The sequence below is a fragment of the Plectropomus leopardus genome, chromosome 4 (genome assembly GCF_008729295.1).
Source record: "Plectropomus leopardus isolate mb chromosome 4, YSFRI_Pleo_2.0, whole genome shotgun sequence".
NCBI classification, from domain to species: Eukaryota; Metazoa; Chordata; class Actinopteri; order Perciformes; family Serranidae; genus Plectropomus; species Plectropomus leopardus.
Genome location: NC_056466.1, coordinates 31644723 through 31716811, shown reverse-complemented (window position 1 = coordinate 31716811; position 72089 = coordinate 31644723). Strand labels below are relative to the sequence as shown.

Sequence of the window (72089 nt, the reverse complement as noted above, 5' to 3'; positions counted from 1 at the left end):
ACATGCACACATTCTCTTTCTCTATTATATCTATCTGTGTCAGTCTCATACACACATGTGCACACACAAACACACATATAGGCACATTCAGACTTTGAATATATAGAAGGATTAAGTTTGATATTTCTCATTCGAAGTCATCATATACCGTCACTTTTGCAGTGATTTTGGCATAATATCCCTACACCAAAAGCCATCTTTTGCGGCTGTATAATTTGCCACCAGTCAGACCAAACCATAAACTGTGTTATGATACACTGCCAGACGACCGCACAGCATCTACCATGTCAGCATGATACGCAGATGGGCAGTGTCACTTGAGTCCGTGACGAGGTGGAACCTGTTATGGGAATATGATACGCCACTAGTTGGCGTCAGATTAAAATGCTGCCAATATCAACATAATACAAGGAGCACGAAGGTCCCTATAGGGCCTGTGGGAGGGGCGGTAGATGGAGCCAACAAACCCCAGACTTTGGAATCCAATGTTCACTTCCAATCTGAATGTGAAGTTTTATACTATACTATACTATACTATACTATAGGGTGTGTTTGAATATCATTTAAGCACAGTGTTGTTAGGACAGAGGTGTTTGCACTGAGGTCCGAAAGCATCTTTGAAGTGGTCAAATGACATTAAAGCACAGCCTCTTGTGCAATATTGCAATTATACACCTTTAACCAACAAAATAATAATGTATAATCAAAATGTATTCATGTTTTTTGGAGCAATTAGCTCTCAAAATAAAAAGCTTTTCGCGACTGTTATCTCCGTTTCCATGGAAATACACAGAATCTGACTAATAGTCACGTCAGAAGAATCCTATATGTAATGAAACCTAGTTTCTACTCCAGCAAGTCGGTCGAACCTTTCTAACGACCCGCAGAAATGTTTTCTGGTCCCTCTTCAGTCTGCTGGCCAACTTGTGCTTATATTTAGAGATCGTGGGGTTTCCCAAACTAAATAACAACACCAGATATAAACACAGAAATGCGCAGCTTGCTCAGTCTTGTTACGACTAACCTATCTGTTGACCAAAAAAAAACATTTTTTGATACAGAGATTTAGCTATTAACTGCAAACTTTTTTGACAAACATTTCCAATAACTCAACAACAAGGTAAAGACCAAAAGTCAAAATTAATGAAAAAACTCAACAGGTTGTTACCTAAAAAAATATTCTGCTTCATTCTGCGTCTTGATGGTGTTATGCCTTTTAGAAAAAAAAAAAAAAAATCACTTAGCCTATATTTCCCATCATGCCTAGATCTGGACTGAGTAGTTTTTAGTTTGTAATGAAGTTTGCTGTTCCATGTTCATACACACAAACGTCATTTTCTGTCTGTGTTTATAATGTGTCTGTTCAGAACATGGTGATTTATGCTGATGTTGTCATATTTGTGTTAGTTTAAGCACCATTACTGAGTTGGCTGTTCCTTGTCATTTGTTAGGCAGTATTTTCTTTTGGAAAATTTTTACCTTTTGATGGAGTGAAATTGATTTCAGCAGTGATTCATAACAGGCAGACTAATTCTATTAGTGATGAGGAAGGTGTGCTATCATGCATATTTGAGCACATTCCGAATGTCTTGTGGACCAATCAGATTGCTTGTTGGAGCTATTTGGTATTATATTTTATACACCTAACCATGTAGCGTTTTGGCCTAAACTTAACTTCTAGTACGTTTATAGCATAACACTAACCATGTGCTTTTGCTGACGTTGCAGTTGCCATCTGCTTTTGTTGCGTAAACATAAACGCGTGCTTTTGTTAACATCTCGGCGTTGCGAGCAGCATGCCAGACTTCAACAGCAAACACAGAATTATACCTACAGCGTAATATGTAGACCTGAAAGTCCACTGACAAATCAGTGATAGTGGATGAGTTGAGATGAGAATGTGTTGGATATTTATGGGGACATGTCAAACTGGTTTTGGAGATGTGCCAGATTCCTGGTTCCTCTTCTCACCAGAGGACAATGCCATATTCATATCACTTTGTTTTCCAAACACGCCATCTGATTCTTTAACATGCCTCTCAGTGTGGAAGTCCCTTCCATTCCTACTGTTTCAGTTTTTCTTTTCTTTTTTCAAATCCTCAGTCCTGTTGCGAGGTGTCTCTTAGAAGTTGAAAAGTTCTTTTCAAGCCTGAAGTTTTTCGCCGTCTTCACTTTTCAACTGGCAAGATGAATATCAGTGGGACAAAGCATGGAAAGGAAAGGCTTTTGACAAGACTTCTGAAGGCCCAGGAGCTCGTCCTGTCTCTGCCTTTTGCAGTTTTCCCATAACTGGCTTTCTCGCGTGGCTGCTAAAAAGACACCGTATCAAATGCAAACTGAGAAGTCACAGTCTTTCAAGATACATCAGTGGGGCCCTTGTGGAGATGCTTCTCTGCTTAGCTTTTTCACAACTTTTGAAAAATGAGAAATTGGTGCATTCTCTCTGGTGTTATCAGAGCTGCTGACAGTAAGTTCATGTTCCGTATGTGCAGGAAGACGATGCCATGAATACATGACCCAGAGCAAAGTCGAGTTTTAAGGTAAACTTGTCAGACTTGAACTTACACAGTATGTGATTTCTGTGTCATCTCTTTTCAGAGAAATCACAGATGTGGTGCTTCCTTTTATGTTTTTAAGGTGTACTTTGCTGAATTTCAGCCAGCTTTGTATCAAAATAATTTGGGTAGTATGTGTAAATGTACTGTAGTAAATTTCCCTCCATCTAACCTGTGCCTAGATATCCCTTCTACACCCTGCTGATTATAAGACTGTAACTTCTGCATTTTCACATTGCCCACCACCGCAGACACAAAGAGTATACAAGCAGATCAAGAAACAGACCCGCCCCTCTCTGTCTCACTCTATCTCTCTCTCCCAAACTCAGACCAAAATCATCAAATGGTAACACAAGGCAGTGCTGATTGAATATAAATCACAATTTTGTTACTGCACTGCCTATTTCTCTCCTAAAATTTTAACACCATGTTTAGCTGTAATAGCACAGCTTACTCTCATTCCAAAGTCCTCAGATACCACCACTTTTGTTGCATAAGATCTTAATGCCAAAAGCCAGCTTTCATGTCCACGTAATACACCGCTGGACGGCGTAGCAGCTAAGAGACTCCTGTGTTCACTTTCAATCTTAATGTGATGTTTTTTCTACACCTTAGCATGTGCTTTTTTGCCTAAACCTAACCATCCGTGACTTTGTTGCCTAAACCTAACCATCCATGCTAACATGTGTGTGTGTTGACGTCCTGGCATTTGTTGCCTAAAAATAACCACATGCAGCCTCATCTAACAATGTGCATGTGTTGACATCACTGTAGCTCCATTCTAGAAAATTAACAGCTGACGCAGAAGGATACCAACAGCATAATATGTAGACATGGAAAGCGGCAATATGTAAAGAGTTGGGATGGGAATGTGTTGGGTAGTTTTAGGTTTTCTACCTGTTATACAAAAGCAAATGCCACAGTCCTTTTTCCTTTGTTTCCTTTGGTCATGTAGCACCAATTTCAAAGGTATTTGCAGCTTTCAATGGCCTAGTTTAATGTGAGGACCCTCTTCGTACTGGTGTAATACTTCTTTAAGCAGACCTTTCTCATTCATAAAAATCATAGATGTGTGAAATGCTGTCAAATTATAGGAATGGACAAAGGCATTTATGGCAAAAAAACAACATAACCACCCCAACAGTTTATTTTCTTTTCTCACAGGCATGAGTCGCTCTTTGTAGCTTGTGCTGTCTGGACAATCTGCGTTGGATATTTGAAGTCTAAACAGTCAGTGTTTCGTGTTCACCAAGGCTGGGGGGCCTGCGGTTTAACACTTTCAAGAATCACTTTGTGGGGCAGCATCGTGGGGCAGCCTCAGGAAAACCTGAAATAGCTGAAACTAGACCTCTGTGCAAATAATCACCCTGGGCCTCTGTAAACCATCATGTTTATGCATTGTAAATTGTGAAAAGGAATGCTTTAACATTGTGTGGCATATGTATTTCAAGGCTTTGAACATTGGATGGTATCCGAATTTCACCCACACAACCACAGGCTTTTGCTCTCGCCTTTTGACTGAAATATCATTCAGATTCCAAGGGGACTAAAAAAAAAGCAACCTTTTTTGAGGCTGCCTAAAGAATGTGTCTGAAACCATTCCCAAGCTTCTTCCATGCATTTAGCTATCACTGCTGCAGGGTCAAAAACCTTCCACAGACTTCTCACTATTCTAAGTTTTACTTTGGTGACCATGCATTTTTGAAATTACACAACAGACTTTGAAAGGTTTGTCTGAGTCTTGACTTCAAAAGTGTTCTAAATCCATAGAGGACGTATTCTAATCCTTCAATCCTCCACTAAAACTGGACATACAAGGTAACAACAGAGCCGCTTACATAAACACACAGTGGAACATATTTAGATGTTGCGTCAACCTCGCTTCCACCTTTGAAGGAGTTTATAAGAAAGGTTTTTGGCAGGAGTGCAGTCGCCGCACCGGTTATCTCTTTCCTACACTGTAATTCACCTCATTTGTAACACACCTCCTCCTTTGATCTGTGCTTTTGAAACTTTGTCTCACAACCTGTTTACCCACTGAGTCCTTGAAAAAGACCGGGAACAAACCAGGTGATGTCATGACACACACAGACAAAGGTGCACCCACTCCTTGTATCCTCAACAGGTTAGATTACCTTCAGTATGTCTCATGACATAGATGTCTCACAGATTAGCTGGTTTCACCTTTGTTGCTTCTCTTGTTTACTTTACTGAAAAGTGTGCTGTTGAAATAGACAAACATTTGAAATTTCTCAAGTGACTAGCCCATGTGTTATATTCGTATAGATTTAGAGGTAATATTCAATACAGTCCCTGTTAACTTGAAGTTGAGCTAAATTTTAACACACTTTTTGTGTAAGGGAAATAACAGTGATTCTTCTGCTATTGTGTATACGTTTCCATTTTGAAAAGACAAAATAATTGTAGAAACATCCTCATCTAAGTCTCGTGGGTATTTCCATTCCTCTTTTTAATTTGGGCTTTATAGGCTGAAACCCAATACCAGTGTGAATTTTTTTTTCTTCTAATTTCTAGATACCTGGAATTTTTTTGCCAATGGCTGGAAGTTGTGTGCAAATGCTGCTCAACAAGTATGATGCTAGTTGGCCAGATAGGGGTGCTAAAATTAAGGGCCACAAATTTCATTTTGGAAAGGCCACACCACTCACACTGCAAGTACAATTGACTTGGGGTTTGAAACACAGGTCCAGCCCAAAGTGCTCTACAAAAAAAAGCCTGAGAACAATCAACGTACCAAATGAAATATTCCACTATTTTTATTTTTAAAAACACATTTTTTTACATCTCCACTTAAACCATAGGTCTGATTTATACCTAATTTACTGTAGATCATCAGTGGACAAAGCCCTTTAAACTTATTAAAAACGTGTTGAATCTCATTGTGTTTTTAAGATATTGATCAATAATCACAGTTGAGCCAGTCATCATGAAACTTGCAGGAAATGTCTACAGTACTAGCGTCCTACCCTAAACGTCTCATTTAACTTAACCACCAGGCGGCGCAATAAATGCAAAAAAAGGACGTGGCATTACACAAATCAAACTGTAAATCAGAAATTGTTTGTCAAATCATTCAAAACTGACAGGATTTATCGAAAAATGTTGAACCATGTGTTTGGTCAATAGGGGGCACTGCAACGCAATTTTGATATTTTTAATAAACATCTCCTAAACAGTGGGCCCAATTTGTACTAACTTTTCTTATCAGAGGTTATCAAAAGGATATGTCATTGTATTTTGAAGATGTGGGGGCGCTAGGAATGCAATAATGTGCGTGATGTAAAACAAATAAGGCTATACATCAGAAATTGTTTGTCCAATGTTTCATAACAACATTGAACCAAATGTGTAACACTATTTTTAAATCGCTCAATAGGGCATTTCCAAGCACGCTTATGTGCCTGGCCATAAATCAATGGCAGTTTGTCCATGCATCACCAAACATAACTGATATGTTTAATTAAACACGGCACAGATTGTCTTTCTTTCTTTCTGCCAGAAAGACCCTCTTGGTTAGATTTAGGAAAAAGATTATTGTTTCGTTTAAGATTAAAGGATTGTCTTGATTTCTTAGTTGACCTGTGTTGATAGTTCTTTTGTTTTTTTTAATCATTGTGTTTAATAAACACAAAATAAATGGCAAAACCCAAAACTGATTCTTGAGAAAAAGGGACAGTCCGGACAAGGCTCCCAGACAGAATCTGTCAACATGGCAGGTTCAACAGGCGTGTCGAGATCTTCAAACTCTAATGCCTCTCCTGCAGCTTTGATCTTGCTGCCTCGACGCATGCACACACATATACACACATTCATACGCTCCCACATGTATGCACCTACACACAACCAGGTGAAATCCTCTCTCCTCTGTGAAGCGGAGAGGTGATTTATATCGGGCAGAAAAGCAAGTAGGGTGACATTTTGGAACTTTGGAGCTGTGAGGGGGCTTTGAGAGGAAATATGATAAGTTATGTCGGTGGAATGTCTTGGCAAGAATGTGCAGGGATTTTGAGCTTTAACCTCATCTGCGGAGCTGCTGAACTCTGGTTGCAGTAGCTGTTGCATTCCTGTTCTTCTGACAACATGCAGCTAAACACTCAAGTCTGTGCCATATCACAGATGATCCTACAGCTCACTGGTCCAAACAGCCAGAAACACGAGTATCAGTCAGAATGTTTACATGATGCTTTGTGTTAGTTGGACTTTTTGTGTTTTGTGTTAGTTGGACTTTTTGTGTTTTGTGTTAGTTGGACTTTTAAAATGCATTTAAACCTGTTAGTCCGACTGAAATTGTACTCAGTCGAATTTCTTAAAGTTGGACTAAGACACTTAGATGATGCAGCTGGGTTTACTCTTTCATATATACACCTCAACCAGACCTAGGCCTGGCCAGACCTGGCCTAGGCGTTCTGCACATGGTCAATAGTTCCCGTGCCGGGCTTTAACCCGGAAGTCAAACACCGTAAACACATAGAGCAAAGACGGGAAAAACAAAGGAAGGAGAAGAGGGAAAGAAAACAAGACAAGATGGTTACAAGAGCAACTAGCTGAAATGGGGCATATCGCCACCTACCATGGTGGAGTCGAACATTCTTCCATCAGTAAAAGGATTCTCCCCCAGTGCTTGTATACTGGGACAGGGACTGTAGTCCAATTAAATGGTCAAACTGAGCTATAACCGTAGTTCCACTGAACTGCACATGTTAACGTACTGAGTGGTGGAAACAACTGGAAATGATACAACACACTAAAAGTTATATAGTATGAGATTAGTTTGTTTTGTTTTTGTTTACCTCTAAATAAATACTTCTGTGTTTGTGTCTTGTAGGTGGCGACTAATGTTTTTGAGGACACATCATGAGAAAAGAGCTTGCATGCAGCAATGGGTAAGTACTTGTTTTTGACTTTAAATTTGGGTTGAGTTCACTTGATTGTAGTATACCACCTTCCAGAAAATTCATCTCCAGTATGATTCCTTCGAAAGCTTGTTCATGGTACATGAATGAATGCAGTCGTTGTTTTTGGTGCATCATAGATAGAACAGAGGAGAGAAGTGACAAGAACTGCAGGGAGATAGAGATGACGTGCATCAAAGGTCCTTGGCTAGGCTTAGATCAGGGATGCTGTGATTATTTAGACATATTTGCTAGTGTGAGGAATAATCGTGGATGTTATTAAAAACCCTGGATACAGCATTTGAGGCAGGATTCTGTTCATTCCTATGAAAGTTTCTCAGTGGCGCATGAAACCAATGTATGAAATTACCCAGCTGATCGGCGCTTCTTCTGCACCACTGGGCCCACAGAGCAAGCACACTACAAACTGCCACCGAGCTCTTTCAGTTTAGCTGTCTGCTAACTTGAAAAAGAACAAAGTATTTAATCGTACAGGTCCTGCAGACTTTTCCAAATGTTACCAGACTGAATAGATTAAATCCTGACAGCGAAGCAAGTCATCTCACGCAGATTGTGACTAAAACAAAATTAGCCACTAATTTACAAATGTCTCTTTCCTAACCTAAGTCTATGGGGAAAAGTCTTTGTGGAAGATGACCTGTCATGTGATGGCAATGGCATCACGTGACAGGCTCTGGATTTGTAATTTCACTGTTTGGCCACTATGAAAATTAGCTTCAAAGCCCAGCACACTCCCTAAGGGCCTAGCAGTAACCCCGTTAGTATCGTAGTCCTGATGTCAAGCCATAAACTTCAAACGTTTTACAGAATGAAATCAAAGTATAACTTCACTTACCTTCAACCTGTTATGTTCCAAAAGTTGTGGTTATTGTTTTTATATTACATAAAATAACTTTGTACCATCAGGTTCATTTTATTCAGGGAATATGATATCATGACAGAGCAACAACCACATACTGTCAGATGATCAAACCGGTTTTAACCCTTTAACACCCGGATCGACATCACTTTTTTTGTGCTGCATTCAGACACTTTTTATGAGTATTTAAATCTTTAAACCTTTGGACTCTGAGCAAACTGGTTTGATTTCTTTCAAAAATATGGGAAGAAGGCAATGAAAAACTTGGCAAGAACTGTCCTGCAAATTGCAAGACATTAGTAGATTAAGAAAAGTATTTTGAAAAGAAAATCTAGTTATCATAATTAAATAAAAAATAAATAATCTTACAGAATAATTGTATTTTTAAGCTTTTTTTTTCATTGTCCATAATTATTTCAGTCACTTTTCAAGTATTAATGCCAACATTTCATCTTCTCACATGTGAGGATTATATATGATATCATATATGATAGCAAATGAATTTTATATATAGAAACAATTTGACGATGTCTCTTTTGGCTTGATAAAATTGTGATGAGCTTGTTTCACTGTTTTTTGACACTCTCTAGAATACACGATTAATGCATCAAATGTAGGAATAATATATATATATATTAGCAACATTTCAAGTGCACACATTTTTTTAACTCAGATAAAGACAGTAATAGAATCCTACCAAACAACTGACATATTTATTGACTCTCAGCAATTGCCAAGTACAGTCATAACTGATTAAGAAATTATGGGCACAAACTATGAATGTAAAACTCAAGTTGTAATGAACCAGAATTATCCTTTAAAGTATATAGCAAGCATGTGCAGGGACTGTGATTAAAAGGGTTCAACAAACACTCAAACACTCACACACACACACACACACACACACACATACACACCATTAGTCCCCAGAGCTCCAGCTGCCCAGGGCTCTAAAGTCACGCTGTCCCTGTGTGATTGAAGGTCCAGCTGGTAGACCAGCCCTTTTGATCCCTTTCCCTTTTATGAGAAAGACAAACAGCTCCTCGTCGTCACCCACACTGGAGTGATTGATACACACACACATTGTGATCACTGTTAGACACACACATGCATGCACACATTCACATGACGATCACAGACAGGCACATGTGCGTGCGCACACACACACACACACACACTTGCATTTTCTTAATGGACGCCCTCTCTCCCACTGTAATCACTCTGCTAATGACCTGCTTGAACTCTGAATGAAACCCAGAGGGTGAGAACAAAAGGTGGAGGGACAGAAAGAGAGAGAGAGAGAGAGTTGAAACCAGGAATTGTGAGAACATGGCTGCAAGATAGAGTTTGGCCCTCCATTAATACCCTGACATATAGGTTATAAAGTGTTAAGGTTAGAGGTTAGTAGTAGAAAGAAGCTTCTTAATAGAATTAAATTGTGTTTATTATGTTGATTTGGGGTCAAAGCACCACAAGTTTTCTTGCTGAAGGTCTAGTTTGTTGGATTTAGGGGGATATATTGGCAGAAATGGAATACAATATAATACGTATTTTTTTCACTGGGTATAATCTATAAATCTGAAGAATTGTCATGTTTTTGTTACCTTAGAGTGAGCCATTTATATTTACATAGGGAGCAGGTCATCGTCTACAGAGATCGCCATTTTGCGCCACCATTTTTCTACAGTAGCCCAGAATGGTCATAACAAATTCTTGCTCTAAATAGGGACATTCACATATTCACGTTGGCCAACATAGTTAGCGGCCGCAAGGAGCGGCATCAGAAAACCATCTATTTTTTAATGTGAAACTGCTTTATTCAGTGATTTTACCAGTTTAAATCACTAGTTTCATCTGTTTTGGAGAGGAAATAACCTCTGTGGATAATTCAGCTCTCAGTTAAAAACCTCCCGAGCTTCTTGATCTTAAGCCAAACAGCATGCAAGAAACACTGATTTGTAACATCAAACTACTGTATTCAGTGTTTTTACCAGCTCTGATCACCTGATCTATTTGTTTTGGAGGAGCAGACCTCTGTATATAATTCAGCTCCCTGTACAAACAGGCTCAACAATAAACACTGAAGGAATTCTAACTGGGAGATGGTTAAGCTGGTTGCAATCTGCAATCCTCACCACTACACACCACCACATCTCCCCTCATGCTGTTCCTTTAAAGAGGCATATTCCACCCAAAAACTAATTTCAATATGAATATCAAGTTATTATTCAGTCTTGGCTCACTTTGGGAAATGCAAGTATCCTTCATGTTCCCTTTTCTAGTCCAAAACAAACAGGAACAGAGTTTCATCCTCGAGTTAGAAGAGTAGCCACTCAGATTTTGGAAATCCTTGGTTACTTAACTTTAACACGCTGCACATCTGCCTTTTGTCATGGTTGTTGTGTCTGGCTGTGGACGAGCTGCTCTTGTTTTGACTCTTTGACTTCCTTGTATTATTTATTTTGTATGTTACTGATGTGTTTTGTCTGGGAACAGTGAGCTTTGTTTTGTAATTTAATGTTAAAGGAATTTCTTGAGAGAAATAAACCTTTGCATCATTGAAAATACCTCGATCATGCTCGACATACTACTTATATGCCTGTTACTGAGCTCTGACATCTTATTTTCTTTAAAGAAAGTGAACATTTTATTTATGAATCCTTTTTGCGGCGCTCATGGGATTTTTCTTGCTATGATCTGCCTCAGCTGGTCTTGCTCCAAGATATGGATGCTCATTTATAAAAACATTGTAAAACGAGCAAAACTGAACTTAGATCCTGAGACGCACACAGATATTTTTGGGGGAAGTGTTATAATTAAAAAATGGGAGCCCCCTCCTCCCTGTTGTGTCACAGCTTATGACACTAAGCTCGACATTTGCAGTTTGAAACTGCATAGTTAAGAGAAGATAACGATATTTGAAAAGTATTGGAGAAAATGTGTGCAAGAGCTGATGGCAAGATATTTCAGGCATATTTGTAAAGGCATTACTGTGAATAATATGAAGCCTTCAAACTGATGCTTAACTTATTAATATACAGTGCGTACTATATGATACTAGATGGTGTACATATGCTCATGAAAATAAGAACTGACATAAGAATAAAATTGTGATCAAATGTGTTTAGACAGCTTGTTTAGGCTCAGCCACACCAAACCAATATCAACAAACTAGCAGCATTAAAAGCTGACTGTTGGGTCACCTTACAGCGCCTGTGTCTCCGCTAGAAAGTCCCCGCAGTGGCCAGCTAGCACGTACATTTTCTTGTGTGAGAGGAAGTAGCGCTCCATACTAGGGGGCGGTGGTCATCTGTGTCATTCCAACCAGACGACAGTAGGGCTGGGTATTGTCAAGAACCTCACAATTCAATTTCGATTCTTTGGGTGACGATTTAATTCGATTTCGATTCGATTTGATATTGATCCAGTTGCTTTGATATCGATTCAGTGATTCATGTGTTGATGTCAGAAATACCCAGATAATTCATGAGAATACCTTCCGATATGAGTTCAATAAAGCGTGTATTATCTTTATTGATTTAGAACAAACTGACACCAAAACTTATTTTACCATTACATTATTCTTTATTAAATAAAAATTAAAACTAAAATACATTTAAAGTACAGAAAAGTGCATATTTTGCCTGAGCCAAACTTAAGAAAAGTAATAAACATTTATGCAGGATTTGTCTACCTGCATTTGTGTGTGATCCTTAGCTTTAGCGTTAGCAACAGGTTGCAAAACATCTGTTTGGTGTCGGCTCAAATGGTCACGTAGGTTCGTCGTGTTGTTGCACTGACTCACGAGGCTCACACACGACGTAACTATTATCGACTTTGTGTATCCAAACGTCGGCTTATTAATGTTGTCAGTGCTGATTTTAACACACTGCAACCTCGCACAACTGTCGCCATTTTAATGAATAAACAGACGTTGTTTGGGGGTCAAGCAGAGCCTCTGAACAACGTCAATCACACTCTGGCAGCACTCACACTGCTCCCACGGGAGCAGGGCATCATTACAACGGATATAATTAATTTCAGGATTTTATGAATCGATATTGAATTGGCGAAAAACATATTGCAATGCACTGATGAATCGATTTTTATTACCCAGCCCTAGAAGACAGGATGGATTCAAGATACTAGTTAACCAGTTATTAAAAACAAAATGCAGTGTGAGAGGAACAAATTATATTTACTATGCGCAAGTCACACAAACATATACAAATAAATTTTAGAAAGGGGCCGTTTACATGGCAACGGTTCTTGCATGAAATGTTAAAACTTTTGTTTTAGTTTGGCCTCCTCTCACACGACAACAGGGGCCTGAAAATGCAAACGTCTGGGCTCCAGAGTGTAATCTTTTGAAAACGCCATCCCTTCTGTTGTTGTTCATGGTTTGCATGCGTGGTGTTCTTTTATGGTTTGCAAATACAAAGTTACACCTAGCATGCATACTACAGCATTTTCAGTTGTTTTAGCAGATCCGTGAATATGTTTTCACGGTGTTATCATATGAACATAGCTTTTTTTTTAAAAAACACAAAGCAAAGACTACCTAAATGTGGCTTAAAGTGTTCAGTGGCTAAAAAATAATCTTGCCAAATGGAAGACATTTGTTACTATCACACCCTCTTGACCTAATATGTGTTGTTTGTTTTGTGTTGTTTGCTGAATCCATCCCCCGACAGTTGTCATGAATGTTGAAATTATCGAGACCAAAAATGTTTTTGGTACCAGGCTGCAAAAGTTTATTTTTGCTGTAAAGTTGGGTTTTTTAACGTGAAGGTCGATGGGGATTGACTCTGTTTTGGAGTCAGCCTCAGGTGGACATTAGAGGAACTGCAGTTTTTAGCACTTCCACATCGGCTTCATCTTTCAGCCTTGGAGGCTGCCTCTTGATCTAAACACGGTTTTTATTTCATGTAACTGTTTTCTGCACTGGATGGCTCCACTGAATGCATAACAGGAACAATGGTGCTGTGATTTGCAGGCTAATATCCTATCACAGTGTTTGAAGTGGGGTTTTCCAGCGATGGCTTTTTTAAAATTGTTCCCTGCCTGCACCTCTCTCTCCCCCTGTGGCAAACTGAGGGAACAATAGAGGGGTAATAGAAGAGAGAGGAGGGGAAGAAGGGAATGTCCTCCCAGATCTACACTTCCTGGGTCTCTGCTGCCCCAGAGGCATTTCAGGGCCTCCTTACATGGGAGCCATCCATACATGGGATTTGCATGAAACTGACTTTTATGGGATCTCCCTGCAGCTAAAGTGCTGGGACATAACATGGATTCATATTCACAACTGGGTCTGCACGGTGAATGAGAGAGATCTTCCGCTCAGAGAAGGGTGTCATCTTTCTCATTTTTGCAGCACGGGGCGTCAGGATGTCTGGGTTTGTTTTTAGGCTGCTAGTTTGTAATGATAATGAGAGTGACAGCAAGGAGGAGTCTCATATATACCTAATGTGCTGTAAATGTTGATTTCACAGTGGATATGTAGAAGCAGTACGGCTGGAAAGGATGGGCAGGATGAAGGACAAATGCAGACAGAAACAGACTACAAATAGAGATGGAAAAAGATAAAGAGTTGAAAATCCACCAAGGCAGGCAGACAGAGAAACAAAGGGAAATCGACAAAGAGATTCGGGTGAGAGGAGAAGGACATGTGAAGTAAAAAGGACAGAGATAGAAACAAAAAGATGAAATGAATGAATGGAGATACTGTGAGTCCTAGAGGTCAGCTCCTTTTTTCTTTCTCTCCCTCTTTCTCTTACGGTAATCCCTGCAGTAGCAGTGAGCTGTTAGTCTCCTCCATAAATCAGCGTTTGTATGAAATACCAGCGGGAGCCAAAGGTCAAAGGAGAAAATTAGCAGCTGTCTTTTCCTCTCCTTTCATGTTAGCCGCAGGGCTAATCGCCAAGTGCGCCATCAGCCTCATTTCCACTTTAAAACAAACTCCCCGACAAGCTGGGGAGGAGCTGTTTGCCCGCGCTTACATTTTATGGCACCGGATTTTATTCTGAGAGAGGGGAGGAGGAGGAAGAGGAGGAGGAGGAGGAGTGGAAGGGTGAGGGGGGTATCTTACTCCTGCTTTCTGTCAGCCCTCTCGCTTTATACTTTTTCTTTTCTTTCACCTATTCCATCACCTTTAGGTGTGGGAGGCCAAACAGTGGAGCATGCTCCTCTCACGCTGCCTTGTTGACACATTTAGCAGCTCTGGAGAAGTAACAGTCAGTTCATTAACACGATGTTAGAAAAAGTGGAATTACTGTGTCAGTCCTACTAAAACTTGACTTTTAAAACTCATGTAAACATGCCAGTTCGACTGAAATCGGATTAAATCTTTAAATCAGACTAACACACCCAGATTATGCGATTGGAAGTCGAGCTATTCTGTCATGTAAACATATCAATCTGACTTAAATTGGACGTTTTCTGTGTGCTCCTATTGAGCCAGCCTCCCTCTGTGGTTAAGGATAGGGACTGTTCGTTACTTATGAGGGGGGAAGAGAGACTTGTGTTTTTAATTTTGTCTTACGTGAGGGACATACAAGTTGAAAAAGTCGTATTTTATCTTTATTTTAAATAAAAAACTAACTCCCCCCATGTATTTTAAAAGTGTAGTTTTAGTCGGACTAACAATATTTTGGATTTTTCATGTAAACATACTAACTGTCAATAATATTTAATCAAACCACACCCACGCAGTTTTAATGAGGCAGATTGAAGTTTTTAAGCATTAAACTGTAAAATTAAAATATTACCTAAAGATGCTTTTTGAAATCTTTGATGTTGCTTTTTTTGCCATGAATATTTAATGCCATAGAGAAGTGCTTGATGTTCAAGGCAAAGTTTTTAGGGGCTTTAAGTGTTATTACTCTATTAATGAGTGCATTTGCAACACAATGCTATCTAAATGAAAAGTGCAAACCATAACAACAAAATTGTCAAACTGAGCTGAATCAACCCGTCTGCCACAGGCTGAGCTCAAACTGAACATACAGGCTTCACAAATGTCGTGTTTGTCGTGCAGCTGCTGTACCTGATAACAATAGATTGTACAGGTGTTTCCATTATTGTTCGACACTTGTATCTTTGTGTCTCTGCCTACATTTCTCTTCCCTTTTTCTGCTGTTCTCGTCTTACGAAACCACAAATTTCACTTCTGGAATGACATGTAAATTGTGATCCGAGGTTCAGTGTTGTTGACGCATATAGACAAGAAATAAAACATGTATAAAAGATGTAGATATATTTCTTCTCTCTCTTCCATCTTTGTTGTCTTTCTTTGTCTTCCTCTCTATTTTGACCCTCTCCCCCTCTCTCCTCTCTCTGTCTTTCACTTTACATCTCTTCTCTGCCTCTACACCCTCTCTCCACATCTTTTTTCTCTCTGTGGGAATGTTTCCCCTGTTGGTTGTCAGAGCAGTCAGTGAGGTGCATAGCAGCAATGCTTTGTTGATGTTCCTCTTTGCCTATCTGCTGTGCAGTGTGTTTTGAAACTCACCCTCCCTCTGCACACCTGCTGTGTAGCTGCATGACACTGAGAAACATCCCACAATAGGGTCAAAACACTTTTATCTTAGTTTTAGTTATGGATTTAGAAACTCTCTCGGGAATAAACGAACAATATGCAGCTGGCCAGAGCTGAGGTCCTGGACGATTGCTCTCCTCTGCTGTTTCCGGGACTTCCTTTATTCACAGTAGGTGGGTTTAACTCTTCATCTTGTAACAATATCATAACCTCGCAGAATAAAGTCAAGAACACACACGTATATGTTTAGAACTTTATAAAAGCAAATACATGCACTTGAGCACTAGTGTGCACATTTTGAAGTAACATATGCATGCACACCACATTGGCACTGCTTACAGTTGCAAGTTTTATTTATGTATTTTATGAACTTAATGGCCACTCTTTTGCACAGATCAGGCTCCATGGAAGTGGCTTAGCCTTACAGGCAATTTTTCCCAGTGGTCATTCATAGTATTGAAGCAAAACTAAAAATCCCATGTGGCTCAAAAAGCATTATCTCCATGGACCACTACTGTGAAACTATGGACAATAGACCGACACCTGCAAAAAAGGTCAATTATTACTCTTTCTATTCTGAAAATTTGATCCATAGATGTTTTTTAGAGTGCCCAAGCAATCAGTCCTAAAACCTGGGAATAAGTAAGCATTTCAGCACTTGCAGTTCCCTTACTAGAAAGTCAATGGGTTTTTGAATAGGTTTTTGGTTAGATGCCCTGATTAAGGTCTGTGGTTAACACAAGATGAAGAGACTTTCATGTTTTGTTCTATGATATAAAAACCGTCAGTAATTATTCAATTTTTGAGTTTGAGGCTTTTATGTATTTTTAAAAAGGCGGCTGCTAAAAAGTGACTAAATGAGACTACAAAACATCAAGTGGTGACAAACACAGCTTTACAGCCTTGTTGAGGTGGGAACATGACCATTGTGTAGTTTGTTTATGACCTAAAGTTACCTTTTTTTTCTTCTGGCAATTGCATTTAGGCTTCAAAAATCCTGAAAGTGGTGTTCATTTGTGGAGTTTATCTTGTTTAATAAACAATGGTAGTAACAGAAACATTTGTTTGCCACTGAGCTTATTTTCTGCAGTGCTCTTCTGCATTGCCTACATTGGTCTACAGAAAAACATCACACCTGGGACACTCTATTTGCAAATCTTTCCTGGAGCTAAAAAAAATTATTTAAAAATCTGCAACGTCATAACATGTAAATTATGAGCCCAGTAAAAGTAAACCATAACCCCAAAAGTAAACCCAGAAATTAAAACCTTGTCATGGTGCATGCGCCAGGTGAACAACCATTAGAATGAATAGGCACCATTTGGTATTTAGGTATTATTGTACATCTATGGTACAGACACACAATGTTCGCCAAAAGTTAGTGTTTTGTTTCGTTTTTTATCATTTTCAGAAAAAAAGTAATTGGTGCTACTTTTCATACACTGTTATGTTATTCTCTTACAAACAAATCTTAACACCTGAGCTACAAACCTCTAGCCATGAGCTTCAGACGTTTGTTTTTCACAAAAACCCTTGCACAAAATCACATTTCATTTGTACTTCCAGGCTGCTTTGCTTTGTAATTGCAGTTTCTGATTTAGTGTGAGATACTTTTGGGGACTGTCAGAGTTTGAGGCACAGCCTTATAAGTGTATGACTCACACCAAAACCATGAGAGTCTGCATAAGCACCAGTTAACTAACTTGCAAAATTCAAGCAATCTTGTTGTTGTGTTCCTTGACTTTGAATTCATGGTTAGGTCTGTTAACACTAGATTCACACATTAGAAAAACACTGCAAACACCCACCATCCCCCAGATATAAACATGCTACTTCCATGCATATTATCCTACACGTGTACACACAAACGCATCAGGAAAGAATAAGAGAGTGTATGTGAAACGTGTACAAGCATGTTTAATGTAAACATACCATGTTTAAAACAATCAATAGGAGGTCCGTTCTCAAATCTAATCAGTTAGAAGCTGGCGGAGAAGAATGAGCCATGAACATACTGAAACATTTAAGATAAATAAACACAACACACCATCGCCACACATGATTGGCAGGTAATCATATATACCAAAACTTCCATCTGATAGATTTAATTTTATGGATTTTTATGACGAGCGTATTGTTCCCTCTCATTTCATTGAGGCAATTTTGCATCTGCATCCATGATAATCCCTCATGTTTCTACATTTCTGAGCCCTGATACACTTAATATCCATCTGATTTTGTTGGGGGGTTTTCATTGCGCAGAACTTTGCTGAACAGTCACAAACAAAAACCCTCTTTTTTATAGCAAAAAGTATTTCATTAGAAAAACTAAGGAATGATACCTTGCTCAAGGACTCAGCAGAAGCTGTTGCAGGATAGAAGAGTATTACTTATACTTATGTTTCCTGTATTACCAGTCATGGCAGAGAATACATTGTCTTTTAACTTTAAAAAAGTTCCAGTTAAAAGTTTGGGTGCTTCGGCAAGTATCCCAAGGTGGAAGGTAAGGTTGTGTAGCTTGGATTGGTGAATGGCGTGTAGTTAGTTCAGTTTTCATGTGGGAGTTTTGATGGTGTGTCCATGCACCATTACAGATAGGCTCGAGAACAGGCAAACAGTAGACAGCAGCAGAAACAGAGGTCTGCGGAAACTTTTCAGTGGTTTCTTCTCTTTATATATCTCTTACTTATTTAGCGTCTCTTTCAAAGTCAGTGAAGAACTATTTGGATTGGTATTTTAACGCTGCTTGGGAGGAGGTGGATGGTAATTAGTAACGGTGCATCATTGCATCTCGCCAGTTAAGCAGCTGAATTTAGCGTATTCACCTGGATGTTGTGTTCCCATCGATGGCGATCAGAGCCGGAGGCGATAAAAAACCCGTGTCTGCTGCAGAGTCATTTGAACTGAGTGTGAATGTGGATCATGCGCATTCCGATTGCATTTAAAGGCCAGAAGAGTTATTTGCGCAGTGGGGAAGAGGACAACTGTTTAGTCACCTACTCTTAACCATGACTCAAGCCCCTTTTCCCCTCCTACTAACATCTAATTTTTTAATGTAATGGGAAAGGTGACAATCAGCACTCACATCTGCGTCAAATGACTGTGCACTAGTCACAGGTATTTCTATTCTCCACCTCTGATCGGCATTGATTGCAACACAACATCTAAATGAATGCGCTTACTTTAGCCCCCTTACTGATGAGATGCAATGATGCATTGACACAAAATACTGTCCATCTCTGTCCGAGCAGAACTCAAGCATCGATCCAAATTAGTGCAATGACTTTGAAAGAGGAGGACATATAAAAAGAAGTAACCGCCGTAATATTTTCACAGACCTCCATGCTGCTTTCTACTGTTTACTACTGGTCTGCCCATGATGTCATATGACATACCAAAAAAAAACCAAACACATACAGAGAGGCATAGTCATCTGCTGCAGAGTCATGTACACATCTCTGGTCTTCTGGCAGTGGGAAAGGAGTCTATAGCCTATTTCTAGCAGGTTTACTCTTGTTAGTCTTGTTACTCTTAAACAAATGTCACTATTGTCACCATGCATTCACAATACATGATGAAAAAATCTCAACATTATTCCAGGATTTGTAGAATCTTCCAATATCAACAAAAGTGTCTGCAAATAAGCTATACCTACTTAGCTATCTGTCACTGAGACTTGGGATGACTGTTTCTAGTTAAAGAAGATAACTGTATAATTACCAGCTGCAACAACGCCACCACAGCAATTACTGTTTTCACCTTGTGAGTCTATGTGTGTGTCATCATGACAAAATGTGGTAGTGGTGACACTAGTTGAAGCAAGAACTACCAGGGTGTTTTACCAGGTGTTTACACTGTATGTCTGTCTGAGGACAGATTTCGTAAATGCCAAAACATCCCAATAATGCAAGACAGTGTCACAAAGCTTTACAGGCATGTAGTTGAGATCAAACTGGAGGCCGAGTTCAAAGATGGTTGTGATCCAAGGAAGGGGGAAGTTAATATGTAGAAAGTGGGGAAGATGCTGTTGCTCACAAAACGTTACAGATGTGTAGCTGAAATCAAAATGAAGGCTGGATGGGTATGGTACAAGCAAAGTCACCAGAAGTAGAGGGATAGGAAATTGGGAAGAGGTCACTGGCCCACTCACTTTACGCCTCTGACCCACATTAGCTTTAATTCACTGACCACAGCTGAAGTGATCCCATTGCAAGATGGGCTCTAGTTTTGGAATATTATGGCAACATATATGAGACCCTTCTAGCCTCTGGCTTTTTGCACATTTATAGTGTCAACAGTTGCATTTGTAATCCAGAGAGTAACTACTTTAACTCTTTGGAACTTCACATGAACACGTGTCAGTTGTTAGTCCTCTAAAGCTGACACATACTGCTAATTCAGCATTCAGCCTAATTTGCCTGTGTAGCTGCCTTTGTAATCACGGTCCACTCTTTTCAAAGTTGGGGTCCCTTTTCATGTGGCATTTGCATTATTTTGTCCACCCTTTGGTATTTATGCTCTCATCGACCTCAAATACTGTGATTGTGGGTTTTGTTGTTGTGTTCTATGAAATGCTTTGTGAAAAACAGTGGGGTGCAGCTTGAGGCGAGATGGGCTACATGTGGATAGAAAACTGGTTTTACAATCACCACCACCAAAGTCCTGCGTATCAAGGTGATGAAATGCTAGTCTGGATATTGCCAGTCACACACTGAACTGTTTGGTTTTTGCCACAGAATCTGACACTGTGTATGGACACAGAAATCGCCTGCACTCTGTTGGAGCACGTCTAAAATGGTAGAATAAAGATTCTAAATCAAACAATGTACTGTCAGGTCTGTTGGTTTTATGGTGTCATTGTCGTCTCTCGCTGCTGTCTTGTCCAGAGCTCAAACAGCTGAACACTGGATAGTTTGATCAATAGGGCCATTTCATTTGCCTTATCAGTGCATGGATTTGCTGTCAGGCTGTGCCTTGGCCAGTTAGCCTTTGTCAGTTTAAACCAGCGTTGGTCTGTAACAAGTTTTGTTCAGCCTCTAATAGGCCTGACCGTTGCTTCATATCAAGCATTTTTCTACATCATTTGTCTGATGCTCATTAAGGATGGCTAACGCAGCTCAAAGTGAACACTCACACATTTCTCTCGCTTTCACAATCAGAAGAGGAATCACTTGATGTGTCAAGCGTGATAAATTGATAAACATCATGAATACACATCAAACTGTTTTAGTGGAATTACTGCAGGAACAATTGACACAGTTATACAGAGCATTCAGTGCAGAAGGACAGCATACACCAGATTATATATACTGTGCTAACAATACTCATTACACTGTCCATCTATAAAGCAAGGAATCTCTGTCTGTCTGTCTGTTCTTAGTATATGTTGAGAAGTGTTCATCCAATCACACTTGCTGGGGACCCAACGATGTGCCCAATACTAATAAACTTTGAAGAGCAAGCGAACAGCCTCTGTTGCTTTGTGTAGCATAGGGGGCAGGGCTTCAGGGCTCCGCAGACTGTGACTAAAGCCTCACCATGAGTATTTCACTCAATACATTTACATGCAAAGTTAAGTGGCGCTACAGTTATTGCTCGATTAGGCCATTTCAGTGGACTACTGTCCTTGTCCCAGTATACAAGCACTGGGGGAGAATCTAGTTATTGATGGTTGTATGTCCAACTTGTTGAACTGGGACAACATGGCTAACTTTTTGGGGCTGTACATTTTGTGCATACTCTACGCTTTACTTTGTACCTTCATCTTGTTTTGTTTTCTTTCCTTCCTCTTCTTCTGTTTTTCACTGTTTTTTTTCTATGAGTTTATGCTGGTTGACTTCCAGGTAAGGGACTATGGAGCATAAACAGAGCACCTGGGCTAGTTCAGGTCTGGTTGAGGCGTATACATGAAAGTGTGAATTCACCTCATTATCTGGGTGTTAGTCCAACTTCAAGAAATTCAACTTAGTCCGATATTAGTTGGACTAACATGTTTACATGTATTTTAAAAGTCCAGTTTTAGTTGGACTAAAACAATATTTTTTTTAACATTGTGTAAACATACTGACTGAGTGCAATTACATGGTCACGAATAACCCATTTATAAGGCTTATCCCAGTCATTGATAATTGCTGTTTACACAAGCACAGAAAAATCGGGTTATTCATGTTCTGTTTATACATCCCAGTTGCTTTCAGAGTACTCCAACTAGCATATTGGGGTTTCTCATAAATTGAATATGGTACAAACCCATAAACTGGATACTGCAAAAACCTTATCATGGGTTATTCATGTCCATGTAGACAAACTCACTGTGTTTCTGACCACAAGTAGCCGCAATCTTTGGTGTACTTTTTTTGCAATAGTAACTCATAAGCAGGGCAGAAAAGAGGCCGTTACGGTCCGGTACTCCATAACACAGAAAGATTAAGTGCCACCTTTCACATCTGTGTGATACGCCACTGGATGGCGTCAGCTGAGAATGAAACAGACTTTCATACAGACTATGACTTTTTGTTATACAAGAATATTTAGTTTGAAAAGAAATGGCTTTTTCGTCATTTTGTTGAATTTTCATTGGAAAAAAATACTCTAAATGAATTCTAATAGTGTCCCCAAATACTTAATTCAATCCTAGAAAATCATTTTTCTTTATGTTCCCAATGTTCTGAAATTTTGAAGACAGACTAACGGTTGTCGATGAGTTTAATAGAAATATTCTTCTAATTTCAAACAACAAATTGGTAAGATTTTGTGTCAACATTTGTAAATTATTCTGTGGCACTTGTACCTTTTAAGTGCAGTGTTGTGAGTGAAGTTGTTTGCTTAAGCGGTTCTTAGAAAAAGCTGCAAGCAGCTGTACCACTGGCCAAACAATTGGCCCGTTTCTAACCGGCATGTTTGGCACTGCACTAGTAAATATAATTTGTGATTTAAAAGACAAAAAAAAGTTTTCTATTCTTCATGCAGTGAGGTAGTGTGCAGAACTCCATCTTATTTTTCAGCTGTTACCATGAAGGACAGACAGAAGCACATTCTGTACATCTGTACATGCTGGCTTGGCAAACATTTGCACACATCAGATAGGGTTTCAGTCACCACAAAGGTTCGCCAAGCCAAAAGGGATTAGGCCAAGCATCACAGACATTGTTTCTATACATTATTAAACTTTTAAGCCACCGAAAAACAGGATTGTAAGAAAAAAGAGGCAGAGTGGGAAGAAGAAAGTAATTATTCATCTTTAGCGCTCACACGCACCCCCACACCTTCTTCAGCAAATCCCCTACTCAAATATCAAAAGATGACCAGTCCAGTTTTTTTGTTTGTTTTCTTTTTTCGCCCTATTCAAAACCTGACCTGATTGCTGTCACGTTTGATATATTTAGACTTTTCCCCAAAGTTAAAATTAAACTTTATTTTCTCAAATTGGGCCGTTTAAAAGGAATGGTCTTAACAAGCCATAACAAGCAGATGAATGGCTGGCTTCTCAAACTTTAAGGGTGTTATGCACCATGTCCAACTTCAAAGCCCGTCTTAACTCCACACTTTAATTGTATCTTCTTCAAGCCTGTCTGCCTGACCGCCATCTGATTCTGCTGACAACTGCACTCCTCTCTCCTCTCCATGCTCATCCTTCTATCTCTCCATTCCTCCGTTCCCCCCTCCCTTCTTCTTTCCTTTAGCTCTTCTAAAGTCTCTGCTACAAGTGTCAACTCAGGCACAAGCCCTAAATTACTTTTTTGAATGAGTGTTGACATCTACCACTCACCCTTCAGCTCATGCAAACAGAATGATGATATTTGCCCCTCTTTTCCTCTCACTCTATTTATTTCTCCATCGCTCTTTTTTTACTATTTCTCTCTGAGCCTACAAACAGACATTCACGCTTCTCTCCATATGGGCTTTAATTTGCCATTGTCCCCCAAGATATTCCTCGCTCAGGCTTGAGATAAAGGGATAATCACTTCAAAGGGAAGCTAGAGGGGGAGACTGCCCCCTCCCTCCCAGCTGAAAGGACAAGTGGACAATACGCTAATTGAGAGGGGGAACTGATCACAGGGTCTGTTCAAAGGGATGCCTGGCCACGCCCCCTCCTCCCTCCGACGCACTTAATTTTATTAGTGTTTATGGTGATGCTTCAGCCAAAATTATCACTCAAACCCACCACAGCCTTTGAACTCCAAAATATTGGGTTATTTGCAATTAGCCACCCTCTCCTCTGTTTTTCTGTGCTATTTTAGCACGAGTGAAGGATTTGAACGGAGGAAAAGGGCGATAAAACGGGGCTGCGCGGAATTTATTGTTCACATTGTGGGGAACATATACTGCGGGGCTGTGATATGATGCAAATCCAAAAGTTCTTATGAAAAAGCGACAAAAAGGGAGAACAAAGGCCTACTGTTTGACTGATGCAACTAATGATACACCATCAAAAACGTCTGCAGTACAGTACTAACAGAAAGAAAGAAAGAAAGAAAGAAAGAAAGAAAGAAAGAAAGAAAGAAAGTAAGTTTTTTTTTCTTCTGCACACTACTATAATTAAATTCCTCTGTGTGTTTCCATGTATCCTGATGTGACACCTGTACTGACAGTAGTGAAATGCATACTTTCTCTGTTCCTTTAATGCAGACTCTAATTAAAGAGGAGCTCCATTTTCAGTCTGTGGTGGTGATACGCCAGATGCCTTTAATTTCTTCCTAACCACGAGCTCTCAATTAGCCCGCAGGTCACCCCGTTTTATTGGGGGCTTCATAGCAAGTCAGTGGCAGCACTCTTGTCCTGTATTGTGCTTTTAAAACGTTCGGATCTTCCTGTGAAATGGTTAGGGCCCCAACAAAGGGGTCAGGGCAGGGTCAACTTCAAAAAGGGGCTTCTTGTGGCTACTTTACAGCACCCTCTCTCTTTTGTCACTGCTAAACACAAGAGTGGGAATTTAAGGGTCAACAGGTGTGGTCTTGTGAGTTCAGTGTCTCATGGCACTTTGCAGATGAATGTAAAAAAAACTACAGCAACTTGTACTTTGGTTGTGATGGCAGCAGTATAGTTTGTAGGAATGCATAAACCCTTTGAAACCTGACGTGACATCACTTTTCTTGTACTGCTTTCGCACACCTTTTATCAGAATCACAATCAGGTTTTATTGCCATGTACATTTACACATACAAGGAATCTGAGTTGGTGTTTTGGTGCAAAACATTTAACATGGAGGAAAAATAAAAAATTTAGTAACTGTAAATAGAATAACATATAAGATACAAAATATAAAAGCAATATAAAAATATCAAATGAAAAATAGAATATAAAGAACACAAAAAAGTATATACAGAAGGTGCAATGACAATCAAGCCCAGTTTACGTGAATATAACGCATCCAAAACTTATTAAGTCTTATATAAGTATTTAATCCTCCGAACACAGAGTGAATTAGTGTAATTTCTTTCTAAACATGGGGAAAAAGTCAATGAGCGACTTGTTCCAAATGTTCCAAAAATTGCAAGTAATTAGTTATTGCTCATTGCTTTCCTCCCATGTTTTTGAAAGAAAGAGAGGCAATTTGCTCAGGCTTCAAACAGTTAACAAAACACATCCTAAACATTTGAATAGCCTGATCTTCACATGTCATTAAAAGCAGACTGAGCAAAGCATGAACTAAGCTTCCAGCCTGTCAGCAAAAATTAAACTGTCTGCGGACTTCTTTTTTCTTTTGCAGTGATATGTGCGGCCTAATTTAATTTGAATGAAGATAACATCTTATCCCGAATGCAAAATATCCCACTTTTAAGATTGTCCTGCACTTCAAAAATTACATTTTATAACCCTTCTATATCTCAATTCTCCTTTCAAAGCAGACTTTAAAGAAGTTAGCCTTCAGATAACAGTATGGCTACATATTTCATGGCTTTAATTTGGGCCTCGCTGATCTGCCAAGTGCCCCTTCAACATCATGATGCCAACGCTGCTGACCCATTTTGTGATTTTGTGTTCCGTCTCACAGATAGCGGGCACTTCCCATTGCGATGTGTAGGAAGCTTATTTGTGCATTTTTGATGCTGGACTGTTTGGATTTGTGTCAGAAATGTTTGTTTTACACGGCTCTCCAGTATAAACAGTGGCTATGAATGACCTCTCCATATTCACACTGTAACACACACGTGCACACAAACAAAGACAGACGGACACACAAAGAGACCAGACTGTCTGCTATCATATGGCTTTGTGATAACACCTTGCAGTGAAAATTTTTTAAAAGATTACATTTGAAATAAGCCGGACTCAATCCTCAGACAAGCTCACAGCATGCAGGAAGTGCTTGGCAGGATGTCAATGTAATCAAGTAGACGCCTGTGCTTCAATGAGAAAACAAGAAAGCCTCACTATTGTGCATATTTGTAATGTTAAAATGTTAAAATTACTCAAAAACATTAACAGAACTATAATGTTGTGGGTAGCAGTTGAAAAATTGTGACCTATATTGCTCAAGGATGCTGTGAGAATGTACTACATCTACATTAAAAATAATAAGTGTCTATGGTCATTGAATATTATTAACCAGCAATCGACAGTAGCCCTTTTTACAGAGATCATGTTATAGGGCCACATGAAGTGCTTTCTTTATAGCTTCTTTGCCTTTTTATACAAATGACAGCAACATCATGCCACTCCAATGCATGATTTTAGACAGCATGCCAACATCACGGAATCAAAAGAGGCTTGACTGGTGTGATGTTTAACACAACATCATCAGCCTCTAGTGTGACAGACAGTTATTTACTGTCTTTTTATATAACAGCTGTTCTCTCCCTCTTCTCTGAGGGTAAGGAACTCCCAAATCTCATTGTTTTCCCAATACGCAGACATTTTCGGCTGCTGTTCTACTTTGAGTTAGCCACTACCTGCTGTTAGCTGCTTTTTAAATGCTCCGCAGTCTGTCTCGTGCATAACACTGTCAAAATGCCACACCCATCCTGCCCATGGTCCCATCCAGCCTGTTCTCATTTCAAATTGTCAAATACCGCTGCTTTGTTAGTGATTGCGGTGTAAGATACCAACACCAAAAGCCACCTTTTGCACTGGTATGATACACCGCCAAGTGGCAATGTGTTATGATACGTCCCCTGTTGGCCATACAGCACCTAATGCAGCAGTATGATATGCAGATGGGTGGCGTCAGCTGATAACGCAGCCGAATGCAACCTGACGTTCCAACTGCTACCCCAGGCAACTCTTCCCCTATTCTGCAATACCTCAAATACAGTTTGGCTAGGTGGCATAACTTTGTGATATTCCCACCTTGAACAGGCAGGGTAAAAAGGGTCATGCTGGATGTGATTGGATGAGATTTCAAGTCACCTTAATACCATGTGGCCGAGAGTAAAGATCTGGACAAATGGAGAGAGATTTACACACAACTATAAATCCACATGGAAACTGCTTCACAGCATGCTTATTTCTCTATGTACAACTCAGCATGAATTAATCACCACTTGTGGAACTCTGAAAAGTTGTATTTCATTAGTTTTCTTGTCCTGTACCATCATGAGAGTTTTGTGAATTTGAATCGTCTGACTTATATAATTATATTCTCCTTTAAAGTTGATTTTCAACATCAAAGGGACAATATAGCCTTTGAAGTACCATGGGATTGGATCACTGTCTAACCCACTCTTTAAGATTCTGTCACAATGACATTAGGGAAGTCATGTGAATTAAAAGACTAGAGAACAGCTCTTGCCTTTGCTCTCTGTCCAATTTCAATCAAAATGTCATGCTGTGCCATTTTCCCTGAATGTGGAACTGGCAAGTGTGTTAGGTTGACATCTTTGTGGCTAAAAGCCTGTGACTAATATGTAAATTATTTGACAGTTACACTCTATAGGATTATCAAATCAGTGCTATATTTTAAAGAATATATTTTAAGTCATTGTGGACATTGTACAATTATATTTAACCGCAAATTCTTTACTGTCACTCCCTCTGCTCTGGTAATTCTGTAACTAAGGTGTAATATTACTGAACTATATGAGGATAATATGCCCAAACTCCCTAAACACCGTAGACCAATATACAAATAAGAAAATATATTGCTGTCCTGTAAAATCTGACAAGTTGATTTTACTTAAAATATTCTTGGAAACCAATTGCCTTGAAAAAGTGATTATAACTAGAAAGCTTAATTTAGTGTATACTTGCAATTTAACTGTATTTACTTAATTTTGTGAAGTTGTTGCAACTTAAAAATGCCACGTGGAATTACCTTATTCTTTTTACGGGTTTGCAGCTTCAGGAAAGCAAATAAATCTAATTTAACTTGGTCATTAAAAACAGGATTTTGCCAATGATGCCGTTAAATTTGCATGTTCTTTTTTGTTAGCATGTTTAGGAATACACAAATATAATGGATTAGTTTACAACCAGCAGAATTAAGGTATATAGCACAATATACTTGATTTACTGAAGTTAGAAAGATTGGTATAATTATACTTGTCATTTTCAAGTTGCAGCAACTTCACCAAACTAAGTAGATATAACTAAACACTTAAGTAAATGCAACATAAACAGTAAATATAACTATGAATCTCAATTAATGTTTACTTTTTATTTAACATTTTTCAGGGCAATCTCTTACCCAGATTTTTTTTTTTTTTTTTTTTACAGTACACTTATCAGATATAAATGCAAATGTTATGACAATAAACTGTCAAAGTTTTGTATTAACTAATATAATGGCTTCTCTTGTGCTAGGTGAACACACCAAACTCCCTCCTGTCACGTGAAGAGGCCACAGGCAACTAAAGTATCGCTTTTGTTTGCTTTGTGTTGCTGTTGAAACTTTGTATAGTAACAGACGGACTGTAAGAATAATACTATTGGCGCGGCAGATCACTTACTTCTGACGCTCCAAAGCCTCGGGGAGTTGGCTCGAGATTGCCTGTCTTTGATAAGGTCCTGGCATACATGTAAATCCTTTTTCTCCGTCTAGAAAAGTTTATTAAGCGCCAATGGACGTCGAAACACTCGCGCTTGCGACGACAGACTGTTAAGCGGAAAATATTCTGCAATTTTTAGTCGATTCTATTGATTTGTCTTTGTTCTCGTTCGTTTTATTTTGTTTTATTTCATTGGTCGCTGCGAAGATGAGACGCTGTGTTTTTATGTATCTTTCGGGACCAGGCCAGCGGTTCGTTACTTTGAAGTCCACAGTTAAACCTTCAGCCCAGTTGGTTTAGAAACAGCCTGGAGGACTTTCTACCGCCTGCCATGACTTCTTGAAACACTACCTGGGGAGAAAAGTCGAGGGCAAAACGCTTCTCTCCTTTATTCTTGGCTGCATTCAAATTGTCCAATGTGGTAGGACATTACAGGACAGAGAACAGCGGCGAAGCGGTTGTAGCAGAGCCTGTTGTTGGACTACTTTACTTTGGAAAAGGGAGGCTACTCGGGTACACGGATGGTAAGTTGTCGGAAAGCTGTTCCACAGGCCCCCTCTCTCGGCCGCTTTGATGTGCTGCTGCTGAGCTTTGAAGTTGAGAAATGCGGGCTATGTTTCTTGTTTGTGGGCGAGAAATACGGTGAGATAGATAAGAAGCTTATGTGTGTGAGTGTGTGTGTGTGTGTGTGCGTGTATGTATGTATGTATGTATGTGTGCGCGCGCATGAATGTGTAGCCCAGATAAAAACCGAATATTTGTCGGGTGGTGCGTCTTCTAGCTGGGGAAAAAAAGTGGGATGTATTCTTCAACCGCCCCCTCCACCTCCTTTCTTACCTCCTCCAGATTTTGACACCCTCAGTGATCTACATAGGGACTGAGCCTGCCTGCTCTTAGGTCAGTTGTTGAATGGGACAGGGGACATCAAGCTACAGCGCTTGTTTTGCAGTGAGATAAGACACATGTGGCACGGCACAGGCTCTAAATAGTCCGTGGTCGCTTTTTGTGCTGGATTACTGCTTTGGAGAGTTTTGGACTGTATACGGCACTGCTATAAATGGAGTAATAGTTCAACTTTTGACGGGTTTTACTCCGGTTGGAACATCTCTGCGATGGTATGTTGTTTTACGCACGTTTATTTAGCCTTCATCCCCTGCATTATAGAGTCGGTTATATTCTGATGCAGAGATACAATGCCTGTTGAGACTGTACGAATTATTATGTAGCGTTTGTAACAGCAAACCACATATTTTATGATGTTTTTACGGCGCATCGTTTGCAAATCTCCTTGGATTTGGCGCTGACGCTCCGGTCAAAATCATTCTGCTTCTGGTTCTCCAAATCTGGATCTTTCTGTCGTGCTGATAGTTGAGACACATTACCCGGGTTGTAGCTTTGATATTGTCCTGTAATAGCATTCTGGGGGGCAGATATTAAGGCGATTGATCGCTTACATTTACGCGTGAGAGATTGTCTTTTCCCGCGGGGCTTTTTACCCTGCGTACATTACAACGTTTAAGGTCATTGTGGTGCAGATCAGATGCATTTCCACTTGTCTGTGTATTTCTGGGATGGTGAGGACAAGCTCCGAGAGGAAAAGAGTCTGTGTATATGTGATGCAGACAGGGGTAGGGTACGGTCGTCCGAAACAGATTGGGAATTAATTGGAGTTGAAGCCTGTGACATGGACTCGTTAGGAAAACACGTGTAAGCCACAGTTGTGAGAATACGGTTTCGGTGAAGACTGAGGCTGTATGAGATGATTACTCTTGTAAAATGGTTTTTGATGTGACAGATCAATGCACGTAGAGAATGTAGGCTGCAGTTGATCTCTCATTTAGATTATAAATAGATAAATGAAACGAAACGAGCCTTTCATATTTCCTTTCTCTGTGAACCCGGCGAGGCTTTTTGAAAGGGACTGTTTACTTGATGTCTTTCTTTGAAGTTCAGCAGGATCTGGCTTTGATTAGATCAATACTTTGTGTTTCAGAGTGAAGAGGAGCTGAGAAGCTCCCCCGCTGCTTTTAGAGAGTGAGGAGGATTAGGCTGGAGCTCAGCAGAGGCACAACGGCACTCTCACACGGCAACCGGAGCTGGAGCCATGAGCAGGGCGCTTACGGAGCACATCAGCAGTAGCTTCCGAGAAGATGCTCCTCGTCCTCCGGTACCGGGGGAGGAGGGAGAGGCGTCATGCTACAACCCCAGCAGATCTGGCAAAATGAGAGCCCAGAGTAAGGTTAAAGATACCCCCGCCACCGCCGCGCCTCCCGGCTCCACACCGCGGAGGAACGAGGATGGACTCGGGGAGCCAGAGGGCAGCGCGTCCCCGGACTCGCCTTTAATCCGGTGGACAAAGTCTCTGCATTTTCTCCTGGGCGACCAAGACGGCGCTCACCTCTTCAGGACCTTTTTGGAGCGGGAGAATTGCGTGGACACTTTGGACTTTTGGTTCGCCTGCAATGGCTTCAGGCAAATGGACTTAAAGGATACCAAAACCTTGCGAGTTGCCAAAGTTATTTTTAAGCGGTACATCGAGAACAACAGCATCGTAGCCAAGCAACTGAAACCTGCCACCAAGATCTTCATAAGGGATAGTATTAAGAAACAACAAATAGACTCTGCCATGTTTGACCAGGCACAGACGGAAATTCAGTCCAACATGGAAGAGAATGCATACCAGATGTTTCTGACCTCTGACATATACCTCGAATACGTGCGCACCGGCTGTGAAAATGCGGCGTACATGAACCATGGTAGTCTCGGGAGCCTCAAGCTCATGTGTGGATACCTTCCACCTCTCATAGAGGAAGAGGAGTGGAGTTGTAATGACCTGAAGGCAAAAACGTTAGGGTCTGTGGTTGGACTGTCTGCGAAAACCCTGAGGGCTACTGCTACCATCCGGACAGCAGCTGAAGTGCTGGAGAATAGTTGCAGGTAAGAGAAGCGCTCACTCACAGTATGCATGCATGCATGTGTTGTTACATCTTAGTGCTTTTATTTCTTTTAGTGTTGCTTACTCTCCTTGGAATCACCATTCTTTCATTAGTTTAACTACAGTGAATATGTGGCAGTTGGCAGTTATTTCTCAAATGCCGAAGACAGAGATAAAGGCACTTGATCAAAGAGTCTCAGAGGAACATGCCTGTATATTTGTGCCCTCCTGCCTTGCAGTTAGTCAAGGGGTTGGAGGGGCGGGGTGGGTACAAAACATCAATGGATCTGAGCCTTCCTTTTAAGTAAATGGTGTCTTGCAGGCAGCCCTCTGCTGGCTTGCTCAAGTTTCCTGTGCTTTGAAACCCTTCCTTCGGTTCAGGCACAAAATCAGACACCAAGCCTCATGTCTGATACATGAAACAATATGATGCTGTTGTAAAGTTATGCTGTATTTTGTCATTATTCAACTTTAAGCTATATACTTATTGTACACTGTCAGAAAATCTCCACAACTCAAAGAAATGCTAAGAGAACTTAAGCTGTCAGTCTTGTTCCAAGCAAAGACATTGCTCTGTTGGTCAGAGATGAAAGCAAGAAGTGTTTGTGGAAAGCGTTTGGGCTTTTATCTTAACTCGTCCCACACATTGTTCAACAGCTGAAATCTCTTCAAGCCAGGAACATTCTCAAAAACTGGATTTTATGCATGAGTCCTCATCAAAGGGCACTTTCAAAGTTTTTCACTCAACTACAGTACTTTGTCCTCACATCTGGACACAATTGTTGCTTAGAGGTTGGACAATGTTTTGATAGTGTTTTTTTTTTTTTTTTTAAAGTGCAGTTTATAGATAATCCCTACTTTCATTCTCAAGTAAGCGAAACATTTAGTGGTACTAGCAATTAAACAATGCCCGTGTAGAGGCAGTAACCAATAAGCACAAGGTTTGTTGACATGTAGCCATCTCCTGGTTTCCTGGTGTGATCCCCTGCATTCTTGTTTTTCACTAAAAGAAAAGCAGGAGGGAGGGAGCCCCCTCTTTCTCCCTTCCGTCAAACGCGCTCTCCCCCTGCCCCTCACCATCTCTTTAGGTCAACCAATTTCCATCTCAAACATGTGGAACTAATTTTGCCACTGCACAGATTCCTTTTTCCCTTCTTTTTTTCTAGAAACCTCATATACTCAACTCCAAAGTGATAGATAAACATAACAACAAAACATCCTCAGCTCAGCTCCGCAGCTTCAACCGCCTCTTTGCCACAGATTGAGTGTGTCTCAGTGTTTTTACTTCCTCTTTCTTTTCTATCCAGCACTTTTATCTCTCCTTTTTGAAAAAAAAGTGTGTCTGACAGAGAGTAAGCATGCTTTGGAGAGAGACAGGGAGAGACAAGAGGAGGGGAAGGGGGAAAGACAGGAAGGGGGGGATCATGAAGGAAAGAAAAGAGATGGAGAAAGAGAGCGGGGGGTGCAGAGAGCCCAGCTGTGCTAAATACCTGACTCTTTGCGCGGACCTTCCAAAGGTCAGGTTTGTGCTTGGGGCCTACGGCTTTAGTCATGCTGGGGTTCTCCTCTCAGCACTCCCGGCAGAAGGCATTCTCATAAAGAAAGGGGCCCTCCTTCCCCCTTTCTCTCTCTCACTCTCTCTCTAAAGCCCAAGTTCCCCCTTCCTCTTCTTCCCTCCCTCTTCCTTGTCCACCCCCTTCACTACTGAAACAGGAATGCAACACAGCAGGAGAGAGGAGAAAGACAGAGAGAGAGACTTTAGAAAGGAAAGCAGGGGAGAATGGGTAAAGGAGGGGCCCCAGACTGGATGATAGAGAGAGAGAGAAAGGGAGTGGGAGAGCATGGGGGAGAAAATACTCCAAGGAAGGAGAGAGTGGAGTTTCAGAGTGGAAAAGTGCAGGAGTATAGGCCTGGCTTCAAACAGAAGGGTGTGGAGATAGCAGAGGAGAGGAAAAGAAGAGAAACGCTGTTGATCATTTACACACAGAAAGGCTGCTCACTTCAACCACTCCAACCATCACCCCCTCAAACACACACCTCCTATATGCTCAGGAGGGCTGAGTCAAAATAAAAGACAACCCATACCTCCATCTCTGATCTTGTTACTACATTCCTTTCAAAGTCTCATGAGAGAGACTTGAGTTACAGGAATCTAAAGAAAATGTGAATAAAACAAACTAACCTATCACATTTGCTTTTGAATTTTTATAAAATTGTTAACAGAAGAAACTCAGAGCATGTAAATTAAACCCATCTCTACACTGTCTTCACCTTACACCACAACTAAGGAGGACGCTGCATTAAAACATGGCATTTTTGTCCTCTGTCTTATGCAGGTCCCACCGTCGAGGAGACCCCGCCAGTCCTTACTTTGTCAACTCCGGCTACATTTTTGCCCCCGCCACCAGTGCCAATGACAGCGAGATCTCAAGCGATGCCACAACAGATGATTCCATGTCCATGACGGACAGTAGCGTGTAAGTGGTTTTTTACTGAAGTCAAGGAGTTGATTGGTCCTTTTCTTTTCAGCCCAGATAATGTGCTAAAGCCTCACTTCCATTCAGCTGACCCGGGACAAGTTACTTTTTTTGTTTCCAAAAATTCTAAATGTGCCTGGACCAGGGTTCAGTCAACACCTTTCCAGGAAAAAGTCTCAGAGTGTGAAGAAAAGTATTTGGCCTTGGAGTCCAACAGCTTTTCTGGAGGCCAGCGGACTGCACTGTTGTGAAATAATGGTCTGTAATGTATAATAATTATCCACTGTGATTGACTCCAGGTAATTCTATTAATGTGTAGTTGTGACTTTGGCCTTCAGGGAGATAACTCTGGGAAAGTCATTATGTCTGAGGACCTTTTGAAGTTTACTCTGATGCGTTGCAGGCTGGAGAAAAGGGCAAAAAAAGAAGAAGAGAACGTCTTGATGTGGGTGGGGGCGTTGCCTCATTTTCCTCAAAGTTGAAATGTATCCATCCCACCCACCCTTCTGCCACAACAGACTTGTTTTTTTCATATTATCTAATCGCTTTTTCCCTTTGAAGAGCTGGAGGAGAGGGGGAGGGAAATGGCCATTCGGGCCTCAAGACAAACTCATTGAAAAATGTTGGCACCAAATGAAAGGAGGCTTACTCACATGGTGGGTCGGTTTCCTGCCACTGGCCTCTGCAGCGTGCTGAGATCATGTGTCTGTGAGGCTTTCACAGGGGTTACTCATTTCTAGACCTTTGGACAAGGCATGAGGAACTCCCCCTGGCCAGACTAGGGCACCCCCAAAAAAATCACCTCACCTCACCCACCCACCCAACCCCTCCACAAGCTCCTCTCCTCCACCCTCCAGAGCCAACAGCAGGAGTGGTTAGGCTCGAAGTGCAAGGGAGTGAGAAAATAAAGTGCATGGAGTATAAAGGGCTTAACTGAATCGCTTTCAGCCTATTGTTAGGTGAGGGGAGCTTAGGGGGATAAGAGGGTGGCTGGCTGCTTTGAAAATGACTTGCACAACTGAATAGGAGATCCCCATAAAGTAAGGGCCCATGAAACCATAAAAGAGTCCATGGCTGTTTTCTCTTCGCCAACCTGGACAAAGCTCCAGGCGGTCACATGGTACACCAGGGTGGAGACAGTTTTGATTGATAAAAACATAGTTAGCGATCGAGAAGTTGCCAACTTTGTGTGGGAACGATGATTTGCCGCTAAGTTTGGGGTTCTTATTGGCGCACAAGTACCTCTGGGCTGTTGAGTTTTACTTTTGAAGAGTTTCCTGTGTTTCTTCCTGCGCCTTGAGGGATGATGGCTTGTAGTCTCAAGGGTACAGTTTGTGAAGCATTGATTTTGGTAGTAGGCCCTCACTTACAAGAAGCTTGCTGCAACTCGGGTGATATCGGCAGCTTGGCTCCATTTTATGATTCTTCTTGGCAATGTCACACTGAGATGTGACTTGCAGAAATTGTTAAGGAAAATAAAGATGGATTCATTGTTGTGCGTCAAAGTCATATACTTTGAATAGTTCTCACCAAGGTCTTTGACACAGCGATCTGTCCTGTCCTTCTCGTGTCTCTGCACCCCAAACTGATTTGAATAAAAACGCAGCTTCTTCTCCTCTCATTCGAGGGAACAATTTGATTAGTGTGTCCCTTTACAGTGGTTAAAAGGCACACTGCAAATTTGAATCTCATTTCCCAGATAAAGAACAAGAAGAGGAGGATTTGGGAAGGGGGGGTGGAAGCAGGGGTGGGGTGGGGGGGATTTTTTTCTCTTTTTGCTTATATCTTATTTATGGATTTACTTGGACGCTGGGGAATGCTGCTGCACCAACTTCAAACATTACCTTATCTTACAAACCAGCCTTTTGATGTTGCTGAGATCAGAGGCTCACAGCACAGCGCTTGCCAAACGAAGATGGCAGCGGGTGCATATGTGCTTGAGTGTGAGATTTCAAAGAGGCAGCAGAAAAAGTAGCGTTTGGGCTAGGTCAGACACTTCTGAGCAGCCAAAACGGCCAAGATAATTGGCCCAGCTTAAGTGGCAGCTGACTGGAAAAGCTAGCAGACACAGAATGAAAAATGGAGAATAAGATTCCCAGAACAAATGCTTAATTGTCCGGAGACTACTGGTATTCCTAGCTCCATCTCCATTTTCATATTAATATATCAGAGCTACAAAGCCAGCAGCACTTAAGCAGTGCTTGCTCGCCTTGTTGTAGTTTCCGACTCTAACCAGCTACTGAGGATAGCCCTAATTCATCTGCTTTTTAAACAACCAGTGTCAGAGTTGACAAGGACTGATGTAATCTTATCAGCAGGGCTCTTCTTTGAAGCCCACAGAGGGATGTTTAGCATATCTCTACCATTGTCCTGGTGTGTTTTGTTATGTGTGTTTTTGTTGCCCTGGCTTCAAGGGCTCCCCGGCCTTTTGATTTAGCTGTAATGTGCCTGCTGGGTGGTTACTGGGTGGTGTTGTGTCGGTCACTTCAATGATAAACTGCCTCTTAAGGGCTCCTTCTCCACAAAGATTGGTTAATGGCGCTAATGTACCAACAGTTGAGGGTGGAGGCATTGTGACCTGCATGATGAGTTGCAGTAAATGATTAAAACAGGGTTCATATGGGCATGGAAAAACCTGGAAAAGTAATGGAATTTGCAAATAGCAATTTCCAGGCCTAGAGAAGTTGGAAAACTAGATATACCCTGAAAGTTTTGGAAAAGTAATGGAATTTTGTTTCACAAACCTGTATTATAACACATTATGTGTTCAATGACCAATGGAAATTTGAAAATCTAATGAGTTTATGTTTTTACAGTTTTTGATCATTTTTGATAATTTTTTTTAACTCTTCCAAAGGCAAGTTTTCTTAAAAAAATTTTAAAAAATAAAGAAAAAAAAAAGCCAAAATTTTATCTTCAAAAATTGTCAAACATTTCATTTCAAAAAAGAAAAAAATCACCTATGTTTTGTCTTGAAAAATCTGCAACTAAAAAGAATGGATAAGGAAAATTAATAGTAATTTCAGAGAATTTATGGTTTTCAAAATTTGCTTTGAAGTCATGGAAATGTATTGGTGAAAATGTGTATGAACCCTGCTAGAAATAGCATCCACCAGATGGCTACAATAGATCCAATGACTTTTAAATGTAATACTTTTAAATTATTTTCCATATAATGTAAACATGTGATATCTTTGTTTTTTACAGAGATGGAATCCCTCCGTATAAGCTGGGCACCAAGAAGCAACTCCAGCGAGAGATCCATCGCAGTGTCAAGATCAATGGCCAGATAACGCTACCCCATTTTCCTGTAAGTCCTACTTTCTTAAGTTATACTTCCTGTCAGTGTTTCCTTTTTTTGTAATCTGTTAAACTCAAACTTTTACATGCTGACAGACAACTGGGTCCTGATTCCCTCGAGGAGTTGTGCTTTATTTTATTTTATTGTATTTTTTTCAGAGCTCATGTTGTTACAGAATACTATATTTCATTCATTCCCCGGCTCGTTTTCATATAAAAGTCGGGGTAAATGAAAGGCAGGATTTGCATACCACTTCACTTCTTCCTCTGCTATTTCACACCCCCCCCCCCCCACCCCCACCCCAGTAGCTTCTCTAGGGCTGTAAATATAAACTTGTGTTGTCATCTTTGTATTCAGTCTCCGTGAGTGTAGTATGTCACAAAGCATCTTATGTTGTGTGCATCATTGATAGCTTGGTTATAGCATAGCTTATAGCATAGCTTATAGTCATCGCAGTGGTGTTAATGGTAATGATTTAACCTCCTTGGACTGGCTAAATGATTACTAAAACTACAGTTTATATCCCAGCAGAAGGATAGGAGGCACATTACTATTCCATACTACCTCAGTGCCCTGGTATCAGCTCCCAGTAGTATTTGGGTCACACTGTGCATGTGCTTTGAATTGAAGATTTTGTTGACCTGCTGGAGTTGTTGTGATCAGGTTTAAGGAACTTGGTTAGAACAGATTGACAAAGGTTAGGAGTTGGGTCTGTTTGAGGCAAGGAAAAAGAAATTCTTTTGTCTTTATATCCAAACACAGGTATGTGTATGTGGAGGAGTTGTGCATTGTGTGTATGCAGTTGACAGTGTTGTCTGTTCCACCTTTTTTCCCTCTCTGTCTTTTCTCTCTCTCAATCTCTCTCTCTCTTTTCCTTTCCCACTTGCACTCCTTTAATGTCTCCCTCCTGATTTGGAGATGGCTCTGTCTCCCATGATGCACCAGCCCCAGGCAGCGGGGGCCCCGTGCAGGGCTGGCGCTCCTTTGCCAGCAGCTCTGCTTGCCTTTCTTCTTCTTCCCTTCATCGTGTCTACAAAGAGATGAGAGGAACAACAAAAAAAGAGTCAAAATCAAGAAAGCCAGTGTGCCAAATAACAAAAAAAAGTGAGAAAGGGAGAGAGAGAAGCCGGTGCATATAGTTAAAGAAAAAGGAGGATAATGTGACTAGAGTACCTCTGAGCTGCCCTGCATGCAGCCGGGAAATAAATTACTACTTCCCCTCAGATCTTCCCAGTATTTGACTCCTCTATCCTCTCCCTCCCTCTTTTCCCTCCTTCTCTGTCTCTCTCTGCCACCATTGCCACTTCCCTAACACACATCTCAGTCCTCTCCCTCTTTTTTTATGCTGTTAATTTTGTCCCCCTCTTCTCTTTTTCCTTCCCCTCTCCTCTCCTCACTCTCTCTTCTCTGTCGATATCTGGCTTTTATTCGGAGATTTAAAGCTGCGTGTCCCTCCCACCCTAGTGTGCGTTTGATGTTTGACAAGGGCCCTTTGAAGTGTGCTGACTTCAGAGGCAGCCTAGCTGATGGCTTGGTCGGGCTACAGAGGGTGCAGGCAGGGGGCCTCCCCTCCGAGCGAGACCAACTGCTACCCCGCCATCGCTACCCCCTTCTCTCCCCCTCACCCAGAAGCCTGGCACTGCCAAGGGCACTGGGCATAAGAAGATGTGGGGAGGGATGGGCGACGGAGAAGGTTCAGGTTAGCTTTAGGGCAAGGGCATCTGGATTAGGCTTTTTGGAATAGTAGCTGGCTTTTTTGGAACAAGATAGGATTAGGGCAAGGGCAGTGGATTAATGCAACATATTGCATCTGTCAGAAACACTATGCGGTAACACTCTCACTCACTAAAGTGTCCTTCCTTCTGTTCTGTTTCCCCTGCAGAGGACACATCGGCTGCCTAAGGAGATGACCCCTGTCGAGCCCTCTGCCTTTGCTGCTCAGCTAATATCGCGGCTGGAGAAACTGAAGCGAGAGCAGGACACTATGAGCTCATTGGAGGAGAGGCTACAGCAGATCCAGGAGGTACAGATGCTCATAAACCTCCATTTTAGGAGTATGTTGGGGCTTTTTGCCTTTAATTGACAAGGCAGCTATAGTGTGACAGGGGGAGATAGAGGGGAAGACATGCAGAAATAGGCCTTTGCACATAGGGCACCTGTTCTACCAGGTGAGCTACCGGGTGCCCCCACATAAACCTCTTCTTACCTACATTAAGCATGGCTGCTGCTCAGAAATTCAAACCTGTATCCAAGTTAACTGGGGACGATGGTTCCATATTGCACTACAAAAGGCTTTCTGCCAGCTTCAGCATGTCGAAGAACAGGGGAAAAGACCAAGGGATTTGAAAGTCTGTTTTGGTTTAGCTTCTTCTTCCCTTTCCCTCTCTGTCCTCCACTACTTCATCTGGAGGAACTTTCAAACTTATGTTTCTAGACACACTTGAAGCTCCTTCAAATAGTTAGCACTTAGCTACTCTCCAGTGGCACGTTTGCTGAGTATGTGTAGTGCCAGTCTCTTTGTGAAGCACAGGCACACTCTGCATTATAGATGAAGCGCACCCAAAGCCTGTTAGTGAAGATAACAGTGCAGCAAAAAGGAAACTCAAATCAAGTTATCCAGGCGTTTGCTCTCACTGACTTCAGAGGACGATAGATATAAGTTGGTGTAAGTTGAGACATAAATTCCTCTGCTCGCTGCCTTTCCCTCATGTGACTGTGGATGAATGTTTTGTCAATTGCCTTAAACTTTTTTTTCTTTGTGTGTCCAGGAGGAGGAAAGGGAGGAGAGTGGCGACCTCACCAGCAGTACCTCCCTCCATCACCCTCTGCTCCCATCTGGCAGCCAATGCGAGGAAGACCCCCAAGCCATCCTGGACGAGCACCTATCACGTGTCCTGAAGACACCTGGCTGCCAGTCACCAGGCGTGGTCAGACACTCGCCACGCTCACGGTCCCCGGATCGGACAGGTCCTATGGTGTCTGCCAGCCACGGGCCCTTCTTTGGTGCTTATCCCGGGGCCCCCAAAGTGCTAATGACAGGCAGGCAGTCCACAAAGCACATCCACCACCACTACATTCACCATCACCACGCTGGGCCCAAGACCAAGGAGCAGATCGAGGCTGAGGCGGCTCAGCGCGTGCAGTGCCTCTGCCCTCCAGGGGGCGCCAATTATTCCGACTTCACCCCTGCGTAAGTGCAACATGACTCTGCTGAAGCTAGCTGTCAGTAAGCAGCGTACATTAGCCTGGGTACCTTAGATTTCTTCAGTTTTTGCTGTCGCTGGTCCTAACTTGGCTCTCGTTCTCCCTTCAGTCGCTGCAGCACTTTTTCCAGACGGCCAGTCAAGGCTTCAGATGAGGACGTGTCGTCCCCACACCTTCCCCTAGATGCCACCGACCGCTCTCAGAATGTTTGGCAGTGGATCCTAGAGAGTGAGAGGCAGGGCAAGCACAAGCCACACAGGTTAGAGCCTGTCAGCCTCAGCATTACTTCTATCACACAACACTTGAATCTCCAGATCCCAGCTCATGTTGTATATTTATTCTGACAGCACTCAAGGCCTAAAGAAGTCCAACCCGCTCGACTCTAAGACTCTGCCGGTTCGGACTCACTCCTCCTGGGGTGGAGGCGGCATTGGCAGTGGGACTCACCTCCGCAGCCACCACCCAGGCCACCCATTCATCCAAGACCCAGCCATGCCACCCCTGCCCCCTCCCAACACCTTGGCACAGCTAGAGGAGGCCTGCCGCAGACTAGAGGAGGTCTCCAAGCCACCCAAACAAAGGTAAGCAAACTCAGCGTGGACACACATTAACACATAAAATCTAAACCACCAATCACATTCAGTCTTTTCATTGACCACATTAGAAAATACTGTAAATGGTGTCCAGTGGTTTTTCTTGATACTGATGTGATCTTAACAACTCTCTGTGATTTCAACAGGCATTCAGCAGCAGCCAACAGCCTTCAGAGAGACAGGGGCCATCCAGTAGCTGCCTTCCCCACTGGAGGCAGTCCGTTAGCGAGCCCTGGACTACAAGCAGACGAGTATGTCTCCTTTCTTCACTATGCTCCTTTTGAATCTAATAGTATGTTTACATGATGTTAGAAAGAGTCAAATTATTGTGTTAGTTCGACTAAAACTAAAAAACTATAACTCATAAAATACATGTTAACGTTTTAGTCCAACTGAAATCACGCTAAATTGAATTGTCAAAGTCAAAATAACACACCTAGATAAGAGGTTGGGGGCCAAATTCTTCCTGTATGTAAATACCTCAATTGGACCTGAACTGGCCTAGGCACTCTGAACATGCTCCATAGACCTGGGGCCGGGGTTTGACCCGGAAATTAAACAGCATAAATGCATAGAAGAAAGTTGGGAAAAACAAAAGAAGAAGATGTTGTCACCGTTCAACATGCAACCCGTTTGCCACTTGCTAACTTGTTTGATGTGTGACATTATAGGTCAACAGGAAGAGGTTCTAGTAGTAACTAGCGGAAATGGGGCATATCCCCACCTACCATGGTGGAGTCGGGACAAGGACAGTAATCTAATTAAAGGGCCTAATCTAGCTATAACTGTAGTGTAACTTAACTGTGCGTGTCAACATTACAGTATGACATAATCTTGTCTTTGTCTCTGTAGCCTAGCTTTTCTTCATTTCTTTCCCAGTTGCTTTCTCGCTCCTCAGATTTAATTTCTCATACACTTGGACACTTGTGGTGCCTTCCCTCTCTCTCTCCAAGCTTGTGTTTTCACCATCGTCCTCAGATTTTCTCGCTCTTCCCTTCAAAGAGGGATGTTGTGAGTCAGCATAGCTTCGTCTTTGAACTCCTCTTCTCTCGCTTTTTAATCATTTAAGATTAAACATACTTTAATACGGAATCCTAACTACCCACCCGTCTCCCAACACACACACTCACCACTGGAGCCCAACAAAGACGTGTTAAGTAGCCCCCCGGAAACTCAAATGTATCGGCCCCCTTCGTACATTTGTTGTTGAATGGGTCTTGTGTTTGATGTGAGGCTATAGCCACCTGACAGTGAGGCCCTCTTTTAGTTTTAATTGGTTGACCCTTGGGTGAGCCAGCTGTCTGTTGGCATCCTTAACTAATTATACTCCAAAGATTCTTTGTCTACATTCAACAATCAGACTGCTTTTGCTACATGTGCAGCTGTTCAAAACTGTTTTCATTTGGCATTGTCAGGTCGAAGGAGCTGGTGGTCACCTACTTCTTCTGTGGTGAGGAGATTCCTTATCGCAGCATGATGAAGACCCACTGCCTCACCCTGGGACACTTCAAGGAACAGCTCAGCAAGAAAGGCAACTACCGGTAAGTACAACACCAGCACACAAATCACAGCACAGATGTTTGTTCCCACCTGTTTGACTGGTGTCAGAGCTGCAGTGGGGTTAGCTATGTGTGCATGTATGTCGATTGTTATTGTATGTCTGCTGAGTGGGAGTGTGAAATACTGGAGCCCGATAGTTGAAAAGAAACTGGGCTGATCCACTGTATTCAGAGCTTACAGAAAGGGGGGGGGGATTTTTTCCCACATCTGGTACTGATTTCCATGGTAAGGCAGCCTTAATAGATATGGCTTTGAAGACTGGGCCATTTTATTTTGTGCACAAAGACCATTGCGAGGCCTTCGAATTCCTCCTCTACACTATTGCATCAGGCATTAAAATCAAACGCTGCAAACACCTTCTTTAATGACTGATAGCTGGCTAGCAGCAAAAACACAGTCACATGATGACGGGGAATTCCTTTACACTGCACTGACTTATTAAGGAATTTCAAATATAATGTTAGTTTGATTACATTTTGCTTCATCAGGTAACTTCCAGTCCTGCGTAGGTAGCACACCACTGAAAAGACAAAGCCTGCATGCCCATAACATCAACATTCGGTTACAACCACATCTGCTTGTTAGGCGAGAAAGAAGGCCCGAAAACAAGTCATTGCACCCCTGCTATCCCATAACTCCTGAGCGAGCGAATGAGCAGGGGGAGGTGGGGATGAGGCGTCTGGCTTGATGGCAGCAGAATGTGTGGAGTTGGTTAATTTGGACATGGCAGCGGTACAGTGGAGAACAGTACGCCGCAGCACTGCCAGACGATATTGGCGCCAGATGTTGCGAAGAGAGAAAAATCCTGCCACATAAAACATGTTCCAATAGAAAGACTTCTTCTGTCTCTCTCTGTCTCACTCTCTGAAACAAAGTGATGACTTTGAACTATTTGTGAGTGAGAATGTAGCATTTTATTCTGGAAAAAAAAATCCAGCCAATTATTTGATTTGGTTTCTACTAATGAAGATGAAAAGGCAAAATGTTGCCCAGCAAAGCTTCAACAACAGAGGAGAACTTTGAAATAACATTAAACGCGGTCACCAGCCCTGCGTTACATCGCTGCACACTTGAGCAGAAAGTCTCGCAGCTGTGGCAACACAACCTCCTTCGTTTGTGTGTAATTACAATCAACACGGCAAATAAAAGTGTACGTTTTTGTCGGCCCCTCCTCGCATGTGTTGTTTGAATGACTCTAAGCTGAGCGATTGCTCATAAAACAGCTTTTTTTTCCTCCTCCTCCCTTTTTTCTTCTTTTTTGTATTCTGAACGCAGGCACACATGGGCAAAATGAGGCATTTTTCCATTACAAAGCTTATCATTAAATCCCCTCCTGCTGATCTTTTGCTGGGTTTAAAGTAGAGAGGAGAAATCATTAGGAGCTCCAGGAGACTTCACAGTCACTGGGACCAAGCTAACCCTGGGAGTTATCTCTGCTTGAGAGAAGAAGAAGAGTGGGCTAGCTAGGTGACCCGTGACCTCCAGGAGACTGTCTGAGTGGTCCCCCCCACCAACCCCCCTTCTCAGGGTAAAGCCCCTCAAGCTCGGCCCACATCCAACCCAACACACCCACTCACCGAGCCAGGGAAGGCCCACGCTCCCTTTCCCCCCGCTTTCTTCCCTTTCCTGCTCCCCCTTTTTCCCCTCTGTTCTCCGCTGGTGATCGGAAAGCTGCCCGAAGTGTGTGTGTTTCTGCGATGGCGAGTGTGTGCAAGAGAGAAACACAGGGCATGTGCAGCGAGTGTGCTTGCAGACTCTCAGGCACCTGAAATGCCAGCCTGTGTGACAGAAAGGCCCTTCATTTGACAGCCAGCCCAATTAGAAGTCACAGAGACACACAGAGGGAGGGGGCACTGCTCAAGAGATGGGGGGGGGGGGGATTTGCTTAAGACAGCCTCTAATTAACCCTTCAACTTTAATAAGACCTTGCAGGAAAGATCGGCATGTGTAGAATGGGCAGTAGTGGATAAGGAGGGCAGCACACATGGATGCACACACACTCTGCCGGCTGTTTCCAGCAGCTTGAATTATCAGAGGGAGTGTTTAAACGGAGGGTTCAGCTCTGTTTGTGCAGCGGTGTGATGTGGAGTCAGCCTCTGCCTTTGAAGTGTGCAGGGATGGCATTGAAGGCTATGACTAAGTTGTTTTGAGCAGGATCCATTTCTGGCTCTCAGAGTGTGTGTGTTTGTGTTTGATTTGGACTAAAGGGAGTTGTGCGCGAGCATGTATATGGAAGTAGTCGTGTAGGTGCCTCAAAGCGTTTTAAAACACGATGAAATGTATCAGATGCACTGCTGCTGCCACTCTGTCAGTTTGAGTTTCGTTTTTTTCCACACACACCTACGCTCAACATTTTCTAATCACGGACCTCTCTCTTTGTCTCTTCTCCTCAGGTACTACTTCAAGAAAGCCAGCGATGAGTTTGATTGTGGTGCCGTGTTCGAGGAGGTGTGGGAGGACGCCACCGTGTTGCCCATGTATGAGGGCAAGGTCCTGGGCAAGGTGGAGAGGATGGACTAAAAGCCACTTTTTTTGCCAACCAACCAATGCCCATCTCCCAACCAAAAGCTAAACTGTCCTGAAAAAACTCGAGCAAGAGACTCTTTGTAATTAACAAAAAATACTCTGGACTCTTTTTTTCTATTTCTTAATATTAAGCTAAACAGAGTTAATATATCCAGCACAAGAGGAGTGATTGAAGGAAGACGAGCCAATGAAGTATGCCGAATGCAGAGGAGGCGCCGCCCCTCCCTGACTTTATCAACCAATCAGCCTTAGACCTTAATACAAGGGAACGACACGAGAGACTCTCAAAGACCAATAACAAGGATGATGATGATTATGATTGGAGGCCAGTGGGGGGGAGACCCCGCCTCTTGTTGAATATAACCACTGAAGATGTAGATGACTGTTGTGATGTGATGAGAGACTGATGATGCGTTGACGCCGGCTGCCTGGCCGAGTGCAGCAGGTGCTGAAGACACAGTGCCACCAACCTGCTCTTAACGTTACACTCCAACATCGTTACAAAAACATCTGTACATGTGCATATACATACATGCATATATGTATATATACATGTATTATAAAGAGAGATGCTTTTTGTCATGAGTTGAAAGTTTTATTAAGTATTTATTAAAAAAACCTGAACTTTTCCCCATTCTTAAACCTGTGTCCCTCCCCCCTCCCTGTTTCCAGCCAATGGGCAAGCTGCTTTGAATGTTGGGAAAATACTGTGGTGATGTTGTTTTGTTTTTGTTTGTTTTTACTTTACATAAAGGATGTGACACTAGCCTAGCACCTCCCATAGCCTTGTAGCCCCGTCTGATCCGAGCTAACAACCTTAGCGGCGGCGTTGTCCGAGGCGCTCTCCCTCCTCTATTCTAATGGTCAATCCTAGTCTTCTATGCTGCTGATAGTTTGTAATGTTAAGTTTGTCACACTAGTATTTTCTCTCCCTCGGTCTCCCCCTCCCTCTCTTCTTCTCTCAGTCCGGCGACAGAGCTCAATCTTTTTTGTTGTGCCTTTGTTTGTAAACCAGGCATTGCACAAGCGGGGGGGGGGTGAAAACAGTTGCAGATACACACAGAGAGGAGACCTGGAGCACAAGCCGTACCATCTAATAATGGCAGTGTTTACAGCCTGCACACCAAAATAACTTGTGCTAACAAGAACAAGTTTGGGTCAGTGAGAACGACTTCCAGAGGAAGTCAGCTAGCGTGTCAAAAAAACACAAAAAAACACAAAAAAGTGAAGAATTATGGCTCCAATATCCTTTGAATGTTGTTACAGTAACATCGTATATAGCAGAGTTTCTGTATACATTGTAATTATGCATTCTGAAGTATGGATACTGACACATGTGATGCACACATAGACTACACACACACACACACACGCACACACACACACACACAGTATCGCTGGTGTTTTGTGAGTACAGCACCTGTGCCTACATGGATGCCATACCATGTGCTACCCTGTTTCAGGGTTTTAATATATATCCCTTGGTTTTCAGAAGGGTTTTATGTTGAAAAGATATTTTTATGCTTTTAATAATATCCTATAATCATGTTTTTTTGGTTTTGTTTTGTTTTTACACCACGGCCTTTTATTGTTTTGTTTCATTCTATCTAAACTGTAAATTATACAATATATAAAGAGTTTCATTTAAAGATTTACATGGACCTATAATTATTGTAATTATTGAGAGCTGTAGCCTTTATTAAAGTTTTATATTTTTCAAATGAAAGCGGCTGAGTATGGATTTTCTTTTTTAATGATTGTCCAGAATAACATTTTGATTTTCACTGCACTTCCAATGCCCTTAAGGTATCTTTTTCCACGAGGGTCAGTTCATACTGCACAGAAACTGTACATATTGTTACAGAGGGTGTTTTTTGACATTGAAAGGACATATTTAAAGGTAACAGGAGTTTACTGCAGCGCTTTGTCCTCTGAACTTACAAAGGTTGGTTTGGGATAACTGACAATGTGTAAATGTTATTGCAAATCTAGAACAACAAAAATTAATTTAGAATCCAGAATATTATTTAACACTTTGAAACTTGAGCAAATTGGTATGATTTCTTAGGTGATTGCCTTGGAGAAAGGCAATGAGCAATAAAAGAAAAAAAAAGACCCGAAAGTTTGCAGAAAATTCATGAAAACAAAATTACCTGATTTTAAAAAAAAAACCAAAAAACAAGGCAGTAAAAAAGACTTGGAAAAGGTAAACAAAAATATTAATATAGTAATTCTGTAACATAATTTTAAATGTATTATGATAAATATAAATATAGTTTTCCCTAGCTTTTTCTTTCCTAGACATTTTCCCCCTAGGTTTTGTTTGTTGGTTTGTTTGTTTGTTTGTTTTAAATCTAAATCTGCAATCCTGCAATTTGTGGACCAGTGATCTTTCTTGCATGTCATCCTCTCTCCTGGGATGCTGTTAAAGCTATGCAAACAAATCAGCTGCTTGTCACTAAAAACACCCAAATCAGCTGTTCAATCTAAATCATAATAAATATCGGCCTGTGGAAATGACTCTTCACACGATGCTATACTGAAATGATGTATAGTGAAAATGACACACTTTGCTAAGTAGGACAGCTCTATGGAACCTGTTGTTAAACACTTGCAGAAATTAGTCCTGACAGTTACCCGCCTTCTGTATAACCTTCATGTCTTTCTCAGTAATGAATAACATAAAGTGCTGTTATAGTCGCCACTGATGTGGCACGGCGGCACAGTTCTGTGATCACACCACAATGCAGACTGAAGGTGGAGAAGTGAATCTTCATTTAAACCTAATGATTAAGAAAATTCACTCTTGCAGTCGCATCGTACGGCCAACCAGCTGGACTGAAAACCTGAAAAACTCGTCTCTGAGCTGAGTTTAAATTCATGAATGTGAGCTAGTAATTTACTGCGTAAACAGAAATCACTAAAAGCCTGTAACCTTTTGATGCGTCACAACCCCTGGGTGGTTAAGTGCGTGCGTTCTGTATTCAGTACTGTATTCAGCTCTTAAATGGGAGACATTAAGCATGGAAATGGGGGCATGGGCTAATTGGTCCTATTAAAGAGCAATGAGGACCAGCGCTACTCTCTGACAGTCAACACAAACATTAATGAAGCACCCTGCATCCCCTATCAGAGGGCCTAGCCATGTTTGCCTCAATTATCTGGCTTTATTTCAGCAGCGGGTTGGAGGGGTGGGGGTGGGGGGTAATTCAGTAGCGGGGAGCGCGTGCTGTCTGCTGCGTGCAGACTCACTCACTTGTACAGCTCAATTCAAATTGTTGACATAAAAAGAGACTTGCAATTGGCAAAAAGCAGAGGTAGCCACGTAACAAAGATAACAACAGTCATTACTGACAAGCCTTCACTTCCCACAAAATGATTTTCTCATTTCTTTCTCCCCTGGTAGCTGTTCCTGGCAATATGGCAAAAAAAGGGAAGAAAAACAGACAAGCCGCCAATGCTTGTCACATCTATGAGATACTGTAGGTTTTTCCTCTTTCTTAAAGCACATACACACTCCTGTTTCGCCTGAAAAAAAAAAACTGTTTCTGCAGCCATCCCGGAGCAGTTTGTATTTTGAACAGCACAAATAGCAGATTAATTTCCCAGACTCCTTTTCATCAAAGAGACCGTGTGGTAAAACTTCAACACATGATCAATGCATTACATACTCACCAAACCTTAAAATCAATTCCTCCATGCTTTTAGCTGCACAATGAGGAGGGTTTAATCAGGCTGAACCAGCTAGTTTCTGTTGAACTGTGTGGAACGGGGCAGGTGTAACCCTCCACCCTTCCACCCCCACCCTCCCGCTTCTCCCCAACTCTATTTTTACAGCCTCTTGGGGCTCTGGCTTTGAAGGGAAACCTATCCAGGAAAATTGCTTGCATTTTTCCCCACTGAAGCGTTGATAGATGGACATTGACTGTCGCATTCCCTCTTTTGCACATCAGGAGCTCAGGCTTCTGCTTCCCCCCTCCCGCTGTCTTCCCTCAGCCTTTCTGTGGCATTCCAGTCCTAATAGGTGCTTTGTTGAAGTGCAATGCAGGTTATACACAGGTTCTGAAGTTCCTGCTTCCACAGAAACACCACTTTTGACTCCTTGAACTTCAATTTTAATTTGAAGCACATGACTCTGTCACAGTCAGTGCGTTTACATGATGTTAGAAAAAGTCGAGTTACTGTGTTATTCCAACTAAAACTGGATTTTTAAAAGACATGCAAACATGTTAGTCTGAAATTGCACTCAGTTGAATTCCTTGAAGTCAGACTTCTGCTGTGTTCTGCTGTTCTCGAAACGTGGAAAAGTGCATTTGAGCGACCATTCAAGTCAAGATTCCAAATTGGGCAAGATCCATGTAGAACGAACCGGTCGAGTTGACGTCACAGCAATATGGCAACACTAATGGTGAATGGTAAGCAGAATTACCTGTTTGTCAATTTTTACTTTTATGTCGTGTTTGTGGTGTGAAACATGCTATAACAACCTTGTAACCTTGTATATATAGAGTTTACTTTAAGGGTTCATTAAGAGTAGAAGATTTTCTAAAACATGTTAATTTTTCTGTTTATTGTTATGGTCGTTTCCTGTTTTATTTGTTGTGCTTGTCCTTGTCTCTGTCTTCCAGATCCTGCTCCTTGTGTCTCACCCTGCCCTAACTGGCCTCACCTGCCTCTTGTTAACCCTGTTTGTCTGTGTATATAAGCCCTGTTTGTTCTCCCTCATGTTGTCAGTTTGTTGTGTGTTGCCTCATCTTCACATTCTGTATCTAGAAGGTCTCCTTGTGTTTGTCCACAGCCTTTTTGATGTTTTGTCTCAAGCCTGCGCTTTGTATGGATTTGTTTGCCTTAACTTTTGATTACCTGTGCACTGACTTGGACTAAACCCTCAAAAACGCTGCGAAAATATACCTAAAGCTGGTCAACCAGCTTCACTATCTTAAGCTGGTCTAGCTTATTTTTTTTCATCATATCTGCCCCCGTATGAGCTGTGCATTCTGTACTTTACTGGCCGAATGCACTAATTGAGCTAGTTTATTAACTGTGCATGTAAATGTACAGTACTGACGGTCTTGAACATTTCTTTGGTGTAACTTTGATTCCGTTGAAAGCTTTCCTTCCACCATACATCCCATACGTCCCACACGTCCCACACACCACTACCTTCATCCCTGTCTTTTCTCCAAACAGTGGCATTCATTTCTCCTTGCATTGTGGTAATTGGCATAGCATGGTTGGGGCTATTGTAAACATGGCTGTGTGAGACTGGTATAAAGAGGCACCAGTCACTCCCCAGGCTAAGCTAGTGTGCGAGGCAGGCAGGGGCTGCTGCCTATTGTGCTGCTGAAGCCTTTGTAGATTTGCAGTGGGCCCCTTTTTAATCGCCTTCTCATACACCGCTTGCCTACTCGCTTTGCATATTTAATTGCCAGGTAAAATCATTTTGTCGACAATCCGTTTAATTATTTGATTGTACAGTAACCGTAAAGAGTGAGTGAAGGGAAGAGGAAGGGATAAAGGGGGATAGAGAGAAGGAGAGAGACAGAGAGAGCAGCAGGCGGCAGAGAAAGAAAGAGGTCTGTTGCCAGAATAGACATCAAAGCTGTGCCTTGATGTTGATGTTGAATGGGCATTAATGGTTTCTGAAGGCAAGAGATTGCACAGAAAAAAAAGAAAGAGAGAAAAGAAAAAAAAATAAACCCTCCTTTTTCTCTGACAATCCCGCCAGCAATCTCAGTAAATGCATAAACATTGGAAGCCAGTGCCAGATAGAGGGGTTGAACAGAGAGAAAGAAAGTGAGAGCAAGAGACGCTAGTTGGATTGTTCACTTTCATTTCCTGTAATGACTGAAGGGCGAGTAACACAGAGGAGACGGGTCAAATAGCCTCATCGGAGGCTGGCGGTGATTAGGAGGCTGTCGCCGTGTTAAACATTTTGGTTAAAAGACCAGACGATTCAAATCAATGCTTGTTAACTCATCTGAATTCACAACGACATCAAAGACCAATACATCAGATTGTATGTCATCATCACAACCAAAACTGTGAGCATGCACTGATTTTGCAACACTTCTCTATACAGAAAATCTTCTGAGGAAGCATTGAGCACTTCCAAACAACCTTTTGATTCAAATATTGGATAAAGGCCCTCTGCGAATCCTAAATGCAATCTGAAATTCACACCAGACCCGATTTTACCTATAGCATCTTATAATGTGTATTGAAATTATACAAATGTGAGACAGTGCTAAAATGAATCAAGTTATCCCATTCATAAGTATAGTTAAGACTCTTGGTGAAAGATCTTGTAGTGTGTGACCCATTGTCACCAGTCAGCTATGTAGTGTGACAATTCTGATGACTTTAAGACTCCGATTACAGAACAGCGAGTTGTATAGCGTGAACAGCATAGCAACTTATGACTTTGAAAGTCGAAGGTGTGAATTTAGCTTCATTCACAACTTGCTTGTCTGCTGTTTGGTGCTGCTCAGGTGTACAGTAGATTCTGAACTACAATACGGATGTACTGCAAATGCTGTTTTTAAAATCCGATCCTCAAATTGATTTTTTCATTTCATCCATTTTTGTGTTAAAATATACACATACAATTTCAGACTTAAATAAATAAAAAAATCTAGCCTAAGCATACCCACTGTAAACAATACCAACAATGTTTCTTGATGTGTCTAACCATTACGTTCTCCATATAGGAACATTTTTCAGCACAGACAATATACAGGAACATTTTTGCAATGGAAATCATCTTTTAACATGCACAAGGGGTAGTCTGTAGTTTTGGTATCAACTGGAACTGTACAGCATTTGCATTCTTGAAACAACCCCCCAAACAGTGGATGCTGTCCTCCTGCCTGTCACCAAACACCTGAGCGTTGTGTCGTGTTTCATGGTGTGTGCGGTGGGGCTTGGCATTTGCGTGTGAACAGTCCAAGCTAGAGGCTTTAACTGCAGCTTACCTCTGAAACTCATCCAAACCACCTTGATCCTCTTTCGGCTGGCACTGCTGGAGATCTCTCTCTCTGTCTGTCTCTCTCTCCTCCAGTCTGTCCGTCCGTCTGTCTCTCTTAGCCACTCTCCCATTCTCTGTTGTCAAGTTTACTTATCTCTCCAGCTTTCCTCAACTATCTTTCTCTGTCATTTTGTTGTGAGGGTGTTGTGCATGTGGGTGTTAGGGCGTGGTAGGGGCACCAGTTATCTGGAGGGAATGTCTAGAATCAACATAACCTTGACTAGCACACATTTCTTTTGAGCAAGTACATAACTTTGCTTCTTTTACCATCATTACCAGTAAAAAAAAGAAAAAGGGAAAAAAAAATCTGTCATTATAAGAGTATGTGTGCAGGATATGAGGTTAAAAATAGAGATAGAAATGGGCTTCCTCTTCACTGTAAATAAAAATCCTTTTTCTATCAACTTGTGATTGGAAACTGTTTATTATTCCAGGATGTATGCACGGTAGGCTGCTTAGACTGTCTTGATGACATGAGCTCACAATCTGTTTGGCTCTCGGTATCAGTCTGGATCCCCTGCCGCCCCAAAAATTTCCAGCGGGTTAGGGTTAGACAGACTTCTTCAGCCAGTCAGCATGTGGCTATTGCTTTTCCTAATGTTAGCACTAGCTCCTACTACGCCAATATGTTGTTTTTTAGACAGTAAATGTAGATCTAAAGAATACAATTTACTTATATTTACCATTTGTATGTGAAGTGTACCTCGTTGACACCAAAATCCCCAACAATGCCAGTATATTTCATCATTTCTCATTTAGCAGCCAGCTGCCTCTGTACTGCCAAATTCCAACTGGCAGCATCCTTGTTGTCTCTCTGAAGCAAGTCTCCACAGCCGTGACCCCAAGCCCCCTTTACAGCCCTTCATATAGGCTTCTCCATTAGAGCAATTTGTAGCAAAACAACAATAAATATTGGATTTGTACCGGGGAACATCTTCTTCATCACGAGACCAGTCAGTAAATCAATCTTTTGTCAAATACAATCGGAAGAACGTTGCAAACATCTTTTCCTTCAAGAAACTGCATTCTTTGGTTATGGTTAATTGTTGCTATCAACTCTATTACTGATTTAACTCAACTCATCACTGTATTTACTTTGCTAACATTAAACTTAAATCCCATTGCTGCAAGAGCCACCATTACTGTTTTGCAAGCAGCAGCCTGCATTTTACATCATCAACTACAAAGCAGTTCCCAATTGGGAGCTTACATTATCAACTATGGTGTGGATCCCTGATTTTCCCCCGATTAATTTTAATTTCTGGAAAGTGCTTAGGCAGGCAGTGAGTTCAGGCTGATGCCCTGAACAAAACAGAATGTTGAGCTCACATTGTCAGGATGGTCTTACCAGTGTAAATGCGTGGTAAATTAACAACCAAATAACATCTGGAGATTAAGTGACTTTCTACAATGCAAATGCCTATATAAACCTTTTCAAGTAAAATAAAGAGGCCTTAAGAAGTCTGTCAGCAAGGCGTAGATGCCAGATCCCAGTTTCTGTGCAACCTGTCCTACCTGCTCTAAACTTCTGGTCTGTGGTGATAACAAAATATTTTGTGGTAAATTTGGTGTTCACTTAGCAGCTTTTTCTGGAGCTTAGAACGCATCCCACATACTTCATAAGCAGTTGGAAGTGCCTCAGCTGTAGTCACGTAGCCTGAGGATAGAACTGCGGGGGTCATGGTCAAGAATTAACTTTCTCATTAAATGATGAGCAGATTCTTTTAAAAATTGTGAAAAACACTGCTTTTCTCTTCTGTAATTCAGTGATCACAAACTATATGATTGCCCACATAAGTCAAAAGAGAAAAAGCATATAGTAGCTTCATGGCCCTCTCTGCTCTGACTTAAGAGGACTCTCTCTGGACAACTTTTGTTCGTTTATTTTGGGAGCGTCCATCCGTCTCTTTCCCTTTCTCTCTTCCTCTGCCAACTTAGTGTCAGCAGTGGATAGGCATTATCTATTTTGTCTAACTACCCCCTGTCGGGTCTCAAACCACCCCCAAGGGAAGCCTGTGTTCTTTGGGCAAGATAGAGATTCGGGCCCAAACCACTGTCAACAAGGGGAACAATTTGGCTGGCAAGGGCCATATTTACAGATTGGTGAACCACAGCTCCATTTAGCAGTGTTCTTTCGTCAGTAAACACCACAGGACGGTATCTTTCTCAGATCTCAAGAGGAGGAATTGAGATAGAATTTTGCCATGCGGCCCAAAGTTGGTCTATGCCGACCACCGCTCGGGCTGCCATTGTTTAGAACTTCAGAACGGCCGAATGATCCGATAACATGAGTTTGTCGTGGCAAGCAACTTGGTCCACATTCCTCAGTGACCCAACGGAATGCAGTCCCTCGAAAGGCTTCGCCTGTGGCCTCAGTTTGGAGGGTATGTGGTGTATTTTGAATCCATCAGACTCTTGTCTTTTCTTGTGCGATCCCGAATATTGGGAGCGGCATTTCTAAAAATACAATGATTAAGGCGTTGTGGTTTTTCACATGAATGCCTGAACCAAACTCCCTTTGGGCCGTTGTACACACACAAAGTATGTTAATGTGTCAAGATATGGCAACCTCGAGTCTTGTTAACACGTTGGCCCACATGACATTGCGGACAGCTTGGAATGCAAACGGAGTACTGGTTTGGAGTTTGGGGTCAAAAAAAGGCTTTGAAGCTAAACATACTCCCGTCATAAAGTTATATCTGGGACAGATGAGACCAATAAGCCAGCACCACACTGAAGCCCTGGAAGTCCAGTCATGAGTTGGTGGCAAACTAAAATTCACTACAGATAAAGGCTGCTGCGGAGATTTTTGTTGCCTTTTAGGTTACAAGCCAAAGCTTTAAAAGAAAACAGGGATTAAGGCAGTCAACAACTCTCAGTCAGGTGTCAAGAAGAGGAACCCATGCAAAGGAAGGTCAGATTGTTTGAGCTAGAGCATTATTTCTTACATTTTTGCTGTTGTGGTTATTCTTTCTTTTGTTGGGTGTGGATGCACGACATGGAATTCTCCATATAAATTTGTGATTCAGTTTTATTATTGTCATATTGGCGCTTCAGTTTAGCTAGACTCAGCCCAAACTCCAAAAGTGCAAGATGAAATTGTTTTAGTTCGGCTCTTGCTGTGGACACGTACACCTTCTGTCGCTGCAAATTAACATTTTTGTTTTGTGTGTCCATAGGTTGAAGAGTACAAATTAAGCAATGATGAATTAACATTTTAACATATACAATATATGTTGCAAATAACAGCTCAAGACAAAGCAGTTTATGTTCCAAAACCCCAACATGAACCACAAAGAACCCACAGCAGCATCTAGACATTGTCATCCATACATATTGTCTTGCTTGGGTGGGGCTGCCACAGACAATATTGAACTGAGCTCTTTTTTAGAAACTGCACTTTTATCCTAAGACAGCCATAGTGCTTCAGTGTTGTGTCTCACACATACCTTCAGGTCCGCAGTCCATTCCCCAGACGGCTGTGGGAAATGTGGTGAGGCCACTCTGGGTTTGGAGGCCTCCCAGGCACCACAGGGATAAAAACTAGCCTCCGTCATGTGACACGGTCATGTGACTCTTGTGGATCTGGAGTCCTATGAAGAAGAGAAGCATAGTGAGAACAGAAGATCTTCATCAACTCGGTCGTTATAACTATATAGGCTACGAGAAAGCCACTTAAATACAATATGTCTATATCTTCTTATATGGTGACGCTACCATCCTCTATCTCACGTCCCTTGCTTTGCATCACAGACTGTATATAAAGATGGACAATGCTCCACTTCCTTCCACTCTACAAAAATGAAGCCTGGAAATGGCTGCCATTTTGCGCTGGTGCATCATTTGGAGTCTGCGTAGTAGCGACCTCTGCAGTAGCAAGTTTCCGCCCACACACCTGTCTGACCAATCACGTGCATTGTCATTGATTGTTAGCAAACCAATTGGAAGAAATCCCCTTTGTATAGAACCAAATAAATTAAAACCAAACTTAATTAGAAAAACTCTAGAACAAAAATCAGGGTGATAAGAACTATCCTAAATGACAGAAGCTATCTTAGGAAGAAATTTATTTGGCATGTACTTTGAGTTTTTAGTTTGGCCTATTTTAGACCAGCAATTAGCTATAGTGATAACCAGTTATACTCTGACTATAATGTACAATTTTTTCAAAATACAGTAAACCGATGTTAATATTGATGCTTTTTGAAGCCAATATTATATTGTAAACCTCAAATTCTACTGTAGAATACCGCAATAAATTTAACAGTAATATACTGTTGAAGTAATTTATGGTACTGACACCGTAACACAACAGTAGGATGCAGGCAACTATAGCTGCCAGTTGTTAACTATTATTTTACGAGGAAATTTGTCACAGTGTATGAGAAAGGCTCCTCCATGTGCAAACTTTGCAATTTTTTGAAGGAAAGCATTCCTGTCGTGTGTGGTCCAAGCTGCAACCTCTAAGGCTGAATAATAAAGCCAACTGCAAAAACCTTCTAATGTCCACTTGAGGCTGGCTCCAAAACAGAGTCAATCCTCAGAGACCCCCATGTTAAACATTTTTAATTTTACAGCAGGAATAAACATGTTTACAGTGTGTTACAAAAAATGGTTTGAGTCTCTATAGCTAATTTGAACATTTATGATAACTGTGTGGAGCGATGTTTTAAAAAGTTTTTAGAACTGACGTGTTTACATTGTTTACATTTCATAAAGGCCCAGAGCTACGCATATTTAAGGACGGGGCCGCTTGAGTGACAGGCTGTCTGCTGATAGTGTCTATGGTTCCTCAGTCATATCCACCCCTCTCTCCCCCACAGCTCCAAAAAGCCAAGATGGTGATGGCCGAAATGCCGAACTTGAGGCTTCAAAGCGGGAGAACCCAGTTAGCAGGGTACATTTTCCGCAACATTGGCTAATGTTACCTACAGGTTACAATAATTTTTTGACTAAAGTTTTAATCTAAATGTCCCTTTAAGGTTAAACACTGACTATGACTTTTAATTACAACATTCTGAGGATGTTTTGGTGATGTTGAGAGTTGACAGATCATAGAATATTCTTTTATAAAACATCCCCACAATGTTACATTGAACAAAGGAAAAACATTTTCAAGCAACATGCAGAACATGTTATTAAGGAGATTACAGACAATTTTAAAAAAAATAAAACTGTAATGTATTGTGATATGTTAACAAAAAAAACAAAAAACAACATTTTTAACATTTTAATGTTTATAGAGAATGTTTTACTAATTTTAAGAGGAACATTCTGGGAACTAAAAGAAAACTTGTGGCTAAAAACATTAAAACGTTGCATTGGCTGCATTGTACCATTCTCAGAACATTTTTAGAACCAAAAACTGATGGCTAAGTAGCTACAGCTTTTTTTCCCCATCAATGGCATGGTCTCATTTTTGTTTTGATGACTAAACATAGTTTGGACACCAGACCAGACTCCTTGTCGAGGATTCGTCCAAAAGTGTCTTATAATGTGTAACGTCCTGTTACTAATCACTCGTGTAATGTGCAAACCACAACTGTTGTGTAATGAGATCAGTACATATTGTGTGGTTGCCACAAGATGAAAAAAAAAGATCATCATTTAGTGGCTAAAATGACCTAAACCTTCCTTTTATTTTTTGACAGATTTTCACCACCATCCAAACAAGTTACCACCAAGAGTTTACACATGCCTAAATGAAGCTCTGAAACCACCTGGGTCGTGGGTGTGTGAGCCCTTGAGCCTGACTGTTTCCCATCGCAGACACTCCGCCTGGCAAAGCTCAGGGCTTAGCCGCCATTGTTTACTCTTTACCCACAGAGCCCAGCACCTGTTAGAGATTGAGCTGTACACAACCCAGCTGCAAGCCATTTTCATCTAACACCCAAGAAGATAACTACCGCTGAAGCACAAATGATTAGGCTAATCGGCCTCGATGATGGGAAGGGACTAAGTTGGATGAGAAGGTAGAAAGTTGTGGGTGCAATATGGCAGCCTCCAATGGATTCTGTCCGTCTACAGACGAGCTAATGGACAATCGCACTATTCAGCTGTCTCTTAGATAGGGGATGGAAGATTGAGATTTTAAACAGATATTTTATCCACATTTAAAACCCCAAAGGATTAAAATGCCTCTCATGCCATGAACAATGTCAACACTGGAGCAAGAAAAATCAATCACTGGACAATGTATGTATGACAAATGATTAAGATCTGAAATTCCTAACCTCTTTTTTTGCATATGTTTTAATGAAAAAAAAACAAAAAGAAAAACAACAACAAGAACACCCTAACCCTAAAAAAAGGAAGGTAAGAATAACTTGCGTTGTAGCTTCATACTTTGACTGATTTGAAAAATTCCAATTGATGTTTTCCTAGCTCAGCCAGTATTTTAACCCCTTAAAATGGTCATCAGTTTTCTTGCCTTTCCCAAGCATTTAAACCTTTCAAACACTGAACAAATTTGTGTGATTTCTTTCAAAAAAAAAAAGGTGACATGAAAATTAACTTAAAAATAGCAACAAATAATTCATATATATAATACATAATCTGTATAGAATTTTATTTTTGTTTTGCTAATTTTCTTTCAACTTCACTAATTTCTTGCTAAGTTTTGGTAATTTTTTTCAAGTTGCTCATTGCCTGCTTTCCATGTTTTTGAGAGAAATCAAACAAATCTCAGGTTTCAAGAGGTTAAATGTGGTGGAGGAAATTTTGAAATTCCACTACGGACATTAATGGGTTCATGAGGACTGTGGTGCCACTGTCTGTCCATGTTTGTATTCCTCATCTCTCATGCCACCTACTGATGGACCAACATGGCCCCCCTGGCACAACAAGAGGCCACCATTGTGAGGAAATGGCTTTGCAGTCCGCTGGAGCCCACAGCAGCTCGCTCCCCCCTTCTGGCTCCCTGTCGCCAGCTTGTCCCTCTTCTCCTTTGCTTTTCACACACAGGCAATTAAGTCAGTTTCCCAATGCTGTGATCCCCTCCAACATTCTTTGTTCTTGTTTTTTGTTGTTTTCCTCTTCCTTCATTTCTCTCTCTCCCTCCCTCCTTCTTGCGGGTTTGTTTCACGGGTGAGGAGGTCGAGGCTGGGGGCGGAACAGAGAGAAGAAGAAGAAAAACTAGGGGGGGGTTACATTTGCAGCTTTATGACTAACCACATGTGTTTTTGGGTCTTTGTATTTACATGTTTCTCATGGAAAAGAGGGTGGTGGAAGTGGATGACGGGAGAGGAAAGACAAGCATATGGTTCTTGTTTGTTGGGTTAAATTCAGAGTCGGACTGTTTGTTTCCTGCAATGAGCAGAGGGATATACATTCTCATATTCATCTTCAAATTTGACTCCTCCCAAGGCAGCGGTTAGCTTTTCCTTGAAATAACATATTTACATATAAAAAACAATATACTGCACACATGTACACACATATGTAGCACGTAAAAACAGGAACTATATTTTCTGGTTTGTAGCAGAGAAGTTTAAGTTTTGCTCCTCAAAAGGACATTGACTGAGTTTTATTGAAGATTTTGTAAAGTGAAAATCTTTGCGTATTAAAAAGTAATTCAAATTCGCCCTCTTTCCCATTCTCTGTTCCTCTCTCTGGCCGAGGCTCGATGGTGCACACTCCCCCGCTGTAACTCTTTCACTCTGGACGCCTTGGGCACCTCCACTGCTGGCACCGCTCTCACCATTATAAAGCCTTCATGAGAACCAGAACCAGGTACTCTGCTCCCCCTTCTTCCTCTTGTGTCTCTGAGGTGTGCCAGCCCCTACCCACATGAGTCTACGGTTGTCCAATTGCCTCGTAGGGGTGGGAGCAGGAGGTGGAGGGGGGCATTCCATTCCCCTTTGCACACCTTTGGCTTGTAATCTGCTCAAGCGCAGACTTTACATACACTGGTGGAAGTATTATTATCTGAGATCCGTAGAGTTTCCACAGATTGTGGGAGGTAAAGCTTTTGTATGGATTTATTGGACCTGTTGGGCTTCTTTTACACAGAAAGAAATCCACCCGTAGATACCACACTGTAAAATATTACCAATTAGTCATTCCAGGTGCTGATGCAACAGCATTTTGAAGGTTGTGAAATTTGCTTTCTTTGGTGTAGCCACTTCTCTTGACCTACTGTACTTCATCTGCAGTACTTTAGTAAATGATTTCAGTTTGAAGAACCTTAAATCAAACACAGCTCTCAGTTAAAATTTAACCTCTTCTGTGAATGTTTTCCATTATCATACCAAAATCTATACTCTGTCTCCATCGATTGATTTTTTCCCATGTGACTCTCAAACATCGAAGCACAAACTGAAGTTCATAAAGACGCACTTGTTCTTGTCTCTAAGGGACTGACACCAAATCTGATGTACTGCAGAGGTTTTTAAAGTTTTCATTAATCCAAATTGCTTGTAGATGAATTAAAATATCTCAATAGGTGTCATTACAAGCTTCTTATTTTTGGATTCATGCAAAAGTGTGTGTAAAATGTGTGTTTGTAGAAGTGTTTATAATGTACAAATCACAAGTATATCCATCGGTGTGGTGGAGGAACATGGTGTGTGGAGTTTACATTTTTTGGGCACTTTCTTAGTTGTAATCTGTGGATATGTTGGTTGGTTCGTCCTGTCTTGTCATGTTACACCTGTCCTCGTTCAGCATATAACCTCATATAACAGTTTGTGAGGTTAACTTAACTTAACTTAACTTAATGGTTCTGAACGCAGCCTCCTGAGGGGAAGTCCTTTGTTTTGTGACCCATACACTGCCCCAGATTTTTTTTTATTCAGAAATGTATGTTCATGAATGACCTGTTTCTGGTATCAGTTAGTGTTCTGGGTGGTGCCGGTGTAGCATCACTAGGTCAGTGCTCCTTAGCCATACATTGTTTCCAGGTGTGCCATAACTACATTATACCGAGTTAGTCCTTGTACAATGATCTATGCATCAGTGATTCTAAAAACCTCTTAATGTACAATAGTGACATTTTTATTTTCTGGTTTCTACATTAATGAAATGTTAAAAAGCTGATTTTGAACCATGTCTGGGGCCCATATGTGAAAAAGTGATGCTGCCACAATTTGCGTCTGTGAGTAAGCAATGCTATCAAATCACTTTTGCGGAGTGTTCTCTTGACTGACAGGAGTTTTTGAATGAATACTTGGTTTTGGTCATCCGGCCATGACAAAATACAAAGCAGGTATGGATGTATGGACGGATGCTGTGAGTGATGACAGAAGAATGTATCTGATGCTGAACAGATGTATCGCCAACAGTTGAAACACCTGGATCTTGAGCTTCCCACTGATAATATGTGACCTCGACAATATTCCTCGACCCATTGCTCCCTTTGTTCGCATGTGTTTAAATTCATGGCAAAGAGCAAATTCATTTTCAGGATCTTGTGTGACTTTTGAAACACATATGTCATGACTAATATACTGGCTCTGTGACAAACGAATGGTTTCATGGCCAATAAAATGTGATTTTTACACATAACAAGATGCAGGCTTTTTTCAGAAATGACCAAAGGAAGCAACCAAGAATAAAACAGTAGTTTACAGCTCTGAACATTGTGAGGATTATCACTCTCAAACTTGGTACTTTCAGAAATCAGCTGCTGCAGCTTTCACTAAACGAAGTGTGGACATGAAGATTGTTCCTGTCAGCCAACGTCATAAGTAGATGTGGAAGTTCACTGACAGAGCGGCACCATGTGACAAGTTGGGATGAGAATATGTTTTTCCTGCAGAACAAGCAAAGCCCTTTTTTTTGCCCTGTGCAAGTACGTTACGTTTACCTCTATAGCACGTCATTGCTCTATAATCGTCTTCATTTGTTGTCTTTGCACAATAAAATTTGGCAGCTGTTGGCCTACCAAAAGTGTCTCTGCAACATCATAACTTTCAATTTGACTGTATTAAAAAAAAAATCCTCAATTTTGAAAGAAAACCCACAAAGTCAGTAAGTGTGGCCTCTGCACATTCTTTCATTACAACTCCCCCAGCTTCACTGTGGACCTCTTGCCACTGCAGAGGGCTGTAATGTGCTGAAACCTACAGATCTGAGCACAAACTAATTAGTGCAATATGTAATATTCACGCAGTTTGCTCAAGATGTTTGCTCGCATGATATGTGATTTTTTATTGTTTAAGGGACTCCAATCGGTTTAAAATTATAAAACAATAGGACTATAAAGACACGTCAAAGTCATCCAAACATCAAAGGGACGCGTTCATTCAAAACAGTTGAGCAGTAAATGAGTCACAGGCATCTTTCAGGAAGGACAGCCTGCGGTTTGTCGAAATGGGACACTGAAAAGGCAAACAGATTATTTATTCATGTGTTGATTTGGTGGTTGTTTTTGTCCCTCTTGTCACACTTCCATTTCAAATGTCAAAGGACCTCATTTGGGCTGTGTCAAAATGCATCACGTGGAGACGGAGAGGACGTCACTGCTGTCACAGACTGCAGTTGCAGATGATCCACGTCTAGCATTAGGCCTTAGCTGTAAACTCTTTGTAGTTGCTTCATGAATAGGGACCAAAGGAGTGATGCTGCTCTCCACCTGGTGAGAAAATGAGCAGAGAGTGTGCAGTGAGCAGAGGTGGGAGGTCATGTGTGATGGCGGATGAGTGCGAGCGAGGAAAAAAGAGACAGATAGTCAACATGACTTTATTTGCCCGGGTGTAGGCTGATGTAAACAAACGCGGAGCTTATGCAAGCTTTTGATCTCGCGAACCATGAAATCTTCTCGGTGAAAACAGGAAAATTAGGCCTCACTGCGGGGAAGAAGGAGGGGCGCAGCAGGCAAAGGCTCATGGGAAAAGATATTTAGCCTGAGATTGGGAGTTCCGAGCTATTAAATGAACTTCCCCCCTTCTGACTCAATTTGATACAGCTTAACACAGTTTCCCCCCCTCCAAAATGTCGAACCCCGAGGAGCTCATAAGGATCGGTATTGGTGGAATTATTGTTCCCTCATCAAAGTGGCAGAGTTGTAATCGAGCCCTTTGTAGTTTAATTGTCTTTATTCAATGGCAGGTCCTCGTGGCTAAAGACCATTCATCTGGGGCGCGCTATGGATAACAAGGCACCAATAACCAGACGATTAGCAGAGTTTCACTATAGATGGGGCTCATAATGATAGATACGGAAATCTGTGCCGAGGCGCCGTTCTTTTCATGTGAGGATCCCATTGAGCAAGTTGATTTTCATCAGCCGGCCACATTCCCAGCCCCAATTTTGTTGACATTGCAATAGCGGCTCAAGGGGATGGGGGGGGGGGCAAGGGCTTTTTGGGTGAAAAAAGGGGATGGGGTGGGGGGATGGGGGCAACTTGAGAGACAGAAAAGAGGGAATCAGTTGCTTTGCCCATGAGCTGCACTTTTAGTTTTTTTTTTTTTTTCTCCTCTCACACAACTCCCTGAGGGGGTGTGTGAGTTTGATAGAGGGGGGAGCCAACCCCCCCACCCCCCCCCCTGGAAAGCTTGTGCCCAAGAGCTATCCATTTGAACTTCAATGAGAGGCAGCCTTCTTGTGAGGACTTGAAAAAGGCGTCTTTGGGAGGCTGTTAGAAGTGCCCAGGCATGCCTTCTTTACCTGATGTGATGTGAAGCTCACTTTTGTTTGATGATTCCATACGTAGATACAAACTAGTATCCCTGGCTGGAAAAAGAGGAGCAGTGAGGGAAGGCGAGATGGAAAAGGGACAAGATTGACATTATAGCTGCATCGCACCTGTTACAGCGTGTGTTATTGGGGTTTAGCCGAGGAAAGTTGAAAGAAAGATTTCAGTCTCCCAAATGTGTCTTTGATTTGACACTCACATGATATGCAATACGTACGCTGATGGAGTTTTAGGTCCCTGTAATACGTTCTTCTTTCCATGCTGACCTTGATTATTTACTTGTAATTTTTTTTCAAATTTTCCTCAAATCTGGCTGGCTGCCTGTCAGTGTCCATTTCACTGAGGAAAACTATGAGAAAAATTATTTTTTCAATGACTGAGCACGCTGTGCACATTTACCCCAAAAAAGAAGAGCTCTGGTTAGGGTGAAGAGAAGAGCCAAGAAGTTAAAACAAGGAATTTTTTTTAGTGTTGTCCATTAATTTTTCATTTAGGGCATACCCAGCTAACAATTTTGGGTTCTAAAAAAGTTCTGAGATTGGTGCAATTAAACCACTGAATGTTTAAGTAACGTTTTCAGTGGCAAGTTTTCTTTATGTTCCCAGAACACTCTTCCTACAGTTTAGGCAAGAGTCTCTATAAACATCAAAAATGTTTTGTTTTGATTGTTTTTTTTTATGGTTTTAATGTTAATATATCACATTACATTACATTAATTACATTTTCATCAAAAAAAAAGGTCTGTAATCTCAGGCCTCAGTAACTGAATGTTGCTCTGAAAATGTTCTTCCTTTGTTCTGGTGTAACGTTGTAGGAACATTTTTTAGAAAAGAACATTCTATAATCTGTCACCTCTCAACATCACCAAAACATCCTCATAATGTTGCAGTTGAAACGTCACGTCTTAGTCAGCATTTAACCTTACAGGGACATTATTTGAAATGATAAACATCCTTCAAACTTTCTTGAACATTAGATTAAAATGTTTTCTTTAAAACATCAGTGCAATTTGTGGGTAACGTTAGCCAATGTTGCTGGAGCGTTCCCTGCTAGCTGGGTAGCCTACATTACATTTTAAAGCTCCAGTGTGTAGGATTTAGGGGGATATATTGGCAGAAATGGAATATGATATAATAAGTATGTTTTCTTTTGTAAAAAGTTACCTGAAAATAAGAACTGTTGTGTTTTCATGACCTTAAAATAGGCTGCTTATATCTACTGATGTGAGTGTTGGAGAAATGCCAATTTTTAAACACGAAACTGCTTTATTTAGGGTGTTTACAAGTTTAAATCTATGGATTTTCTTGTTTTGGAGAGGAAGAGATCTCTGTGGATAATTCGGCTCCTGGTTAAAACCTCCTCAACAATGAACACTGAAGGAATTCTAACCAATCTGCAGTCACACCTCTCATTGCCACAAAATCTTTCTAAATCTTTGACTGGCCCTTTAAATATATTTGCCAGGCTTTAATCTGTCAGAGACAAAACACAGGGCCAACCACTGTGGATGAAAAATGCAGAAGATTTAAATAATATATAGATCAAAGACAAAGAGGCATGATTGCTCAAAATCTGATCCAGCAATAATGTATTTGGTGATTTGCACTTGAAAAGGCGTTGAGGTAGTAGATTTAAAACTACAGACATATATTTGCATCTTGGCTCAACAGCATTCAGTGTCTTCAACAGATGTAGTAAATTTAAACACAGTCACTGAAATGCTGTTAAAATGTGTTCCGACCACAAGCAGCCGTTTTTAATAAACTCACTTTGAACCACATCCTGCAGCCGCACCTGCTCAAGCAGGAATATTAACCCTTTAACACCTGGATCGTCATTAGTTTTCTTATGCTGTGTTCAGATGGCTTTTGCAACCATTAAAACCTCTGAAACATAACAAAATAAGAATTATATTTAATATTTGGTTTATTTTAAAAACTTGGGTCAAAAGAGGCAATAGTAACAAGGCATAATGTTCTAGGCAACCTGCAAGAAATTAGGAAAATATGAAAGAAAATGGCCTGAAAATCTTGTTTGTTTGTTTGTTTGTTTGTATATTTGTTTGTTTTTTAAAAGCAGAGATAAAATTATTTTTGTAATAAAAAAAAAACAGGGGAAATTTTCAGAAAATATGATTATAATATGTGCATGCTGAGAATCATGTCACAGAAATATGGACGTGTGTTTGTATATTAGCACCTTTTTTTCTCCAAGTCATTTCTTTTTATTTTATTCTTGTTTTTTAAAATTCTTTGTTGTGCTAATTTTCAGGGTTTTTCTTTTTGGTTTGTTTTTTTCAGATTTCGTGCTAATTTTGAATAATTTTGTGACAGTTTAACAGTGGTGGGCTGCTGGGGCCATCAGGGCCTTCTCTGCTGGCCCTGTCAAAATCAAAATCAAAATCAAAATTTGTCCTTATTTAATTGAAGTGAGCCTGAAGTGTGTCTGTATTCAATTACTTGTTGAGTGTGCTGCTTCTCCACAAAACATATGACTGTTTCTTAAAAAAATTATTATTATGGATAATGACAACATTTTACAACTTAGGTAAATAGAGCAATAGCACATATCAATCAAATATATCAAAATTCACTCAAAAAACATATATGAGAGAATAACAAATGCAAAATATATAATATACAAACTGTAATATATATAGTAGCTAAAAAAACAAGACAAAACAATAAATTAGAAGTTGCATTGTCAGAGAGAGGATTATTTATATAAATCAACACATCTGTTGTTAGACAGAGTTTTTGGGAAAAAGAGATTCAAAATGACTCAGAAATTTGTTAATTTCTTTGTTGTTAAGTCATTGAAATGATTAAAGTATAGGGCTAAGTTCTAAGTGAAAGTTTCAGGGAGGTTCTGGAAAATTTCTGCTTGTCAATAAAGAATTTTGCATTCAGTATAATGAAGTTAATCGCATATTTAAGATCATCTGGGTTATTATAGTAACAGACAATATCTTTCAGGGTAAGAAAGTGGACCAGGTTGGTTGAATCAAGAAAAGGAGATTCAAGGTCTCTCCAGAATTTATGGGCTACTTCACAGTCAAAAAAAGAAAAAAAAGGTATTTGTGTATTTTGTTCACAGGATGTGCAGGATAATTATGATTACTTTCTCACGCTGCTGAGCTGGGATTTCCCACATCACTTAAATGTATCACAGACCGGATGTTGTGGCTTTTTGCAAAAGCTGCAGATTGAACAAAACAAAGAGGGACAGTATCATCAACCAATCAGATTTGTATATGTGGCGACAGAGCCTGCGATGCGTCCTATCACTGCGCTAACCTTTGGTGTCGTCATCGGCTCTCGGCTTCACCTGGCGAGTTGTGACGCAAACACAAACAGCCCAAATTAGAAGATCACAAGGAAATGCTGCTCGTTGCATTGCTGGATTCACAACTCTTTCTCACAATTCAAGCAGACTTTTACAGAATCAGAGCTCAGGAGCCTGGATGAGAGCTGCAGAGCACAGATTGACTCCGAGCTGGACTCAAAGTGATGTATAACATGACAAAGTGACAGGGGAAGAGCCCAGGTGAGCTGCTGACTTTTCTGAGGAGCACGAGGCCTGCAGACAGCATGTCACAACTTTCAGCCCTCACGTGTCTGATCCTAACAATCCCAGTATCCACAGCCTGAGCTGAGAGATCTGACTCTGTTATTAAACGCATCAAAACACATGCAAGGATTACAAGTGGACAAACAGGGCTCTCAGCCTGTCTCCTGTCTCCAACAAGAAGGAGCTGCTCATTCATCTAAAGCAGGAGGCGCACCTGCATGAGGAGGAATGTTTCATCAGAAAGGATGGAAGGGTGGATTTTATTCACAGGTGATGGGTGAGTGCTGCTTTTTTTCTCACATAAAGTTCTGCATTGTGGTTTATGCAACACTGATTTGTTATGGTTGTATCTCATTGTTGGGTGAAGTTTCTTATTGAGCTGCGGGTCGTGCAGTGATAATATTGTGATCATATTTATTGTGTGGAAACTTGTTTTTCTGCCATGTGGTGTCAGAGGTCGACAGATCATCACCCATTATCGGTCCATATTTGGCATTATGCCCATTATCTGTATCAGCGTTTTACTTTAATGATTGCCGATAAAATTAATGAATGAAAAAATGTGCATATTACACTCAACCAACAGCAGAAAAGGCAATCTGCAGTACATGCAAAGTGTCCCATGGGAGGAACTTTTACTTTGAAAAACCTCAGGGAGCTATTTTTATTTTATTTTTATTTTTATTCCTTCATTTTTTAATTTCAGTTTTCACTTGACTTTATAAAAAAGTTGCTCCATATGATGCTGAATGTCTTAGTTTTGATTAAAAATTTGCTCAAGGATTTTAATCAAAGTTTTGTGTTGGAGTTTGTTATATTCCAAACTCTAAATATTGACAGACAGATTTTCATTTTTATTCTAAATGGATATTGGTTCCAAATATTGGTTTTTGATTTCAAGTACTAATCATTGGTACAGTATCGGTCTTGAAAAACCAATATCGGTCGACCCCTAATGTGGTGTTGGTGTGCAGTCTGATTGCTGAGAGACATGGAGGAAGATCTGATGGTGGTGCTGCAATCGCTGCTAATGGTGTGTGCCTGTGTGTTGGTTTTGATGCAGTAGTGCATATAGTGTAGTGCGTGCATGATGATGTGTTAATTAAAAGTGCAAAGAAAGTGTCAGCATAGGAGGAACTTTTACTTTGTAAAACCTCAGTGAACTACTTTTGTATATTCATTTTTATTTAAATTTTCACTTTATAAGAAAAAGTTGCTGTGAACTTGCTGTCTTTGAGTTGAAAGTTTCAGCTTCGATTAAACATTTGCAAAAAGCATTTAAACAAATATTGGTGCTGGATTTTGTTAAATTTCAAATTCTAAATATTGACAGAAAATTTTTCATTTTTATTCTAAATGCATATTGGTTCCAAATGTTTGTTATTGGTCGCATCAACTACTAAAACTCCGTATCAGTATTGGCCCTGAAAAACCAAACACTAAATGGCAAATGTTCATGTTCCATGTTTTTTTTTTATATAGAAATCATTCCACAGACAGTTCAGAAAGATGGGGAAGGTCTCAGTTTTGAAGCTAAGCTACAATCCATTCAACCATTGGCAAAACCCCCAAGACAACAATCAATAGATCTAAAAAAGTTACAAAGAGAGATTTTCATGTTAAAAAGGCCACAACCCAGAATTAGGATCTGCCTTAGAATTCATGTGTTTAAAATTTCAGAAGGCTGCGGTTGTGGAGGTATGGTGTTCAGGTACAGGTGAGACAGTAAAACAGTCCAGTTGGTTAACGGATTGAAGGTTTCAAAATGCACAGGAGTGTATGACAACATGTGGCAGAACTTTACAACTCTGGGAAACTATCATGGTGGCAGATATGTTGTATTTTATTGCAAGAATTGTGACACAAACAGTAGAAATATTGTACACTTGCACGTTTGATTAACCAGGTGCAACTATTCTGTTAGATAACTCTGCTTATTTTGACAGATGTTTTTGTGTTGTTCATCCCTGCTGCGTCTCATTCAAATGACTGTGGCTCAGTGCACTTATACCTGCAGAGTTTAAGTTTGTCTGAACGCTGTCTGCTCTGACTCTGTGATATCTTATATATTCATACTGGATTTTGCTGAACTATTGAATGCATTTCTCTGTATTGAAGACTGAATATTGACATATATCTTGACACAGACAACAAAACAGTTTTTTTTGGCCTTGATTTGTTTGCACAAATATGACCACTGGACAGATTGTGCAGTCTTGATTTGTGTTATTAAGTGTGCACATCAGCTGTAGCTACATGTACACACTGATATATAATGTTTCTGTGTGTTTGTGCTGGCTCTGATCTCAGAAATCACTTTGTTGATGATATATTTTGTTTCATAGCTTCAGGTACTGCTTGAACACACTTTTACACCATAGATACATAAGAAAAGCCAATGACTCTTTAACCATACATTAGACATATCTCCTGCAAAAAAAAAAAAAATCCTATACTGTCTGTGCTGAAATATTTTTTAAAAAACTTTCTTTTAGGGTTTTCAAATTGTAAGCACTTTCCACTTTTTCCTTTGAAAAAGTTAAAAAAAGCTTTCCTTATTTCAGGCGATACCGAATGCGTTTTATCCTCAGTCAAAGCTCACAGTAACATATTGCATATATTTTGTCAGCATTTCATAGCCGATCCATTAATCAATTAGATTTCACATGTTGGATTAAATTCTTAATGACCAATGAATTGATCATTGATTAATTGTTATTATCCGTGATTTCTTTATTAATTACAAGATCAATACAAAACTGCATACAGATACATAGACAGAAGGACAAAACAAATAAAAAAAAAGAAATACATAAAATAAGAAGACCAAAATTAAAAAAAGCAAACAAACAAAAAAAATACATTCACATTTCATAATGCCAGGTAGCATTATATTATAATCATTTAATCATGAAAATGTCTTAATTGCTTTTTTGTACTTTACCTTAGCTAACAGGGTGCTAGATTTTTGAAAGTCATTAATAAAGTGCAGGAAAGTCGGTTTAGTTTCTAACCATTTTTTCTTATGAATATGGAATTTTTCCCAAAATAATAAAAAGATTTATGATATACAATTTGTTTTTTGTTATTTTCAATCTTATCTTGTCTATAGTATAACATAACATCATGTTTATTTATTTCATTTATCTTAAATTTCTTTTTTCAAAAGTTTGCAACAATTCAAACCATTCTGGTTCCATCACGATACATTACATCAAGATAATGTTACTGCACTGCCTATTTCTCTTCTAAAATATTTTTAGAAACACATTTTAGCTGTAGTAGTGAGAGTTTGTGGACAGGAAGTGGCCACTATATCACTTTGTGCACAGTGAAAAGGGAAGCTGAAAAAAAGAGGTTGAACAGTAAAACTAAGCAGCGCTGATCAAAAATAAACCAAGATTCTGTTGCTGCGTTCAAAAACACATCTAAGCCTACCATTTAACTGTTATACAAGATAATTTGTTACCAGCGAGCCAAAATAGTGTCCACAGGTAAAATAAATAGACAATAGCATTATGTCGTCTATCAGCAGGAGTGTTTATTGGTCTGGTGCAGCGCAGTGCATTCTGGTAGTTGTAGTAGGTTTTCTACCTCTTGAGCAAAAGCAAATGCTGCAGTCCTTTTTTTCAGTTTTCTCTGGTCATTAAGAAGTATTTGAATCTTTCTACTGCACAGATGTACCCTCTTTAAAATGGTGAAATTCTTCTTTAAATATCACATTGTAATTGTATAGAATGATGACGACTTTACTATAAAAGTTTGATGGGCTTTTCCCTTTTTCAAAATCCACTCCTCTATCTCTCCTTTGTGAATCCATATGTCTTCACTTTCACCCAGCAGAAACTGAGATGATTTCTCTCCCAGATGTATGGCGGATGTTTCAACACTCAATGCTGAATACACCAGATTTCACAACACAATTTTTGGCCTCAGTCTGCGGTGGTTGCTGTTCAACTTTGCATGATAATATATCAAAGGTTTCCCAATCTAAGTTTGTTTGCCTCTTGAAATGCAGTCTTTGTCTATGTGCTTTGTAAAAAATCTCTTTTTTGAGCGCAGAAGAAGTAGCCCTAGGATGACAGGCATCATGTTAAAATGGCCAAGTAGCAAAAATGTCACCAAAAAGCACATTCTGCATTACTTTTGATGGAGATTCGCCTTTGAACAAGTTCTCCTTTTAAGATCTTTTCATATCATAAAGAGAGAGAAAGGGCAGAAGACAGCAGACAAAAGAACCCAAATGCAGAGACTTCACTTCTCCCTTGAAGATGTTAAAATTAGTGTCTTAAAAAAAATCAAAGGCTCAACATTAAACGCTGAAAGATGCTTGAAATGTCGACACTGCAGTGTTTTAGAAAAAAGGACATAAGATGAGAGATACTTGCAACAGACTTTGGTGTCACTTCAAAGCCTTGACTCTAAGAAAGTGGGCTAATATAATACTGAT

General features: G+C 40.8%; 1 protein-coding gene across 2 annotated transcripts; it reads left to right on the top strand.

Moving 5' to 3' along the window:
* Positions 1 to 29117: 29117 nt before the first annotated feature.
* On the top strand, positions 29118 to 46985 carry LOC121942302 (axin-2-like). 2 transcript variants are annotated; one of them, XM_042485474.1, is made up of 11 exons: positions 29118 to 29335; positions 30805 to 31748; positions 34083 to 34223; positions 37431 to 37533; positions 39407 to 39547; positions 40293 to 40714; positions 40838 to 40987; positions 41076 to 41309; positions 41468 to 41572; positions 42737 to 42862; positions 45275 to 46985. In XM_042485474.1, exons 2-11 carry the CDS (start codon positions 30916 to 30918, stop codon positions 45399 to 45401), a joined length of 2382 nt encoding a protein of 793 aa, XP_042341408.1. In that variant the 5' UTR covers positions 29118 to 29335; positions 30805 to 30915; the 3' UTR covers positions 45402 to 46985. The 2 variants fall into 2 exon arrangements, with proteins under 2 accessions (XP_042341408.1, XP_042341409.1); XM_042485475.1 differs by lacking the exon at positions 29118 to 29335 and adding an exon at positions 29735 to 29926.
* Positions 46986 to 72089: the final 25104 nt, after the last annotated feature.

Coding starts and splice junctions, on each gene's coding strand:
- LOC121942302 (XM_042485474.1), top strand. CDS start 30,916: ATGAGCAGGGCGCTTACGGAGCACATCAGCAGTAGCTTCCGAGAAGAT. Junction 41,310..41,467: donor TCCAAGCCACCCAAACAAAG/GTAAGCAAACTC, acceptor TGATTTCAACAG/GCATTCAGCAGCAGCCAACA. Junction 42,863..45,274: donor AGCAAGAAAGGCAACTACCG/GTAAGTACAACA, acceptor TCTTCTCCTCAG/GTACTACTTCAAGAAAGCCA.